This window comes from Apus apus, chromosome 1, assembly GCF_020740795.1.
Source record: "Apus apus isolate bApuApu2 chromosome 1, bApuApu2.pri.cur, whole genome shotgun sequence".
NCBI lineage: Eukaryota > Metazoa > Chordata > Aves > Apodiformes > Apodidae > Apus > Apus apus.
The window spans coordinates 166,618,643-166,690,237 of NC_067282.1; the positions used below are offsets into that span (position 1 = coordinate 166,618,643).

The 71,595-nt window shown below is 41.6% G+C and overlaps 2 protein-coding genes across 4 annotated transcripts; both read left to right on the forward strand.

Annotated features, from left to right (window-relative positions):
- Window positions 1-15,250: 15,250 nt before the first annotated feature.
- Window positions 15,251-46,103, forward strand: NAP1L1 (nucleosome assembly protein 1 like 1). Of its 3 annotated transcripts, none has more exons than XM_051613734.1 (15): window positions 15,251-15,362; window positions 28,588-28,622; window positions 29,330-29,418; window positions 31,861-31,963; window positions 35,109-35,250; window positions 35,680-35,760; window positions 36,005-36,133; window positions 36,626-36,697; window positions 37,327-37,466; window positions 40,602-40,747; window positions 40,840-40,859; window positions 42,073-42,195; window positions 43,226-43,258; window positions 43,646-43,696; window positions 45,375-46,103. In XM_051613734.1, the coding sequence occupies exons 2-15, from the start codon at window positions 28,606-28,608 to the stop codon at window positions 45,408-45,410; spliced, it is 1,182 nt and encodes a 393-aa protein (XP_051469694.1). In that variant the 5' UTR covers window positions 15,251-15,362; window positions 28,588-28,605; the 3' UTR covers window positions 45,411-46,103. The 3 variants fall into 3 exon arrangements, with proteins under 3 accessions (XP_051469694.1, XP_051469713.1, XP_051469704.1); XM_051613753.1 differs by having other exon boundaries at window positions 36,008-36,133; XM_051613744.1 differs by lacking the exon at window positions 15,251-15,362 and adding an exon at window positions 15,758-15,779.
- Window positions 46,104-53,714: 7,611 nt separating this feature from the next.
- PHLDA1 (pleckstrin homology like domain family A member 1) lies at window positions 53,715-58,266 on the forward strand. The gene is made up of 2 exons (XM_051607956.1): window positions 53,715-54,364; window positions 54,533-58,266. Exon 1 carries the CDS (start codon window positions 53,901-53,903, stop codon window positions 54,357-54,359), a length of 459 nt encoding a protein of 152 aa, XP_051463916.1. The 5' UTR covers window positions 53,715-53,900; the 3' UTR covers window positions 54,360-54,364; window positions 54,533-58,266.
- The last annotated feature ends 13,329 nt before the right edge of the window (window positions 58,267-71,595 follow it).

Sequence of the window (71,595 nt, forward strand, 5' to 3'; positions counted from 1 at the left end):
TTCATCTCTGAAGTTTCCTTCTCATGCAGCTCTGACTTTTACAAAACATGTGAAACACTTATGAGAAAAATCTTGCTAAAAATGACACCACATCCCTATTGTTTTATTAAAGCTTGGGGTTATTTGCTTTATCTGCTGCCCTTTCTTAGCTCCCATTGCAGAAAAAACAAGAAATGTCTTTCTTATCCCATGAGTTTTTAAATTCTCACGAAGATGGGATCTTTCTGTTTTCAGTGTGTGAGGCCAGTGTAGGAAAACCTGGTCTTGAAGCTGGATCAGCCTAGAATACAGCTTGCGGTAGGTGTACCTCAGTCTCCTCCCTTTTACTTGGTATGAATTACCAGGAAGAAAGAGGATCTGTTTATCTAATAGACTCAAGGCAAACCCTCTTCAGAAATTTTAGTTTCAGGAAGGCCCTGTTAGACCCAAAAAGACTTTATCAACAGAAATCAATGTAATATGCATAGTTCCAATAAAACTAATTATTTTGGAGAATTCCCATTTTCCAATGAATAGCTTTTTCATTGGAAAATTCCTGATGAGCCCACAGCATATGGAAAGACAAGGTCATCATGACTTGGTGTTGTCATCTCCTGTTCCTCAGAGGATTAATATGGATCAGTAATAACTGCAGCAGCCAGAGCAATTAATAATTGAAAATGTGATAATGAGCACATTGATGAAGGCAGCTGAGTCAGAAATTTCATACCCATCATATTTTTATCTCTTTTGGATCTTTTTTACACCATGAGTTGTGCAAAAACCTGAGGTTTCCTGCTTGTAAGGCCTGATCATCTTTGTATAAATGGAATTATGTTTGATAATACTATGACTGAAAGTAGGTGCCTGGCCATTAAAATACTGCCTAAGTTTCCTTAGTTTTCCTGCAGCTTGTGTTTCTCCACATCTGGGCAGGATGCTGTCTTAATGAAATGACTGTGCTGCATAGGGGAGCTCCTACCTCTCAGATTGACTCTGAAGGGAACAGAAAAACCTGCACTGAGTGTCATCTGTTGTTGGTTAAGCGCCAGAGAAGGAATGATAGAGCAAAGGAAGTGCAAGAACAAGGAGCCCCCAACATAAGAAGGACATGGAGCTCCTGGACAAAGTCCACAGCAGGACCACAAAGATTATCTGAAGGCTGGAGCACCTCTTCTATGAAGACAGGCTGAGACTGAGTGGGTTGTTCAGCCCGGAGAAGGGAAGACCTCATAGTGGCCTTCCAGTACCTGAAGGGGCTTACAGGAAAGCTGGGGAGGCACTTTTTACAACAACTTGTAGTGAGAGGACAGGCGGTAATGGATTAAAACTGGAAGAGTGGAGATTTAGGTTAGATATTAGGAAAAAACTCTTTACTGTGAGGGTGGTGAGACAGTGGATCAGGTTGCCCAGGGAAGCTGTGGATGCCCCACTGCAGGAAGTGTTCAAGGCTAGGTTGCATGGGGCTCTCAGCAACCTGATCTAGTGGGAGGTGTCCCTGCCCAAGCAGGGGAGTTGGACCCAGATGCTCTTTAAGGTCCCTTCCAACTCAAACCATTCTATGATTCTATCATTTTTTAAGTTGTCTCATCCTTTCCCTTTAGAAAACCCTTCCAACATTACATTCTTCCCACCAAAAAGAGTCTTTGGGGCTTCACTGGAGATACCTTAAATTAAAGTTTGCCTTGTTGTTTATTTTTCACCACCATACATTTCATTTATGGCACCTGCAAAATGCCACCTGTGCTTGACAGGGATTATTCTGAATGCAAAGTGGAGATTAAATGCAAGTTCTAAAGCCCTGACAAGTGTTCTAAAAGCATGTAATAATAATGAAGTTAAGAAAGAGATGCCCATCCTGCAAAACTAAAATCCTCCCCTAAAATGACACAGTGGCATTAATAGCCACCTGTCTCCCTGAGGAACTTCTGAGGCACGCCAGGCTCCCTTGGAAAGGAGGGAACAGAAAGAGAAGCAGTGTCAAGCTGCAGTGTGCAGGGCTGCAAGCAAAGTCTGTCTCCAAGAGGAAGAAACCAATTTGTCAAGATAAAAAATAGTACAGAACAATACACAGTGTCTCTTGGTAGACAGGAATATTGGAGCAGAGTAGTAAGTGCTACCTCCTACCCATGAAGGCAAACGCATCAAAACAGCCAATGTGGGAGAGAACTGGGGAGGATGGCATGTGTGGCTGATGGCATGCCATCACTTAGTAAGGTGCAGTACATTTCTGCTGCAAGCAACCCACTTAATGGTTGTATGCTCCCAGAAAATGTAACTGATGTGGAGAAAGCAGAAAAAATACACATGCTCATACTAGGGAAGAAAAGACTTTCAATTATACTGTTCCAGGACAATAATCCCATTAAACAAAGGCTGCAGATGTGCCACTGGTGGATGCACACTAACGGGATGGAAAAATCAAAAGATGATTAACCAAAGTTTGAAAAATCCAAGGAGGGAGCAGTTCTAGGTAGCACCAAAAGATGAGCAGCTCAGTTCAGGATCTATTCCGGAGAGCTTCTAAGGGCCAGTGCAAAGTTGTGTAACTCTATGCTTTGATGATCCATGCTCTGCCTCCTGCTTGCCCTGACCTCTGATAAAGGAAATGTAAAGCTCCCTTTTACAATTATCGGTCTCTTGCACCTGTGCCACATGTGTACCTGTGTCAGTGGGAGCACACAGCCTAAGTGGGAGAGTGCAACCCTGAGCTCCCAAACCCATGAAGGAGCCTTTATCCTGGAGGATTTTTAATCATTTCCCAATGCCTTTGCAGGACTTTCAATACCTGCTTTTTCCACACATTCCCTGGACTGTACAGATGCCTATCCCAGCACTTCAGCCTGTCTTGACAATATCCTTCCAAGACCAAAGTAACAAATTTACAACATTTTACAGCCTATACGCCAGCTTCATTATTTTTCTTGCTGACTCACAAGTGACGATTAGACCCCCAGTCACTTATCACTGCCTCTCCTTCAAATTTTTTTTTCCAGAACGCTCTGAAGGCAGAAAACCCCCAACAACCAGATACACAGTGATAAGTAAGACACTGAGAAAGAACATATTTATACTCACAGACTCTGCAAGCAGTTAATTATCTGCAGCCTGTGAACTAAAATTCAGGAGGCCACATATATTTTTATTTCCTCAGAAGCTGTTCTCCCATCTTAGTTATGTCTAAGACGCCTTTTATTTAGGTACCAAATTTCAAACAGAAAATATTTATTATTTTAATTATTTGCAAAACTTTACAAAACTTGTCTTACAGACCCCTCAGGTCCCTACAGATGCACTTTGTTGTACTTGCCTTCCCAGCCATCAAACAGCAGATATTTTTAGTTTATTGATAGAAATATGAAAGCAAATACGAGAAACACTAATAGATAGTCTGACCTTAAAGAACGATTATCAATCACAGTTATTGATTACAGGAACTGAAGGCTAAAAATGTATTTGGAGCCAGGTGTAGAGACTGCACTGTGCTGCAGGACAGTACCAGGGGAAACCATGCAGGAGTGAGACTTGAGCTGGGTTCAGGTCACAAACACCACACAGTGACACACCAGACTGAAGAGCAAGGCAAGACCACAGGCTGAGTTTGGAGGGTCAACACGTCAGTATTACCTGTTTCATCCCTGGACAAGGAGACAACCAGGCTGGGGTCAGGCTGGTTATCTGGGAGCAGGAATGTGGGCAGAAGGAACAGAAGTGTGGCTGGTACACCTAGAAGTTAATGAGATTCCATGAGATGCTGAAAAGCATCCAGGTGGCTGTCTACTGCCATGTGCCTCATTGGATTCGGGAGAAATAGCTGTAGATTCAGATACTTTTGGAGCAAGCAATAGCAGACTCTATTTAATGAAGCAGGATTCCTGTAGTTCACTGAATGTCAAGAGATATATTTGCAAAGGAGCATTTAATCATCTCATTTTTTACCATTTAGAAAAAGCTAGACATGCTGAGCATGCTCAGCATCCATAAATATCTGGAGCAGTACTTGCCTCTGAATTTATTTCTCATTTACAAATGGCTTAATTATTGTATCACTCTTATACAAATAATTCCACTTCAATGTTAGAAACTGTTCTGTAGGATGTATGGTATTTTAAATACTTTTGTGTTCAAATGCAGATATTAATGTCTGAATATCTAATAGAGAGCAATGTTAAAAAAAAAAAAGGTTTACTGTTAGGTAGCATAATAAAATGTAGTAGTTTATAGTAGTAAATGTTTATATTAGTATTTTATAGTACCCAATATACTGATGTATGAAATGCACTACTTGGATAGCTACAGAGAATTTAAAAATAATATCCTAATCTATATGTTACATTGGTTAGATAAAGAAAGCACAAGAGCTCCAGGGTACAATTTACTTCATAAACAAATTAATAGATTGAAAACTAGCAACACTTCTCTAGAACTTAATGAATTCTGGAATTTCTGATGTCTTGCCAGAAATTTGTTTTATATAATCTTGAACTTACATAGGACAGAACAAATTTAATTATGCCTATCCCTTCCTAAATTAAGGGTAGGAATAACTTTTAACTACAACTGTATTGCCAGTCATGGCTGGTGCTTATAAATTATTTATGTTGAAATAATATTATTTTTCATTGTGCATTAGCAGTGAATTCATGACTGGTTGATCAGCTATTAAGAAGTAATCAGAGAATCAGTACTTGGGCCTTTAAGGTCTCTTCAGGGATTTTGCAGAAAGCCACTTTACACCAGCTCTTCTGAGTTCCTTGTTATTTCATCCATGATTAATTATTCTGCTGGCACTGAAAACAACATTTACTCCAAAGTGATGTTTTTTCAATAAGTTGTTTATGTAACACATACGCATTTGGATTAACAAGTCTGCTTTCTGTCTTTTCTCTCTGTGTAGCTTCATTGTTGGACCAGATTACCTCTTCACCTGTACAGCATCTTGTTTGGATGCATCCCCATGCTTAAATGCTGCTTTATAACCAGGTATTTCCAGCTCACTGCAGATTTATTCACCCAAGGGACACATACTATAGCAGCTCTAGGTTCTCATCTAGGTGTTTCAGGAATCTTGACCATCTTTCTTGTCCTTCTGGCATTTGCAATAAAGCTGAGGATTGCTGCTTCCTGACACAGCAAATTCATGAGCAAAGGTATCCTGAGGACAAAGACCACATCTGCTCCAAAACAGCAGAGCTGTGCTAATGGAAAGGAGGAACACATCTGATAAAATTTGCACATCTGCCCACATCTGGAGTTTTGCAGCCACCATTCAAGTTCTAGCAAATACTTATAGAGCATCTGAGTAAGATGGGATCTAGGTGGCCACTGAGGGCAGCCAGGTGACCTTGGGAGGAGATGTCACCCTTACAGCCCCAAACCCCAGCCAAACAACCAGACCCTAGGTATACTCTCTGCATTTCAGATCCAGACACTGCCATGGAAAACAGAAAACCAGCACTAAACATGCAAAATAAATACACTGGGCCATTTGTGTTCCAGGTTCTCTAGGGCACCACCGGCTTTGGCAGGTACTAGCTGCCCAGACTACTTCTGCTGTTCAGCTTCCTCTTCTTTACAGTAGATGTTCAAAACAGTGCTAGAGAATATAGGTTAATTCAGTAAAAGCACACACATTTGAGCTCATCCTCTAGGCCTTGCATTTTCAGCAGACAGAAAGAGGTGTTTCCAGGGCACAAGTCATGCCACCTCCAAGCAGACAATTAAAACAGCCTGGGTGAATTACACTGTACAAGAGCTTACCTTTCTCTACTATTGGGACAACCCAAGAAAGCTGAGATATTGAAGCTGAGAACATCTGAATTTAGGTTCCACCCCTTATTTTTAAAGGCTTTGGTTACTTATCATGGCAAATCCCACAGATATCACCAAACTTCCTCTCCTTTGCTCTTCTCCAATCCCTTGCAACTTCTCTTTATTTTTCTGGCAGTTTCTGCCTTGCATCCTTTTTCAGATGATGTAGCAATACCACAGAACTCTTTAGAATGGCAGGTCTGCTGATTGCACTGGGAGACAGAGGAAGATGAAAAGTAAAAGCATCAAAATAAAGCAACACAACACAGTGACAAGCAAAAACTCCAAAACAGTGTTATCAGTACCCTTAGCTTTTCAACATGGTTATATTTCACAAGAAAACTGCTACAGGTATGATACGAAATGCATACTGATTAGAAGACTAAATTATGCAGAAGGAGTCTGCTCTTCTGCAGAAAACTAAAATGCTATATTTATAATCAGGACCTAGCACGGCTTTATAGAAAAAAAGACCTAATAAACAGCAGAGAATACAGCCAGCTTTCAGTTCCCCAACTATGAAGGCTTTCTTTCCCCATGCAAATCTGTCATGCAAATCATGGAGAACAATATTGATATGCCCTCTACATGAAGATTTTGGATTTAATCAGACAGACCATGTGAGTGCAGTGTATGTTAGACAAGCTGTGCTACTGTTCCAATGGTTTTAAATTAATGTATTACACTGCATTTTCATTATGAAAAATTTAGCTGAGATTTTTTTTCACAGCTTTTCAATCTCACGTCCTTGAGCATTATTTTAAGTAAATATCCCAGAATCACATAACAGTTGAGGCTGAAAGGGACCTCTGGAGACTACTTAGTCCAAGCCCTGCTCAAAGCAGGAACAGCTAGAAACGGTTGCTGAGTGCTGTATCCAGTTGGGGTTTGAATATCTCCAGGGATGGAGCATCCACAGTCCCTCTGAGCAACCTGTGCCAGTGTTTCAACAACCTTAGAGTGAAACATTTTTTTCGTAGGTTTAAATGGAATTTCCCATCTTTCAATTTGAGTCCATTTGCCCTTGTATTTTCACTGAGCACTACTGACAAAAGTCTGGCTTTTGTCTTATTCACTGCCCCCCAAAAGGTGTTCATAAGCATTGATTAGATTCCCCCTAAGCCTTATTTTCTCTGGAATAAATGGTTCTGGCCCTCTCAGCCTCTCCTCCTTCCTGAAATGAGATTAGCTGCTCTCTCAGCACTCATGGCTGCATCCCATCAGGTCCCATGAACTTCTGTGGACTTCTAAACTTCCTGGTTTAAATGTTCCCTAATCTGATCCTCCTCCACCAAGGATGTCTTCCTTGCTCCAAACTTTCCCAGTGTTTTCAGGGACCTGAAATTCCTGAAGGCAAATCTTGTCTGTGAAAACTGAGGCCAAGAAGTCACTGAGTATTTTGGCCATTTCTGTGTCATTTGTTACAGTTTCCTGGTCCCATTCAACACTGGACCCTTCCTGTGAGGATACTTGTAGAAGCCCTTCTGGCAGCTCTTCATGTCCCTCAACAGATTCAAATCCTGGTAAGCTTTGGCTTTACTAATGTTATTCCTGCATCTCAGACTGTGCTTCTAGATTCCTCACAGCTCACTTGTCCCTACTCCCACCTCTTCTTATGCTTTCTTTTTATGTCAGACTTTTGTGAGGAGCTACTTGTCCATCCATGCAGACCTCCTGCCACCTTTGCTTGACTTCCTGCAAATCAGGATGAACTGCTCTTGAGCTTGGAGGAGGTGGTCCTTGAAAAATCAACAAATGGACTCCTCTTCAGGTCCATCTCCTATGGGATTCCTCTAAATCAGTCCCTGAGCAGGCCAAAATCTACTGCCCTTCAGTTCATGGTTGTGCACCTGACTTTACCTTGCTCTATCCTCTCAGTATCCTTAACTCCACCATTTTACAGCCACTGTAGCCAAGGTTGCTCTCAAAGGTTGCTTCAGACCCCTGACCAGTTCTTCCTTATTTGTAAGTATGAGGTCCAGCAGAGTGCTTCTCATCATTGGCTCCTTGTTCACCTGTGTCAGGAAGTAACAATCAATGCACTCCATAAACCTTCTGGACTACTTGTGTCTTGCTGTGCTGTCTGTCCCTCCTGCAGCCACTAGGGTGTTTGAAGTTTCCCTTGAGGGTCAGGGCCTGTGAACATGAGGCTTCTTCCAGTTGTTTGAAGATGATACCTCACCTACTTCTTCCCAATCAGATGGTCTACAGAAAACTCCCATGATGATGCCCTTATTGGTCTGCCCTCAAATCATAATGAGTAAACTCCCCACTGGCTTATCACCTGTCTCTAGGTAGAGCCTAATGCATTCCTGCTGCTCTCACACAAAGGGTGATTCCCTCCCCTCTCTCTTCCTGAAGAACACCCAGTCACCTGGAACCCTGTGTGGCAGCACTCCAGCCATGTAAGCTATCTCACTATGTCTTTGTAACCCCAATAAGATGGTCACACAGAGCTCAAATTCCTCCTTTTTGCTCCCTGTGTTGCATGTGTTAGTGTACATGCATTTCAGAGAGGCACACAGTTGTGCTGACAGCAGGAAAAGTGTGAGAGCTTCCCTCATAATGTTGTTCTCTTGGCACTTCCTTATCTGAGTGTATATGCTTGAGATCCTGTTCAGTCCTGTACTGCTGGTTTCAAGGTCTCTCTTGTCCACCCTACATCTTTTGCTTGCCAACCTGGTCCACCACTTCCTCACTTGCCCGTGGGTTGTCATTTCCCTCCCTCATCACTCCCAGTTTCAGTCTCTCTTTACCACGTTGGCCAGCTTGTTGGTTTTTGCCCTGCTTATCTGGATGGGATCCAACCTCTTCTCAACAGACTTCAATCCTCAAAAAGGACCCACAGTCATAAAAAAAAATAAATCCCTGTCATTGACACCAGCTGTGCAAACAGCTGTGGATCCAAAGGATCTAACCACTCCTTGTCAAGCTCTTCTCCCTCACCAACAAGATCAAGGACAAAACCATTTGGGCTACCCTGCCCGCACCCAGAGTCATGTAGTCACTCTCAGCATACACCAGGTCTCCCCCGATAGCAGCATCGGTGTTCACCTGGAAGAGCAGCAGGGTTTAACAGTCAGAGGGCTGGAAAAACCACATCAGTCTCTCCACAATATCCATGATCTGAAACCCCAGCAAACCCCTGAGACAGCAGTTCAAGTTGGTAGATGAGGAGCCTGCATGTCCACGGATGGCAGCAATATTACTAACCAACATGATATTTGGATCAAAAGTTTTCTTTGGTTATAGCAGTAAAGAGGATTTGAGCATATGATTTGATTTCCTCTTTCCTCCTCTCAGCTGTAGCCCCAAGCCAAAGCTTCAGAGGAAGCCATACAAGAGTCAAGAGAGAAAACAATCACTACAAAAAGGTTTTAAATATGCACCTTTTCTTACAAATTTTCTTAATGGTGCTTGTTCTTATTTTGACATTTTTCAGACAGTTTTTTGCTACGCAGCAGATCAGTCTCTTGACTCTCACCACTTGAGGTGCTGTGTTTCAAATGATAATTTTGAGACTCTAAGTTATAGAAAACCCTATTTTTTTTTTGCCAGCTGAGTTAGGTAGCTACAATTCTTTCCAGCCATATTCTGCACTGCTATGTGATGCCTTCAGTCAAAAGTGTTGTCCATGTTGCTGAAAAAACCAAAGTTTTAGGAAGATGTTTTGAGAAGATCAAGTAGTCTGTATCTGTTTCTGTACTTACTGAAGGTTCACTGTCTTTGGAAAAATCAGGCTGCAAGGGAGGAAGGAACTAGCTGTCCTATGCCAGGTCACACTCTGACTAGAGCTGCTGAGAACTTATTCTTAAAGGGCAAGGTCAGAGATTAAATTCATAATTGCCAGTTCATTAAAAATTAAATTGCTCATCCAAAAGGGTTAGTCTTAGCAAATGTTTCAACTCAAAAAGGGTGTGGGACTGAAAGTTCTAAAAAACTCAGAGTTTCGTAATAAAATGCAAGATTTGAGCTTTATCTTTATTTTAAATTGCAAAATTAGAATTAACGCTACTGAAGACATAGTGAAGTGATAAAAATCAAAACAAAACAATTGCAGATGATCTAAATGGAATGTTTAGATTTGCTCATCTGTGATATTTTTTTTGTCCATGAGAACTGGTTATTGTCTTTTCCATGCTATTGCAATGCCATTTTTTCATATGGCTCAGAACTATTTCCTGCCCAGTTCTGTGGCTGAATATATATCCTGCCAGGGGTGCTATTGTGGGCATTTTTAGCAGTAACAGAGAGTTCTGGCAGTAGCTAGTACACCCTGCTACAGTGAAAAAACCAAACCAAATCAAACAAAACTCCATTTAACCCGTGAAGGTCAAAGAACCAGACTGGTTGAAGGGAGTGAGTGTCCTTCTTGCATGTGTAAGGTAGCTATGAGAAAGTCAGGCAGCCCTGAGGCAATACATTATTTACATCCTTATGAGACCACAGCAAAACCCTTGGCTATAATTTTATCACATGAAGTGACCAATAATACTAGAAACAAGGATCCCTCTGTATATAGTTTTACTGTAATGTAAGAGTTAGATACATTAGGACCACCATCAGGCACTACAAGAGATACAGCTTCTTCTAGTTCATGTCCTTTTTTCTTATGACTTAACTAGTTTATATGCACTATAAAAAGATTTGTTGCAATGTAATAATTTAATAATTTATCAGTCTCCATATACAGCTTCTTTAAAATGTCTATTCTGCAGTGATATTTGAGTTAGCACAGTTGCTTTTTTCCAATAGAATTATTTAACAGCAAGTGCAATATTTAAAAACAAAACAACTGCAGTGAGCTCCAGGCTCAAGTAGTGACCCTAAAAAACACCAAGGGCACCTTACTTGAGATTTGAATTTCTGTACCACCTCTGAAGTATTCTTCATTACTTTCAATACACCTGTATCATTCACTTATTTCCCCAGTTTAGCACTCTGCAATGTATCCCTGTTTTCTTCATCTCTCCCCTAGGTTCCTCTGTTTGCTTGTTTGTTTTTCCCCTGTTACTTTTGGTTTACACCTATGTGCAATCCCTATAAGACAAGCGCCCCAATTTGGTCACTGGAGAGTCAGAAATACTGAGAAAGATGTTGTAGGTTTATTATGTAAAAAAGTATATAAGAGAGTTCAGCATTGCACTTTTTTCCAAATGATGTCATTTTCCTTTCTTTTATTACAGTGTCTCAAAGAGTACACACAGGGCATTTCTTCAGTTTGCTGCTGCTCCTGTCTGCAAATGTGTTCCCTGAGGGAGAATTTGCTCTCATTTCACAAAAGCAGAAGCAAGTGCAAACCAGAAATCTGTGTGAGGTGTTCATTCAGCTCTACATGGGAATTTGCATGATTTGCCATGTGATAGTTCAGCAGAACTTTCTGTGCTGTCTGTGGCACTGTTTATAAGCTATGACTTGCTTTTTGGGACTATGTGCTTTCCTTTAGTTCCTCAAAAAGTAAACAATACGTGGAAGAACTAACAACAGCTCTACACTGTATCATTCATTGGCTAGCAATGTAATTTGGAATAATCATTCAGAAAGAGTTGAAAGAATTGCTTTTTGCCACAAGAAAGCAATTCAGTCGTTTAAAAGGAATGCTCTGGATTCACTGTTTTCATTGTGCACTAGTAAACCTAGTACTTCCGCACAGGATTTCATTGCGGTTTGAAACTGTACTGAGGAAAAGGCATCTCTTTGTGGCACTTGGGGAACCTTGGGCTTTTTACTCTGTAAATAGCTCAGTGAGGGTGTTCTCATTTTCTGTGACTGATGATAACTTCCATGGTGATTGTAACTCAGCCAACTATCACAGACAGAAGCAGACAAGGAGCACTCATATCATCCCTTGTTGTAACTCAGTAATCACACGCGGAGCACTGCCCACAGATTTCAGGAGAGGGTAACCTTGGGAAATCAGTACCTTGGAAAACAGCCAGGGGTGAGTTGACCTGAAATCAGCTATGATCAGGAGAGAGCACGTGGTGATAGCTTTTCATACATCACAGGTTTGCAGTGCTGAGCAGGACCCCAGTCCTGTAAAGCTGAGCCTTTGGTAGGTGCCAAGCATGCCCGGTACTCTGAAGGGGTGTCTAGGTGTGCCTGCAATCAGATCCAGGTCCATACTAAGGTCCTTCTGCATTTTTCTGTTAGGACATATGGACTGAAAGCAGTTCAAATGTTCTATGAACGGCCTGCCACAGAGGAGTTCTTGATCTGAAGTAAGCATACTAAGCTCCATGACCTACACATTTTCCTAAGCTACAGCACTCAGCTGTAGCCTGAATGCAGCTCAGGCACACAGGATGCATGCTGGGAGGTTGAGCCTGCATGTGAGTGCCAAACACATTTGTTCCAACAGGCTGTCACAGAAATACTGGCACAGCCTTCTGCAACAGCTTCAGTGCTTGACCTTCTTTGGCCTCTTCCAAGTTCAAACCTCAGTTCGTGCTCTGGGCCTGAGTGTCCTCATGGCCTCTGCCTGCAGACAGCCCCTGCCTTAGCCTCTCGCTGCAGCCAACGTGCAGGTCAGTGCTGCAAGCCATGGGGGGAAGGACTCGAAAGTGAGCATAACTGATAAGGCCTGTGCACTCAAGGGAGAGGTCAGATTCCCTGATATTTAATAGCTCCGTGAGTAAGAGACTCAACTAGAACATGAGGAATCCAGTTCAGACTCTTCTTCCCCTGCTTTGGAGCAGTGATTTGACCTCAAGTCACTGTCCCCAGGAGACTTGCCCCAGCTTCCACGCATCTCTTACCAAAGCTCTTCCAGCCTGGGGAGAACACTGTGCATTCAGTCACCACACCCGCATGTTTCTCTCACACACATCTTAAGGCTTTTAAGCTTCAAGATGTAATATTTTGAAAATGACCACACATTTATGTGCTATATTTTCCTCATTATGAGGAAAATATGCCTGTGTCAATATCTAATGCTTTGTCAGGGGATTTGATTCCCATTATTAAAAAATGGTGTTTGCTTGGCTTCTTGTGCAGTACCTACGTGGTACTCCAGCTGCCCAACCAGATGGAAACTAAGAGTTGCAGAGCATGGTCTAAAGCACAGGAAACTCACAGGAAGATGAAAATGCAAAGCAAATAAAAACAAACAGGCCATTAGAGCTCAAGTACTTGTTTAATTTCAAAGCAAGTTTAACTGTAATGGATCTTATTGTCACCACTGCACAAATGCTGGGCTAAGTTAAACCATTTGGACAAAAAAACCAACCCAAACTAGAAAGCTTGCGTGTGCATACAAGTCAGGTATTGCAAGAAACAGACTTGTTTTCTCCTCTTTTCATACACGAGTGATGGCAGGTCCCACGTGGAAGCAGGAGTGGTGTCCATTTGTCCTCCCCTTTGTCCCTTCCTACTTACTTGTTCACAGGAACGGCTTCTTACTGAAAAATGTTTCAGCAACTGTTGTTCTTTGAAGACCCTAGAACAAGGACTTCGGTTTGATTTTAACTCATGAGCAGGGGTTGACCTACCTGACTAGTGCAAAACCCCTAAAAGACACCTGTGAACTTTGGATCAAAACGCATTTCCCTCCAGTCTAGAACTAAGTTTCCAGTTTAGACCTGCTGAGACCTGTCCCCACCTGTCCCTTTGGTCCCTGCAGTTGCCTGGCTTACTCTTTGCTCTGTGCTGCTGGCTTCCTCGCGAACGTCTCTTGGGGGCACTGGGTCTCAGCTCAGGGCTGTGCCCGTCACGAGGTGGTGGCTGCAGGAGGACAAGCAAGGCCAGACACTGCCCTGTGAATCTCTTGTTTGCAGACGATTGTCGTTCTGGCTGATTGAATAAAGGGAACATCTGCAATGGGGTTGCAATGAATACTGATCGATTGCTCCTTTTTACCAAATGCCTTCTCTATATCTCTGGACTCTTCATATTCCCAAGCTCCAGACACTGCATCTAGGACAGTTTTTAAATTTGAGTGAGGCAACAGAGCTACAGGCACTTTAGTTTTAGAATCACCTAAGATTGCTATCCTTGTTTCTCCCCAATTCTTACCACTTGGACTATGCTGTGAAACCTTTGCCTAGATCTTTCGTTTGCCTCCTTAAACTTCTGCAGTTTCTGGCTATTTTAGAGTTTCACATTATAAAAAATTCCACCCCCTGAAATGTTATGTGCTGGTTGATAGGGCATCCTTAAGTTCCTGGCATAAACCTCTATCTTACAGGTGGGATTTCTTTACCACAAAGACATCTGCATCGGGGGGCTGAGCTTTTATTGCCATATACTGGAAAAAACAACTGGGTGTGGCAGTGCACAGTGAAGAGTAAGATCCTTTATCTTTTGCTTATTCTTAACATAGATTGTGTTGCAGATACTACCAAGATTCACCACTTCTTCTTTCTTTGCTTTCTGCTGTATTTAAATACTACCTTTAGACTGCAGATTGCTTTTGAAAAGTAGATGCAAGAATTTAGTAAAACGTTGAGAATACACATTAAATATATGGTCACAATATCCTCAGTAAACATTATGTCATCACACCATGCATCTGTCCATCCCACCACCTGCCTCTGATATAAGGTTCGAAATCATTGACACATTCCAGCCAAGAGAAGCTAAAAGTCTCAAGGTATTTACATTTCTTTAAGTTTAGTGCAGATCACAGATCTTTTCTCCAAGCGTGCTTCATGCTTTTACTCAAGAACATGTGAAGGGAAGTCCTGAGAAGGAATCAGTTTTAGGAAAGGCTTTCCTTGGAGCTTGCAGACAGGCACGAGAGACCTCTCTCTGGCAGGCAAGTATGGCAAGCTACAATTGAAGGGTTGAAGCTGTTGCTGCCTCTGGCTGTCCATCCTGGCCACGGCAGGAGCAACCGAAACTCTGATGAAACAGCGCTTGAACCACCAGGGTTTTCAGCCTGGTCTTTTAAGGTAACCTGGTGCCGACTGTTGTTTTGTGGTACCTGTAGCCTTTGCGAACAGTGTTTACCTGTTTGAGTAAGTCTGCACGTACTGGACAGACTGCTGCTGGTTTGGCTCTGGTGCTTTCAAAACCCCGCCCAGTCCAGGTTCAGGGCAGCACCGACGTGCTGGGGGCAGCACCGCACCCCGACCCCCGGCAGGTCTGTCCTCAGCCCCCTCCCGCGGCGGCGGCGGAGCTGCGTGCGCCGCGCCGTGTGCGACCCCGCAGCCTCTCGACGCCGCAGCGCAGCCCCAGCACCCTCCTGTTTTTCCCCACGGCGGGGACGAGCAGCCAGCCCTCGGTACGTGAGCGGGCACACGCCCCGCAGGGTGTCACGCCCCGGCCTCCCCGGCCCGGCCCGGCCCGTCGCGCGCGGTGACGCCGCCGCCGGGCAGGCCCCAACCGCCGCGGCGCAACGGCCGGCGCGCGGCCGAGCCGGGCGGGCGGCGCGAGCGGGCGGGCGGGCGAAGGCGAGCCCGCGCGCGCGCGCGCGCGTTGCCAGGAGACGCGGGGCGCGCGGGGGAAGGGGGGGGTTACGTGGTGACGTTAATTCTATATGAGCGCGAGCGGCGGGAGCTCGGGTCTTTTCACCGCCGGCCGCGCGGCGCCTCCGCCTCGCTCCTGAGTCACCGCCAGCCCGGCCCGCGCAGGTACCGGGCGGGGCCCGCAACGCGGCCGCGGCCGCCCCCGGGCCCGAGGGGCGGGTGGGGTGCGGGGCCCGAGCCAGCGGGGCAGCCGGGCCCCCGCTGCCGTGCGGGAAGGCGGCGGGAGCCTGCCTGGCCTAGCGGGACCCCTCAGCTGCCGGGGCGCGGGGGGCCGGCGGGGTCCGCGCCGCTCCCTCCCGGGGCGGCGGCGCTGCTGCTCGCCCGGCCCCTCGGCGCGGAGCGCTGGGGAAGCGCTGCCCGCTGCCGTGCCCCGCGGAGGGGCCGGGCCGGGCTAGGCCCGGCCGCGCGGCTCGGGCCGGTGCCGAGGGGAGGCGGGTCTGCCCGGCAGCACGTGGGGACGGAGCGGGGCCGCCGGGCGGGAGGAGGACGGCGAGTCCGGCGAGCCGCGCGGGCGGAGCGGGTGTGCGTGTCCGGCCGGGCGCGGCGAGGGGGGCGGGGGCGCTGGGCGCCGGCCGGGCCGGGGCGGGCCGGGGCGGGCGGTGGATGCGCACATGGCGGCGGGGCGGGCGGGCGGCAGCGCGCCCTGGCCTTGTGCTGGCTCCCGCGCCCTGTGCTGGCTGTGGTGCGGGATCCGCGGCCAGGGCGTGCTGTGCTGCTGGCTGCTGGCAGGGGGACCCAGAGATTCAGCCGGGGAGCGGGGAACTCTTGCTTCCTGCCTCAGGCAAGACTGTTTTTCGGTTTTCTGGAGTTCAGCATGTCGCTTCTCTGGGTGCCTGCTAGCTGATGTCGCCCCAAATGAGGCCCTTGCTTTCCGCCTGGTGGTGGTAGATGTGACCATTGTCCACAAGAGCAGGTACAAGTGGTGCGAGATGTCTGTGGTCAAGGAAGGCTAAGAAACGACACGAAAAATCTAGTAACTACTACTGGGGGTATTGACATGTGTTTAGCATTCTTACAGATCTATCTACATATAAATCATATCCCATATACTCCGTATTGGATGGTTACAGGACTTGCAGTGCCCGTACTTGTGGGGCTTTCAATATTTAATACAAAACCTTCCCCATTTGCTTGCAGAAGAGAACACAAGCTTCTTTTTTAAGTGACTGTGGTATAGTGATAATATGTCAGCATCTTCCACAGTTTCTTTCCAAGCACACTGTGGTCCTGTTGTGTGCCCACTTGTGTTTGAAGCCCTATGGAAAAACACTTACATTTAATGTTCTGACTGCTTTGAAGAAAGTATGAGAAGTGCACACGGGGTGTGCAAGGTATGACACGATTTTCTCTGCTTACACCCTCTATTGGGATTTTAATGTCTGCTGGTGGACGTTACATTAATCAGACAGGAGATAGTACCTGATTGCTTTAATTTCCATAATTAAATAAAACTCAAGAGAAGGCTAAGGCTGAAGGCTGTAGGTTCTTTCTGACAAAAATGTTGTTAGTAGCTTGTTAGTAGCTTGTTAGTAGCTTGTTAGTAGCTTGTTAGTAGCTTGTTAGTAGCTTGTTAGTAGCTTGTTAGTAGCTTGTTAGTAGCTTGTTAGTAGCTTGTTAGTAGCTTGTTAGTAGCTTTCTCCATTTTACAATGGTACACTCTTTAAAGAATGAGAAAGCACTGTATGTGGATTGAAGTAAGATGAATGGCTTCCAGTCTCTTGTAAATCCAGAAATAATCTTAATTCTTAGGGCAAAATAGAATTTGAAATCTACACACATTGAAATTTGAGTGACTTGGATGTCTCTGTATTGGACAAAAGTTTAGGCTGCTCAGGCTTCAGGTACCTGAAATGTTGATACAAGTGCTTAGAATAGGCCACTGATACCTGAAATTTTGTGTTGCCTGCTTATTCCTGTGAGAGTGGTGTATACTAGCCATCTCCCCTCCACTTTCTCTGTATTTTGTGACAGGCTTTGCGTATCATGTGCTCTGGTTTCTGAGGACAGGATTGTAGAATGATGGTCATGTGGAAGGGTGGTAGGTCTGGTGTTTTTTTGAGCCCCTGTTCCTTCTCTAGCATTCACAGGATGAGCAAGTGAGTTTTGGGGCTGCTGGAAGTGTGCAGAAGCATGGTGCTGCATCTGTCCCAACAGTGCTAGGTCCGCAGAGGTGCTGTTTGTGTACAGTGCAGTAGTGCTCTTGCCATCCTTGTGCTTCATTTAGCCCCTGCCTCCCTCAAAAACTGTTTCTGGGAGCAGGCAGGGGACTTATGATGATTTGCTTACTGAGCACCCTGGAAATGGGTGGTCTGTTGTTGTTTTTTTTTTCTTAGCATCTTGCATAACTGACAATGAACATGTGTGTACAAGTGAAACTGAAAGCAAGGCATTGTGGGTATGTGTGTTATGAAGCTTTGATAAGTGTTTTCACAACCCTGACAGAGACATGAGACTTCTAGGCTGAGACTGGGTTCTTTAATACAGGACTCCAGATCTTCAAGGAAACTTTGACTTACTGTACTGTTAGTTGCATTGGTATACATCTGTTTGTTCACTTAACTCCTAAAAGTGCAAGTAATTGTAACAGCAAACTTGTGTGGCAGAGATTGTATTTCTTAGGGAAATAAAATATCTTGAAGATTTGTATTTTAGTAGTAAAAAAATCTCAGGAGAAGTAAGACAAGCAGCTTCTATTCTGAATTTTGATTAAATCCTTTGATGAGAGCCAACTTATTCCTGTAGAGCAATAGGTGTAATTGAAGATGTCTGATACCTGCATCTATTTGCTAATACAGTTGTAATTCAATTCATTTTCAGGTTCTTAAGATACCTGCAAACATGTATCTAAGCCTGAATGTCTGATTCAGATTTATTTGAGTAACATCAGGAATTGGACAGACTGCAGAAAGTGGAGATGCAGGTCATCTTTAACTGCCTGTTCATTTTTCTGCATTTGTATATACATTCAGTAGAACTTCAGCTCTGGATTTTTCCATGAACTGATAGTCCTTTGGTATTTGTGTGGTACTAGTGGACACTTATACGGAAGACACTGCTTTGCAGACAGAAACAAGACTTCTTAATACTTACAGTATTTTACCAGAACTGAGGAGCCTTCGAAGTAAGTTAGCTTTTAGTCTGGGCAACTGCATTCCATCTAACTTCTCATTAGGAATGCAGCTAGTAAATAACAGATCAGAACTGCATTGTACAAGTGGTGTTTAATCCAAGGAATAGTTGTGTTGGTGACTTTAATGCTTAGAGGTCAGTTTTAATTTGTATATTACTTTTGAGTGCAAAAGTCATTATAATTAACATTAATTCAATCTAGCTGATTCTCACTTAGCTCAGAGTAGTGTAGTTCCTCATCACGTAACATTGTTAATCTGGAGAGTAGGTCAGGTGTCATAATGTATCTGTCTAGAAAACCAGACATGCCTGGAAGGCATCACAGAAGTTGCTTGGGGATTCGTTTGATGCCCTTCTGAAAAATTAAGCTATTTAGAAACAATGCATGAGGTCTTTGAGGACTTCCTACACTCAGAAGTTACTGTAAAGGGAAAATCTTAGTTAAGAATATGGCATGTGGTTAGTGATAATTTTGACCTTAAGTTTTCAGGAAGACTACATATGTTGTAGACTAAAACTTCAGTTGCATTCAAAAATAGAAAAGAAGACTTTGCTAATTTATTTTTGATACTTTATATTTAATTTTAAAATATAAATACCTTAAGATTTGCAGTAGTTTATATTCTCTCTAAAGATTAATCTTTGAAATGAATTTATGTATTATCAAAACAATCTGCATCTTAACTGCTGTCAAGGGTAACACTGGAGATCTTTCCTGGATGGAAAAATGTTACTATTGGAACATACAGGTGCTTTTGTGGGCTGGATGTGTACATAAATGTATGTCTGCAGACATAATTTACAATGATGATGTCTCAGTTTAAAGCTTAATTTGTGGTAATGAGTAGGCATTTGCATATCAGCTGATTTACATGGTCTTTGTAGACCTTAAAATAAAATACTAATAGTTTATCCCTAGTAACTTTTTATGATGGAAAAATGAAAGCAATTTTTCAGGTATGAAAACTTCAGTTTCTGATGTACCTGTAGCCATGAAGTGTTAAGTTACTGATTTGACATTTATTTAAAAAAAAATAAATCCTACCACCACCATCCAAATCACAAGACCAAACAATTAAGAGACTCCAAAACCTGAGAGATACTAGAATTATTCTCATTTTCAAGTGTTAGAAATTCTGTTTGAGAGATTTGACTAAGCAGGTGCCTGAAATCTGGAATGTAACAAACCCTCAGGCTTCTAAGACCTGGGCTAGAATCGTAAATGCTTGTTGTGTTTTCTGGCCATATGCAGTAATATTTGTTCAGTCCACTACTTTTATCTGGGTGTTGTTTAGTATGTGATGTTTCAAAGGAAGAAGGGGCAGTTCTTTCACATTTCCTGTGAGATGACTTTCCCGTGAGGGAGTTAACTTTAGTTCTGCCTCTAGTTAAAAACCTGGCTTAAGCATTGCAAGTTGGAGGGACACAGGAGGGGACATGAAATAAAACAGGTAGCTGTTTACATGCGAACCAATCTTTAATCACATTTTTTTTAACTTCCTCTTAGCTTAGGTATTTTTTTTCACTTCTCATTGTTTGCCCCTCAAATGTTATTTATCTCAGATTTGAACTGCTTCTTTTCCTCAGGTATTCATGTTGCTAGGCTCTGAACTGATCTGTGTCTTCTCTTCTGCAATGTTAAGCAGTTAATACAGGATTTTTATTAAAGATACAGTATTGAAGAGTATAATGGTTGTATTTCGTACTGTGGGTTTTAGTCGTCAAACATTCATTTCAGATCTTGGCTATTTCTGTGTGTTAAGAAATCTTTGGTGGGCTGCATGCAATTACATCTGTGTCTTTGCATGGAAATTCTTTGAACTTTTGAATTCTAAATTAGTTTGAATTGCTTATTTTAGTACAGGCAACTTTAGATTTTAGTCGTATTAATTTTGCCTTGCTTGGATCACCCCTTTTAGGTAGTTTTTAATTCTGTGATACTCCAGTTTTGGCAATTAGTCATCTTGACTTTGGATAGATGTATGAGGTGGTGTAAGTACTTTATTCTGTTCCTTGCATGTGCAAGGCAGCATAATCAAAAACATGCTTGTTATTTTTGAACTGGTGAGATAGATCTTCGTTACATGGCCTCTTGATTCTTTCACCCTCTTCATTGCTGTAGAGGTATCAGGTACTTCTATTGGTGCCAAAAGTGTGAGTGAAATTTATAAGAAAATGTTTACAAAGGAGACTTTGTAAATAATGCTCTATTCTGCAGATGTAGTATATGTTTACGAATGCTTTTCAAACTTTGCACCTGTATTCATTTCAAAGTGACTTATTGAAGCCATAACCATGTGGATACTTGCGTTGAGTCTTACTGCTGGCTATAACATTGCACCCCTAACAGCCTCCAAAATGTGCCAGTTAGATTCCTGTTGTGTTCTTTTTTAGTGAATGCTAGCTTCTTCGTAGAAAACTGGATGTTTTAAGTGCTGCGTTTGTCCTGGTCTGAGGCACGATGAAGCAAATTTTTCTTATACTGATTTTTTTTTTAGTGATATCTTTGTTTCCATGGAAAAAATATTGAAGCTAAGGAAAAAGTGAAATATATTTTAGGAATTTCAGTGGCTTCTTGCATAGGGAATGAATTTATGATGTGTTAATCAGATGCTACAGCAAAAAATATGCTTTTGAAACCCGCACACATATTTCAGTGTTTTTTAAGCTTTCTTTTCGGATAAGGATGTTGAGTTTTTTAAGTCAAATTAGATAAGAACTTCAATGCTGCAGTGTGCGAGTCTTGCAGATAGCATAACTGCAGATGGGGTTGTGTTTGAGAATGTAGCAATCTCAGTAGTTGACTGACACTCCTTCGGTTGATGTTGTGGCATGTACAAGTTGATATTTTAAACTGTTAAAATGTACCTGCTGCATGAAGTACTTGATTAAATTAGAATTTTATTACTTTAGCACTTTTAATTAACTGAATATTTGTACCAACATAAACTGTATAAAGAAATACTGTTAGGAAATTTTAAATACATTTTTATATATGAAGATTTTTATTTCAGCCCTTAAGGGTAGCTGCTGTTTTCCCCATTATCAGTGATGGAAAGGAGAAACTGCAACAGGCTGTATTGATGAGTTTTTTAAAAAAATAATCCTTGTTTAGGGTTTTATGATTTGAATTTAAACTTCTGTTTTAGTTTTCTAATAAGGAAAGATTCTTCTGAATAGAAATTGGTAGGTTTTCTGCTACAGAATTTTGGCATTGAGAACAAAGGCCACATTGTGTGTTAATTACCCTATTTATAGAACATGATCACGGAGCTCAAATCAGTAGCAGAGACAAACATGCAGATATAATTCAGTCCTGATTTTAAATTGTAATTCTGTAGTCCATTTTCTTCTCTGTATGGAGACTGTTTTTGCTGCAAGAGCAAACAGGCACTACCTAAAATACAGTAAGATGCTACATGAATAGTTCAGTATTTGTTGACTGAATCTTCATTTCCCAATTTAAAAATTAATTATGGGGAAAGCTCTAAAAAGTGTTTCCACATGAATGAAGCAAGCCCTGCAGTAACTAGTAACACATTCTTATGATCACTGTTTTGTTTTGAAGAGTTTGAAATTTTCCCATCATGTAACTGGAGTTCTCATGCAAGTTGTAGAGCACTTTAAAGCTGAAATGTGGAAAATATGTTCATGCCATTACATGTATTGCACAGAGGCCTGCAGCACTAGTGAAATAGTTGCATTAGCAAATGGCTGAAGTTTGGTGCTTTTACCTCAAGAGTTATTAGGAAAAGTGAATTAATACTACTTGAAGGGGAGAGAGTAGATAGTTACAATTGTGTTATGTTACTTGGTTCAGCGTTATCATGATCAAGTATTTTTAGCGTCTGCCGCCAGATTCCAAATGTTGCCATGTGATCACAAGGTAAGGTGTGCAGCTTACAGTTTCACAGTAACTTCAAACTTGCCTAACCCTACTCATGAGCTGTTACAAATGATAATTGCCTGTGGCAGCCTCCATCTCTTGACCCTGCTGTTGCTTGTGCAAATGCAGGTCTAGCCCTGTACATAGAAATACCTAGTGCTTTTTCTTTTTTTTTAAACTTCACAGCTATTCAGATGTTGCTGATGAAAGGAGGGGAGTATGCATAGCTAGAGAAGAACCACAGTAAACTTTTCCAGCAGCATTTGCCAGTTATATTTGCTTTAGCCAACTGGGATTGGAAGATTGTTCAGCAGAGAAGATTTGTGCTTCCTTTATGAAGGGGGGGGTGTATCTCTCTTGTGGTGGTGCGAGTGCTTCCTGTCTTGGTCAATTTAGCACATACACATAACTAAAAGTTTTGAGGATGCTTTGTGAAACACCATTACTCATCTGAATTTCTTATCCTTCTCTGCTTCATCCAGAAGACCTTACTCAAGCCTCTGTTTTCCATACATCTCTATGTCAGTTAGCATTTCTGCTGTTGACTGCTTGATTTTTTTACACATACTGGATGAGTTAGTGCTTGCACAATAAATTGCAAAAAAACAGGGAGGGGTTTGAGTTACTGTTAGGGTCCAGTGCCACCGTGTTGCTTGTATTGAGGAACCTGGATTCCTTGCTTTCATTGACCATTAGCTCCTTAGTCTCTTTTATCAGGCATTGATAGCCTTTATATTAGTACTGTCTTGTTTATTAAATGCTGCTGTTTTCTGTGCCTGTTTTTGGGCAGACAATTTTAATTACCTACTTGAGATGTGAAAAATTAAATTAATTTTGTCTTTTTTGCTTTCCTACATTAACAATCAGAAATACTTTGTTAAGAGAAGAACTTTGAGGTATTAATAAAACAAAATTATCTCTGGAGAGTTCGGTAGTTGGTAATGTCTTTCATCAAATATGTGTGGCATGTTCTAGCATAGGACTACCCTGCTCACTTAATTGAGATTTATTTTTTTTTTACCTTCAGCTTTCCTAAGAGGACATATTTTTCCAGAATATGAATATTATCTGTTTGTAACATGTTGCTTATCTGTCATGTTAATGAGAGGCATGATATCCCCTTGTTTCATGACCAATTTCCATCCAAGTTACAACAGATGCTTCATGAATGTGATCACACAAGAGAAAAGGAAATACTTAGTCTCCTGCTTGAGTCCCTTTTGAAACAACATTTTTTAATCTGATACATTACTCAGTTTCTTCTTTTTGAAGAGAAGCTCATAGCTACTACTGAACAGTGTGATTCTTACATAACAATTTTTCTACCTGCTAGTTCGTACCTATCAAAGTTTCTGTTAACAGTTGTGAAATGATTAATGGGTTTTTTTAGGTCATAGTTCCAAAAAATTTGAAGTGTGTAACTGTGCTATGTATTGCACACTTTAAAAACAGTTCACCCAGTTCTGACATTGGTGTGAATGAAATTGCACTATGAAGAGCATCTGAGCTTTTTACATTACAAATTTCTCTTGGTGGCTTTGAGCAAACTACTCCAAACATTTATTTTGAACATGTACAATCAAAGAACATCCTTTAATGGATCTCTACACTGCTATTTTTTTTTTTTTTGGTGCTGATTATGTAAATAAAAATGTTACAAGTTGCCTTCCTGGAATGGTAGGCAAGAACATCAGTTTGAAGTAACTTCCAGTGAATATTATTGCTCCTGAGTTTTCCAGTCTGTAGTGAGAGTTGAACTTGACTGGAATGATGTCATTTGTCTGGCACCTTTGGTTTCTGCATGCATTGCAAATAGCTTACAGGACTTAATCCTGATATTTTTTCCATGCAACTAGCTGTCGTCCAGCTGGACCTCTTTTTACTGACATCTGAGTTAGTCCACTTAATTTATTATCTTGTGTTGCAGCTTCTCAAGCCCACATAGTGCTCATTTGTTGTAGGTATTTTCTGTTAACATTGCTTTCAGTTGCCCAGGGATTGCTACAGACGAAAAGGGGTTGATACGCTATGGACAGGATGACTTATTTGCAGTGCTCTGGATTATTGACCACTGAGGAAATTAATTTGGGCAAAAGGGTTGATTTCCTTTAAAGATGTGAGTAAACAAGGCTTGGCTTGGGTGCAGTATTCTCAAAAAGCCCATTTGTGTCCCTTAAACTGCTTGAGAAATTTCTTCTGCTTGCTATTGCAAGCTAGTTGTGTGAGCTGTTCCTCTAGAGAAGGGGAAATGATGTTTCCTGATGGGGATGGAATGGGTACCCTGCATAGTATGGTATCCACAGAGATGCTGAACAGCTGAGCTATGTTGGCAGCCTGCCAGCCTTAGGGCTTGTGAAAAAAAGCTGTTGTTTTGCTAGGGGATCTGTGTCTCAGGAACGTCTTGCCTCCTTAGCTGACTCCTAATTCACCTCGCTGTGACCTGTCTTCCTGAGGCTGAGCGGATGTCAGGGTAATCTAATACTGGCATACTTGGGACACTTAAAGCTGACCTTCAAAAAGGAAAGGCTTCTCACCAGAGCATTTGTGTCCTAGCTTGTGGCATGGCTGTTGCTGCTGTGCAAACTCAGACAGGTTTCTGTGCAGATAAAGGCAGACTGGGGAAAAAAAGGAAAGACTAGGAAGGGCTAAATACTTAGTTTGTGTGTGTCTTCACTTGAGGAAAATGAATTGATGAAGAAACAAAGAACCTCTGAAAACTTGACACTTAGCTAATTGGCAGCTTGAGGATTGACATAAGGCAATATAATTATTAGTATCTGCATGTATCAAACTACTTTTCTTAAAAATTGACAGGTTAAAGGGATGAAGTGTCCTTTAAACATAATGAAAATAACACTTTCATACTGTTTTGGTAAGATTTAATTTTTAAGGGAATTTTGCTAATTTTTAATCATTATGCAGGATACACTCAAAGCTGTGGCTAAGCTTGTGCTGGATTAACAGTCTCCCCTCTGTTTTGAAAAAGAGCACATACCTTGTGATGGCAGGCAGGCTTGAGATCAAGCTTAAGTGACCTGTATTGAAGAAATTTTAAACTTTAGCCTTTAAAAAACTTGCACTGTAGCTCATTTTTTTGTAGCATGAACTTCTTATGCATTATCTCTAAAGGCCTGTAAAGATAACTGTTTCTTTTCCTCTAGCTGTTTTTACAGTGAGCAGCAAAACATTTTGAGTGAAGCCTCTGGGCATCTCAGTATTTGACCATAATGCAGTGCTACTAGTTGAAGCTGTATTAGTGACAGGAAAATAAAATATTTTACAAATAAGGAGGTTATTTGCCTGCTGGCTTTTGAAGAGGGGAAAAGATTACCCTTTATTGGTACTCATAAGCCTTTTCTTGCAGTCAGGAGGCCTAGATTCTAAATAGTAGCTCAGCCCAAAGCAATCACTTAAACACTACTGAAGGAACACACCAGCTGTAGCCAGGTTTGTTACAATCCTGCACTGACAACTGGTGAACTGGTATCCCCCAGGGACTACTTCAAGGAGTAGTAACCAGTGAATGTTACTTGCTGCTCACATGCCAAGGTGCAGCTGCTGTTCATAGTCCTAAATGCATCTATAAAACAAGCAAGGAAGGATAGCTACATCTTTCTTTTGGAAACCTGAGTGATATGAGTACTATATCCAAAAATTTAGTTTTGAGGAGATACTGCAGAATAAATACTGCAGTGATGTGTGTTAGTTTTATGATGTACTGTGGTACATACTGTATCTGAAGCTCTGGATACTAGATAGAACCTTGTACTAGGCATTGTGCAAAAATAGTGGAGGCTGTTTGCTCTTACAGGAATGCATTTTATCAGTGCTTTTCTGCCTCTACAGTTTTTTTAGCAATAGAATTTTGTTTGCAAAGAGCTTATGTTTTTTTTAAGTAAATGACAAACTAAATGTGGTGTAACTATATATCCATGCTAGTGGGTTGCACAGATTAGTCTAAATGTCTGCCAACGTAGCTCTATTGGCATAGTGCCTTGTAGCCTGCTCACACAAGAACTGTTGTCTACAGCTGGCAGATGACTGTCATGACAAACAGTTTGCAGTATCTCTGCGGTTTGCAGAAAAACTCTTCCAACTGCAAATGTTCTGATAAAGTTGTGTAAAAAGTGGAGGGAAGATCAAAGGATGAGACATGAGAAAGACTGATGCAAGGAGAACAGGAAAAATTGAATGAGGCAGATAGGAACACACTGGAGGGAGGCTCTGATGCTGACAGCTGCGTGATAGAGTCTATTTTAATGTCCAAAAATCTTTGAAGAATGTTACCTACAAAATCTTTGAGGAAACTGGGACATAGCTGGAAAACATAGTGTTTGCATGGATTGTTTATAAGCCTGGAAGCAGTGGGTAACTGCCCTGTGAAATGAGAGAGAGGCAGATGCTGAACTTCCACAGGGTTTTGTTAATGAGATAAATGCCTTTCAGCATGATCCTAAGTGATCTTGGGAAGAGAGGTGAACAGTGAAAGGATGAAGGTTGCTGCTGGTGGTGGTTGTTCAGAATGGTGAAAACAAAGGCACATGGGAGAGAATTCAGGAATACAGAGACTGCTGGTGAAACTGTGCATCTTGTATTCTTTTGCATAGTGATACTACTAGTCTTCTTGGAAAAGTTCTGCATGATGAACAAGTTAAGAGGAAATGTGTAAGGAAAAAGTTGTAGATTTTCTATGGGTAAAATCTTTTCCAAATCAGAAATAGTGCTAGTTGTTACTCAGTAAGTACGGAGACATCTCAATGTGAGTGGTAGTATGCTTTCAGTTTCTGTAGGTCTCAGTCCATGCTATCTTTTGAGAATGGTATCCAAAGGAGTCTCTTTGGAATTATTATATAGGCAGCTTGCATCCATGTGTAAACCTGAAGTCGGAAGACAGGCAAACGTGACCTGAATGTTGAGAAGCTTAAAATGTGTTGAAAATGTTAGTGGAACTCCTAAATTTCTTACTGATTTGTTAGATGTACTTCTGATTACAGTAGTGCTGCCATTCTGTTTGATAGCAAATACTGTATTGTTTTTCTGAAATTGACAAGTAGTTGTTTTCTAGTGTTTCAGCATACTAGGGAATTGAATCTTTTTGATTATGTGCAGTCTCCTGAATACTTTATTGGCACTGTAAAATTGTCATCCTGAATGAAGACGTCAGTTGCTTCCTTCTCATATACTTGTTGGGAAGTAGTTATGACACTAGAAAATTAATTGTATTTACATAGAAAATATGAGTTAATTTTTTAAATTTATATTTTAATGTGTCTCTTCATACTGTGTTTGTGATCTTGTGTTACTTTGGACAGATCAAATGCAATGTTTGTTTTTCTGGAACACTCTCCTCCAATGCTTTGACTAAAATTCTCATTGGAATGCATTATCAGGAGGAGTTGAACTTCCTGAAAGAAATTTGAATTCCTTTAGCATACTGGACAGCAGCTAAAATGGGGGCTCTAAAGCAGTGGCTTTTCAGCTTCCTATTCCACAGATTATTCTTGGTACTTGGTGTTTCCTAAATCACTGGACCTAAGACAGCAGTAACAGGACAGTGTTTTCTTGTATGTGGTATTGTCTCTGACTTCAAGCTACCCAAAAGATCTTTTTAGAGACTAGACTTTTTAAGTACTGTTTTGCTGGTGGAAAATTAGTCATTTTGTATTATGCTTGAGAACATAGCTTGTTACTGAGTTACTTAAGAAAATTCTGATCATTCAGACGTGGAAATTAGTCGTGTTAAATAGCTTGGCACCTGGCATAACTTTTTTTTTAAAGGTTTCAATTCTCTGGTTATTGTGAAAAACTACTTTGATTGGTTTTGTAAAGTTGGGATTAAAAGTAAATCCACAAAAATGCATCTTTAGTATTCAAAGAAACTGGCTTAGATATAGGTATCCCCTGTCTGCAGTTAAATGCTGGAAATAAGTAAATAGTTACCAAAAGGATTCTAGCAGCCTTTTTGCTTGTATTTTGGTTTTTATACTTAGACAAGACTAGTTTTAAATCTGTAATATTAGAACAGTTCTGATACAAAAGGCTACATGGGATTTTGCTGGTACTTATAAATTTACGAGTAGATCTTTTGGTTCTAAATAGAAACAAGTTTTTTTTGTTATTTCTGTATGCTTTAGAGGGAGGGCTCAAAAAGTGCATGGGAGATAGGCCAGTCTTCAGACTAATATATATATATTTATCCTGTTTCTTAAAGCTGACTTGGTTTGTGTTCTTTGCTTTAGTATGATGGCACTTGCCTGTGAACCTTCTAGGTGAAGTCTAATGCTGCTGTTCTTACCTATTTTTTTTTCTCTCCAGGGTTTGACATCTGTAAGAATGGCAGACATAGACAAGTAAGTAGAATCTGTAGGATGCTGAGGCTCTGACTGTGTTCTAGGTGTACTTCAGATGACTGTAATCTCCAGATACTTGATAAACAGGATCTAGGTAGTGATCTTGGCACTGTGGCAAGATGTGAGATTTATAGCGTGTGGGAGAAAAGCTTGAGTTGCTCGTGCCAAATTGATTTGAAATCTTAATTGTAAAGAAATAAACTGGGGCAAGGTACTAATCAACTCACTGTTACTTGGGATTCTGGAGTAGAAAACCAGATAGTACTGTCCATTAATATTGTTTAACTATATGTAATATTTTTTCCTTCAAATGCTCACATTTTATGATGTTCAAAGTATAGTTTAGGTGAACCTACCCTTGGTTCTCAAGGTCTGCAGGTCTTAACAAAGAGGAAGTGTAGAGCAGGAGGCGGCTTTGACTTGTTGGTATGAACAGGAGCTGAAGAAATTATTTAGTAAAAAGGAATCTTCAAAAATCTGGAAAACTGCTAGTTCTTTAAACTGTTTTGAGATTGTCGAATATGAAACTTGAATCTTTGAAGACAAATTTAGCTTTGGTTGGCTCTTAAGACTTCTAGTTTGTCATAGATCAAAACTGATGCAACAGTTTGCTTTTACCCATTTCATACCTGACTTGAGCTCTTTAGGCTGATTATAGTATTTTATTAAAATAACTTATTGATCCTGTTATTGAATATTCCTAATAGCAAAGAACAGTCTGAACTTGATCAACAGGATATGGAAGATGTTGAAGAAGTAGAAGAAGAAGAAACTGGTGAAGATGCCAACAGCAAAGGTAATCTGGAAAACAAGGGTTTCTAAGCAGCTGCATATGTTCTTTCCAGTTAATGTGTTAAAAGTAGTTTACAGATTAAAATAATGGAAAACGTAAAACATAATTATTGATGAACAGCTGTTCATCATTCTGAAGCAAGGACTTTTTTTTTTCCAGATTTGTGATTTTTAAACTTACCTGCATTCACTCATTTTAGTCATGGTTAGTATAATTTCAGACAGTGCACTGGCCATGTGTAAGGGTGTATAATTGGAAAAGAAAGGGTGACTGTGGGTACGTGACTAGATTATTTCAAAATTAACAACAGTTAAAAGCTTTTAAAATGTGAAGCTTTAGATAGAAAAAATCATCAGGTGCATGTATTTGTGTATGTCTCCTTTTTGTGATCACTTGTGTGGCAATTTGCTGCTGAGTTGTTTGATTGTGAACAGAACAAAAATTATGCTTAGTGTTACCACTCTTAAAATCAAGAAATCCTTCCCCCCCTGAGAATATGTCAGAATACTTGTTTTGTCTGTACTGTCTTACTTATGCTTTGTAGTTAAAGATTTGGGGTACAGATAGTATCTGAAGAGTAAGGAACCAAAAGAAAAATATTTACATCTCTGCACTAAAGCTATTTTGACTGCTGATAGTGCCACATCATGTGATTACTTGAACAGAGTAATTACACTAAATAAAAGTAAGATAATTTTGCTCAAGTGTTTTGAAAACTGGATTGCAAAATTCTGGGGAACACACTGGTCAGCTGAAAAACAGCTTATAGTAATTAAATGGTCAGTATTCAGGTATTCCAAAGGAACATAGAGGTGAATGTGTTTTTAGTGATTAATCCCAGCTATTGTAGATGAGGATCTGAGGGGAAATTATAGTGTAGGCATCTTGGAGGGATACTGGATTTTATAAATCAGAAACATTTTTCAGCAGCAGTTGTTTCATATTTTTGAACTTTCTTGGTTGTCTAGTTTTCTAGTATTTTTCTAGTATTTTTTCATGCACATTTTTCCCTTAGGTTTTACTGATACAATTTGAAAAAATCTATATAATTAATTTTTTTAATATGTCAGAGGTCCTTCTGTGGACATTAAGTAAAGCGCTTTGTGCTTTTAGGAAAAACTCTGAGGAAGTAGTGTTCATGGATCCAAGAACTTGCAAAACCGAATATCTGGTTGGGTTTCAGTGTGAGGGGATGTGGCTTTTGGCATTGGCATGCCATGTGTATGTTATATATACCAGTATGGTATTAAAGAATAACTGGCAACATAATCAACAGGCACAACTGGGTAGATTTTCTAGTGTATAGGAAAGACTAATGAATAGTAAGACCAGAGAAAACTGTAGGTACATGGACAGTAGAGTAGTGTTGACTACTGTGGGGTAGTACCTTTAAGAGGTGAGTACAACTTCTACTGCTAAAATATAAACCGATTGGAATAATTATGGAGAAACAAGACTGCTTGTTTGGATGTCGCTTTAAACTTTGATTTTCAGAATGTGACTTCAGAGCTAGGCCGAAAAAATGGAAGAATGTGGATACTGTAGTGAAGGGCATAGAAATGGGAATTGGTATGCTATTTCCAAAAGCTTTGTGTATCAGGAAGGATTCAAAAGCTTCACTCTAATTTGAAGATGTCCTAAGAATGCTATGTAAACCTAGTATCTTAGAAGAAATGCAACGCACTTGTGTGCCTGTTTGTAGATGTTGAGGATAAGGGGGAAGGCAGAAAAGCAGCGTGATAAAAACTGATCATAAATTCTTATTAAAAACTGAAGTTGTGGAATTGGTTTCTGCAGGTTGAGGCACAAATTTTGAGCAGAAGTAAATGGGTTGTTAATATAGATAATGAGAAAACTTAGGCTAGAAATTTGTGGGGTTTTTTTTCTACCTTGTAGTTGGGAACAAGTTTCCTATTTGGACAAAGTGCTTTCTACAGGTGATGTAGATAGACTTCAAGGGCCTAGAACTAATGTTCTGTAGTCAATAATGGGTCAGACTATTCTACTAAAGCAGTTTTAAATCTAAGTCTGAAACTCTTGAGTTTTTTATGTAAAATGGAATTAAATCTCCATTTCAGTTTTTATAAACTTCTTAAAAGCACAAATTATTCTTCCTTGCTTTTCCCTTATTAATTAAAAATAAAACCTGTCAAGGTAAAACTGATGCTTTTGGAAGGATCATAGAAAACATTCCCTTATAAAAAAAAGCTCAGCTTGCTGAATAGTGGCTATTCTACTTCAGGTGCTGCTTCCATGTTCAGATTAGAATGGATTTGATCCATGCTTCCAAAATGGAGAGGTGTTTGAAATACTTTGCTTATGTTTCTTTCTACAAGTGTATACATAGAAAACTTACTGGTCTTCTGTAGTGTTTAAGTAAAATTTATTTCAAGATTAGTTGAAAAGATACACTTTGCACTGACATTATTTTTTTTTCTATTTTAGCTCGGCAGTTGACTGTGCAGATGATGCAAAATCCTCAGATTCTTGCTGCTCTTCAGGAAAGACTTGATGGTCTGGTAGGAACATCAACAGGGTATATTGAAAGGTACAGACAGGATTTGTTCAGTATGAGCAGAGGCGTATAAATGGTTATTTTGCTTTCTGAACAGTATTGACTGTAAAATGGTAGTCATAAACAATTGTTCTGCCCAGATAGCAAGAAAACTAATATAATTTGTCTGTAGTGTATCTCAGAATTGAAGAGTTTTCATTTGGGCTTTTATGAAGAAGAGTGCTAAAATGTTTACAGTGGCTGACCCTGTCCCCTGCAGTTAAGACATGGCACACTTTGAAAAAATACACTCCTGATGCTTGGAATATCTTTTGTAGCTTTACCTTAATCATGGAATGTGAAAAATACTTGGAGACCTAGTGTCTCTAATATATAACATTTTTTTTGTTAGAGTATCACCAGGAGCTAATAAAATGAGGAGCTGTGTGTCAGTGCATCATGTGGTTTCCTTATATATCAAAACGATTGCCTGCTAAAATGTTCTTTGTTTGATCTGAATTAACAGAGAATTTTGTCTCATGTAATTCTGATTGTTTATGAACATTTCGCTTCATCCACAGGAACTGTAAAGCATAAAGCTGTCTTGTTGTGGTAGGATCCTACATTGCTATTGACTTGAACTGGGGCAGCTACTGAGTAATAGGCCTTGCTGCTGCTGCTACTCCTACTCATACCACTCTCCTGTTAGATATGATAGCGCAGAAGAAAAGTTTGTTAAACTAACAACCTTTCCTAATAACTACTGGACCAAGAAAGAGTATGGAGTTGCAGGGTCCCCAGGTTCTTTCTCTTCTAGATACTGTCCAGTATGAGCTTTCTAAACCAAATATTTTTCTTCGGTTTTTCAACAGATGTTCATTAACCTCTACTAATATTTCAGGTCCTTGATCTAAGAAGTGAACAAAAATGGTAACATTGATTTACATAGCATTCTTCTAGTCAGCTGCTCTCTGAGTTACTGTACAATCTCTTCATCAATTCCAAGTACAGTCGTGCACTCTTATCGCAAAAGCAATGCAGCTTGGCCATTGTTATCAAATGCTTTCCTAACTTGCCAGAATAAAAATAGCTGGGAAATGCGTGTAACTTGTTTGCACTTTCTCGACATATGCATGCTGACTTGACCATGCTTTATAGGTGCCTCTTACTTGTCTTCCCAAGTACTATTTCAGACTTACTTATCTACAGAGCCTCGACAATGAGATGGCACAGAAGTCAGCAGGAATCTATGATCCTAAAAGCCTGTTATATGGGCTGTTAAGGAACTAGGTGCATAAGCTGGTAGGAAACTAAACAGGTTCCAGGAAACATCTGTCTGCTCAGGCTTAAAAATCTGCTAATTGCCTGGCAGCTGTCCAATAACTTACCCTTTCACCTGTGCCTGGCCACAATAATTTCAATGAAACTTACTTTCATAGAGTATAATTGTGCTCAGCTGCTTGCAGAAGGTTGTATTTTTCTGTAATTATAACATTTGCTTGTGGCTTGTATTCAGATAAACAGGTTTTACTTGTTGTTGTTCTTGTGTAGTCCAGTTCATACTTCCTGGTCTGCTTCTCTGTTTTGAATTTACTTTGTAAAAGTTATCTCTTGAATGAAACTACCTTTTTTTTTTAGAGTTTATAAAGATAGTGGATATAGAAATTGCAAAATCTGAGCTAGTTGGCATGGATTGTTACAAAATGTAGCTTTGATGCATGCAAAAGGTTCTAGATTCTTTAGTAAAGGGGTAAAATCTTTACTCTGACATACCTGAGTTGGACATGCTGCATGTGTGGCACTACCTCTTAGAACATTTGCTGTTTTCTTATGCAATTGCTAAGACCAGTACTCTTAGTGTAAATATATGCATATGGGATTAAGTGGGTGATTGTTGTATGACTTATCTGTGTGCTCATATTGATTTTCTTCCTTAATATTTTTTTCTAAACTAACTGAACTTGCCACTTAAGTTGCTGTTAGTTCTGATATCGTACTTGGAAGATAAAATTACAGAAAATTACCAACTTGACTAACTTGTGGACAAAAGTCAGTCACAAGAATGTTATCAACCCTTTATGAACATATGTGACCAAATGTAAGCTTTTTTGATAGTTCGTGTAGATGTACTTTTGGCCAAATTGGAATGTTTGGGTATGGTCTCCATATTATCTTAGTAACCAGAAGTAGTATATTAATGCGGAGTGTAAAGCCATCAGGTTTATGCATTTTAAAGGGAACAAGGTTGTTGAAATTTGTCCAACCTAATAGAGTTAAGGTAGCTTTAATTAATGCAAGCTTTCAGCATTTAACATATTCTTGATTACTTCCTGTAACCTGAAGTTGCTCCTAACAACTAAAAGCAGTTGTTTACTACTATGTTCTAAATAATATGGCCCAACTGTTTAAGAGAAAATACATAGGGGAAGTCAGCACAGTAATCTTCTGTGACTGTATGCTGGTGTTTGGCCCACCTTAGAGGCAGTAGAGGCTGTCAACAATCTGCCCCATAAATCTCACTGGTAGCCTTGATGTAGGTATCTTTCTGTCCTAACAGTAAGTCTAATGTTCATGTATTTTACTGAAGTGAAACTAGTGATGAAGAGTTGTAGCTGACCAGTATTTATAATGAGGATTGCATTAGATGCTTTCCTTTTATACATGTATAGTACAGTGCCTTTTTTAGCAAAACAGTTCTGCCTCATTTTGGGAGAGACAGTATGTTAGAAGACAGTATTACCATCTGCTCTCCTGATTAAAACAACATTGTGAGTTTTGAAGACTGACTTCCTTATTATGCCTAATTATTCAGTCATCTTGAATTTTCTTTTGTAAAAGCCAAGCCAGTTAGTGATTAGACCTTTCTTAATTCTCCTCAATTGTATGAATGTGTGGCTCATTAACAATGTAAAACTCATTTTTAGTATCAAGTTTTATCGCACAAGTTCGTCTCATGACTGATACAGGTGTTTGAAATACTCTGGGTCTCATTCAGGTTGAGCCTCTGTTTAAGAGCCTGTGCTAACAGTTTCAATCTGCATGATACAATAGGTCATAGTTGATTTGAGCTTTCTAAAGCTTAAAGTGGAGTGTAAAGTCTGTCCTGATGCAAGTTGGTTATCAAGGTTGCTGATTAAAGAGAGGTCACCATGTGCCTAGCATGCAGTGGTAATAACAGTTTTGTCACTGAATTTTTCAGCTTGCCTAAAGTTGTTAAAAGACGTGTGAATGCTCTCAAGAACCTTCAAGTTCAATGTGCACAGATAGAAGCAAAGTTCTATGAGGAAGTTCATGAGCTGGAAAGAAAGTATGCTGCTCTCTATCAGCCCTTATTTGACAAGGTATTTTGATGTTTATCTGATTTGTACTTCAAAGCTTTAGCTAAAACATGGAGGAATATAAGCTGAAAGCTTATGCATGTTCTGAATTATTTTGGGTTTGTATGTGCCCATTCAATTACATTGACATCATTTTACCATCCATATGAATCTCAACTGAAATTAAGGGGGAGAGTTTCAGTCTATTACCAAATTAACTTCAATACACCAGACCTCATCATGTGAACTGGGCAGATGTCATGTGATATGTTAACCTATCTGGAACTCTGCTTATTTTACTGTGTTGAAAAGCTCATAACTGCTGAGTCATCGTCTAGGGCCAGCAGGAAAAAAAAAATAATTAATGTATTACAAATTGTGTAAATTTAAGGTTAATGATGTATTGGTTGCAATAATGTGAAATGTGAAAATATTTTTGGTTTAATCTTCCAGCGAAGTGAAATCATCAATGCAATTTATGAACCTACAGAAGAAGAATGTGAATGGAAAGCAGATGTTGAAGAAGATATTTCAGTGAGTATCTTAATCAGTTCTCATCAGTATCTCAAGCTTTAGCATTCAACAAGCTGCAATACAGTAATTGCAGTTTAAAAAAATCAGGTGTGTAATGATTACTTGATTATACTAATGATAATTCTTTATGATTGCACAGAGTGTGTATGAAATTTAATGTGTACTGGTACCAGTATAAAACTATAGTGAACTTTGTTTGCACTCTTTTAAAATTAAGAAAAACTAACATTTTTATTTTATTAAGGAGGAAATGAAAGAGAAAGCCAAGCTTGAAGAAGAAAAAAAAGATGAAGAAAAAGAAGACCCTAAAGGAATTCCTGAGTTTTGGCTGACAGTATTCAAGAATGTGGACTTGCTCAGTGATATGGTTCAGGTAGGTGATGGTCCAGGCTTGTATAAAGTTGTGTTAGTACTAATCCAAGTGCCTTTTGGAAAGGAGTAGAAACAGTATGTTACTTGATGTTTCTGTTGGAGAGTGAAAATGTTAGAACAAGTGTTTGGGTGTCATCTCTTGTACTTTATTCGACTGAGAGCACAGAGGACTCTGAAATACCTTCTTACTGTGTTGTTTGTTGAAGTTAGTTTACCTTACTGATACACTTTCTGTGCTTATAGGAGTGTATGAGGTATATATTAGATATTGTTCCAAACTGTACTAGGTGTTTGCAGGGATTTTTGTTGTGTACTGCGGTGGAAACTGTACAGCCTTTGTTGCCATCTGCTGGTCACATTTATGAAGATGTTTCAGTGCTGTAAAAAGGCTCTTGTCCTATGTAAAACTCTTTCTAAATATGGCTTTTTATCTTTGCAGGTAATCTTAATCTGTACACAGTTATAAGAATTGAATAAACTGTTTTCTTTACAGGAACATGATGAACCTATCCTGAAACATTTAAAAGATATAAAAGTGAAGTTTTCAGAAATTGGACAGCCTATGGTTAGTTGAACTTATTAAACAAGATTACTTTTGTGTTAAGACTTATTTGTGTATTAGTAGTGTGGTCTGTGATAGCTAATTGTCTTATGGCAGTCATGAGAAATGCATCTGCTTCTTGTCCTCTGAAAAACAGTACAAGGATCAGTACTAGTCTTGCAGTGTCATATGAATTAATTGAGACATTGAGTTAATAACTTGGTCTTAGCATCTGATGACTTTTTTTCACCTTTTAATTTTGATAACCTTCAGGTATTTTTTGTGTAACTTTTAAAATTGGATATAATTTTCTTGTCAGAAACTAGATAGTTTGCTTAATTTTAGTATTTTAAATTTGGCAGTAATTTCTGTATGCTAGCACCAGAAAGCTACACACCAGGAGATCTTGTGTCATGACTGCAAGAGGTTTACTAAGTAATAAGCAGAAGATCAACATGGTATATAAACGTTTGAATATTTAATACACAACCTGGGCAGCAAATTCCAGAGTAAGTTAGTTGTGTGCACTGTCTCAGTATTGGTAGAGATGGTTAAGTTCTGTTGCATTTTTTGAATTTGGATTTTAAATATTTGGAAGTTAAAGGTACATGTTGCTAAATTGCTAATGTTATCACTCTGCCATTCTTTTTAAGAGTTTCACTTTAGAATTTCACTTTGAACCAAATGACTACTTCACAAATGAAGTGTTGACAAAGACATACAGAATGAGGTCAGAGCCAGATGATTCTGATCCCTTCTCCTTTGATGGACCGGAAATTATGGGTTGTACAGGGTAAGTGCTAATAAATAAGTTGAAGGCAATGTAACAGTTTCTTATCATTAGCCGACTGTAGATTTACAGCATCTTGGGAAGGTGCTGGGAAAGATACTGTTACCTAATAACTTGTGAACAGCTGGGTTTGACTTGTGTTTCTTTAGTGTATTTCAGTAACTTAAATACAACATAGAAAACTATATATTTTCTCATAGAATGGGTAGGAAAAGACCTTTTAAAGATCATCTAGTCTGATTTGTCTTCAATGAGAGGGGACCTCTTCTACTAAATTAGGTTGCTTAGAGCACCATCCAGCTGGACCTTGAACTTATCCAGGGAGAGAGCATCTACAGCCTCTCTGGGCTACTTGTTCCAGGGTTTCATCACCCTCATGTGAAAGCTGTCTTCCTTACATCTGGTCTGAATCTACCTTTTATTTTAAAACAGTTACCTCTTGTTCTATCACTACGGGCCCTAGTAAAAGTCAGTCCCCATCTTTTTTTACAAAGCCCCCTCCAAGAATTGAAAGGCTGCAGTAAGGTCTCCTCAAAGCTGTTGCTTTTGCAAGCCAAATACCCATCAGAGGGTGTTCAACCCTCCGATCATTTTTGTGGCCCTCCTCTGGACCTGCTCCAGCAGGTCTGTGCCTTTCTTGCACTGAGAACACCAGAGCTGGGTGCAGTACTTCAGGTAGAGCCTCACCAGAGTGGAGGTGGAGGGGCAGAACCACATCCCTTGACTTGCTGGCCAAGCTTTTTCTGGGCTAGACCAGGAAATGGTTATCTGGGCTGTGAGTGCATGTTGCCAGCTTGTGTCCATCTTCTCATCCACCAATATCCTCCAGTCCTTCTCTGCAGGGCTGCTCTCAATCCCTTCATCCTCCAGCCTGTATTGATACTGGACCAGGGCTTGCCCTGACCCAGATGCAGGACCTTACACTTGGCCTTGTTGAACCTGATGAGGTTCACATGGTCCCATTTCTTGATCTTGTCCAGGTTCCTCTGAAGGGTATTCTGTCTTTCAGGCATATCAGTCACCCCATTGGCTTGTTGTAATCTCCAAACCTGCTGATAGTGCACTCAATCCCACTGTGTCATTTATGAAGATACTGAACAGTACTGTCACAATATGGACTCAAGGGACACTACTTGTCACTGATCTCCATCCAGACATTGGGCTGTTGACCATTAGTCTCTGGATGTGACTATCCAGCCAATTTCTTATCAACAGAATAGTCTATCCCGCAAATCTGTATCTCAACAGTTGATACAGATTGTCTGTGAAGACTGAGATAAAAAGTTTTTCAGTACCTCAGCTTTCTCCTCTCTTGTTATGAGTTGTGTTCAGTAGAGTGTACTTTCTTTGACCTTGCCTTTCTGACTGACATACTTGTAGAAGCCCTTATTATTATTCTTTGTATCCCTTGCCAAGTTCAGCTTCAGCTACCCCTTGGCCTTTCTAACCCCATTCCTACACAACTGAGTGGCATCACTGTACTTTTCCCAAGATACCTGTTCCTGCTTCCACTGCATTTCCTTCTTGCCCTTTGGTTTAACCAGGAAGTCTCGACTCAACCATGCCAATCTTCTACCTTCATTTCCTGTTTTCTTACATGTGATGATTGAAAGCTCTTGCCCTCTGAGGAAAGCATCCTTAAAGGATATCTAGCATATATACCTTACATATGCATATAAATAAGAAAAACCTAATTGATATTTATCTAGAAATACTGTTCTGCAGTCACTAAAGCTGAATTGGAAGATGGATGGTGTTATCTTTGTTCACCTTGGCAGCTTTTTTCAAAATGTGTTTGATCAGATCTTTTAATCTTTTTATATTTCTGACATGTAGCATTGTACAAAATCTATTACGTTTTTACTTTCTATATTGTGGTTGCCGGGCTTGTTTTAGAACTGTTTAATGTTTGCCTCTGTCTTTCAATTGATCTGTTTGATTAGAAGAACAGTCATCTATTAATCCCAGGTTCCTTGTGATTTTAAAGATCTGTTGCATTCCTTTCTCTGCAGTGTCTTTTGTTCTGAATTAGCTGTTATTATTCTCTTTATTCTATGCATGTCCCTTGTGAAGAGAAGGCTGAGAGAAACCTGAGTCGTACATAATTAGCCTTATGGGTACATCAGGGTTCTGTGCATCATGGCCTGTTCAGTTGCTTTTGTATTCATGTCTGATGTTCTGACTGCTCTTGAGTGATAACTAATTCGGAGCCTGTCACTGCATAGGGTTGGGTTTATCCGTACGTTGCCACGGAGTTGCTGATACTGACTTTCATTTACCAGGCACTTAATATATTTCAGCAAATATCCTGTAAGATCCAGTCTAAGTGCTTGAGTAGCTTTGATAAAACTGTCTTGTCTTCTCCAGTTTGGACTGGTTTTGAAAAGCCTAAATCCTGGCAGAAGTCACTGTAAGATTACTTCCTGCTTCTGTAAAAATTATTTATTCTTAGTCCTTGTTTTGTTTGTTAACTAAAACAACTGCTTCTTATCCCCAAACAAGTTACCTTCTTCCTTTGAGTCTCTAAAGGAATCTAACCAGAAACTTAGGCACATGTGGACAGATGGTCTTAACTGATGGGAGTTCTTCATTTACATGTCCCCAGAACTGGGAGTCTCACACAAGCCTGTGGACACGATTTTGCAGGATAGAGTTAAAAAAACAACAAAACACAAATCCAAAATGCAAAAAAACCCCACAAAGAAACAATTAAAACTTGACCAATAACTAAGCACCTGCTCATTGTATTATTTTTTGGGCTTATTGATTATAATGATAATAAGCCTTGGTGTGACTGAGTATGACATTACGTTATAATGGATAGGTAGCACTGAAAATTGTGATACCTTTCTTTGATGGCAAACTAGGTAGAACTTAGTAGCAGAAGAAAATTAGTATTTCAGAAATGGAGTGGGAAGGGAGAAACTTTGGAATGAAAAAAAGAAAACTTCAGTCCTAACATAGATGTTATTTTTGTGTTCAATAGTATAAACTAGTGAAAAGATAGTACTGAGTAAATATGACCTTAATATTTTATATGCACTGTATCACTTGCATTTGTGATAGTCTCAGTAGGTACCTATGACAAAGGGAATGGTATTAAGCTACAGCAGTTTGTTTTTTTTCTTTCCTCTGCAGTTGCCAAATAGACTGGAAAAAAGGAAAGAATGTTACTTTGAAAACTATTAAGAAGAAGCAGAAACATAAGGGTCGTGGAACAGTTAGAACAGTGACAAAAACTGTTTCCAATGATTCTTTCTTCAACTTCTTTAGTCCTCCTGAAGGTAAGCTGAACATCAGTTTATCTACATTAACTTTAAATGTAGTGTGTACTTGACTCACTTGTTTCTTCTTTTTTTTTTTTTTTTTTCTACAGTTCCTGAAAGTGGAGACCTGGTAAGTTGGCTTATGTAAGGGGGTGGAGAGGTAATACCAGTAGAATAATTCATGCCTCTGTATACAAAATGTTTGTTGAAGCTTGGGAATTTGTTAAACAGCTTCAGCTTTAACCATTTCTCTGTTTAACTATTCTCAGTTGAATATTCTGATGAATACTATGTTTCTGAGTTATATTTATTAGAAAGGAGTATTTGTTGAGTCGAATGATGGAGTTCAGTGTAGTAAACTTCAACAGCTTATCCTTTCTGAAAGCTACCTTGTAAATTGTTAAGTTCTACAAATGTAGTGGTCTTCATTATGAGCCCTTGGTCTAATGGGTGATTCAGGTCTCTCCCTTCAGGCATTTTTTTGAATGATCTTTAATGACTGCATGTATCTGGTTTGTATTTTATGCTGTTAAAAAAATCTCGAGCTATTAACTCCTGGAGAAAGTAATAAAACAAGAACGGAAAACTGCAAGAGCCCACTCTTCTGTGTGCTCACTAATAGAAAACTGTGGCAATAAGCCATGCTTTTTTTAAGGAGAAAAACTACCAAAAATACACCCTGCAGCTTGAACAAGAAATCTGATTAAAGTCTCCAGGTGCATGCTGTTAGAACCCCATTGGGCATTGACATCAAAAACTGTATATTCATAATGGTAAAAAAAAAAGTAAAAATCACACTTTTGGAATTGAAGATAACTCCTTGGGAGACAGCAGAACACTTGGTGGGTAAGCAGAGGAGTGAAAACCTAGGACTGAAGAGCATCTTTATGTGTTCAGGTGTTTCACAATGGCTTGTTTCATGGGAATCATGGAGTTGATGCACTGTAGGAATCAGTATCTTGTAAAATCTTTATTTAGATAGACTCATCTGGCTAGTGCTTAGTTATTAAGAGTATTGTGCATGCAAACTGAAAATCTATGGGAGGTATTAAATAATTTTTCTACTGAGTACAAAAGCAAGTGGGAGGTTGGGGAAGAATAAAATGTCAACTCCAGAATTTTGTATAATAAAGCTTACTGAAGAGGCAACCCCCACTGCGTAATGCAGTGTAAGTGTAAAGCTTGACTCCACAATTTCAATTCTATAAAGCAAGTCCTGAACCAAAAAAGTCAGCACGTGGGATTTGTATAAATCTGACTGTGTCAAAAACTGCGCACAGTGTATTTTTGTGTAAAAAGTACTTATCAGCTCATGGTTCAGGAAATCACGTTGTTTTATGCAGGATGATGATGCTGAGGCAATCCTTGCTGCTGACTTTGAAATAGGCCATTTCTTGCGTGAACGTATAGTCCCCCGATCAGTATTGTACTTCACAGGAGAAGCTATTGAAGATGATGATGATGATGTAAGTATAACATTCTTCCAAAATTCCAAAAACTTTGAAATAACGTTGCTTAAAGACTTCAGGTGATTATTAACTTTTATAATGTTGATATCCTTAGAGTGGGATGTATCAACATTAGTTTCAGCTGAATTTCCTTGGTTGTTCAGTAAAGATCAGCATAAAGGTAATTTGTCTTTGAGGCAGTGACTTAAGAGTTTTGCGGCAAAAGCTGTGGTGGAATCTGAACACTTAGAGGATGATTGAGTTTAATTTTATGTATAGGGCATTCCTAGGGACATGGCATACCTAGGGTGGTATACCCAATAGAATTATAATGAGCTGCCAGAGAACAGATTAGTCTGTCTAGCTGCTCAGCCTATTCTTTGTGCCTGCAGTGATACTGAGCTACCAAGTTCCTTGAGATTCAAGCCTGATCCTTTCAGGAGGACACTCTTCTTAAAAACTAATAGATAAGCGCATTCAAAGCATGCCAAGATATTTTCAAAGCAAGTGCTGCAAAAGCTTGAGTTAAGTGCTTTAAAGGAGCTAAGCTTGTAAAGCAAACCACAAAACCCTAGAACTTTCTGGGTAAAATATTTTCTCTCCCCTGCCTCTGCACAAACAAGGACAGTTTGACAGTTTGATTTGATTAAGGTAAATTTCTGCCTTAACATTAATTTTTAGAATGTAAAATGGTACACTTGAGGCCAAAGCCTTGGCTCCCGCAGGTGGAATAAGGAATTGACCTTTTTGTACCAATTGCCTTGGCTTTGAGACACCCTACTGGCCAGAAGTGTTGCCACAGTCTAATAAGGTCTTTCAGTGTTGCACGTAAGGAACTTAAGGTAGACAGTTGTCTCTGCCAGAGCATAGCTAACAGATTGAACACTTGTTCATGCTGATGCATAAATAATTAAGTCTGTCAAGTATAGGAAGTTCTCTTAGATCAGAGTACAGTGTGGTCTCTGGCATCTACTCGAGTTATCTGACTGTACTTGAGCCATTTATGGCTGTTTGTGACACTATCAAAACCATTTGTTTTCCTTTCTAGTATGATGAAGAGGGTGAAGAGGCAGATGATGAGGTAAGTTGGCAGATGGCCTTGATTTAAGTGGTTTCCCTTTTGTAGTTAGTTACCTAGAATAAGAGGTCCTTTATTTTTTTAATGCTTTAGACACTAAGTATTACTTATGAAGGGAAGATAGAGTACATGAGTTTGTGGATCTAGGGTGAATATTTAAAACAAAACAAATAAGCCAACAAAAAACCCAAATAAAGACAACCCTCACGAGTCTTACAAATTGTATTGATGACAAAAAATACACTTTGTGGAGAGTAAACTAATACAATATGCATAACTTGACGTGGTAATTAACATATTTAAAAATATAATTTAGTTTTAATTTTATGGAAAGTGGCTCAGGAAGCTGAATGTAGCTAAGTTGAAGTATAAACAAGTGTTCTCTTTCAGGAGGGGGAAGAAGAAGCAGATGAAGAAAACGATCCTGATTATGACCCAAAAGTAAGAAATTAAAAAGAATGTTTGAAGTTTGTGTATGCATACACACATGTAAAATTTTATGTAAGTTAAATCTTGATTTTAGTATTAATAGTATGTTTTGACTGAGGCTGTAGTCCTAGTTCTGACAATTTAATATTGGTAGAGCAACATTTAAAAAGTTCTTTCTCAAGAATAATTTTGTAAAAATACATTCTGGCTTTGAGTGCTGAAATGTGTCAGGCTTTGGTTTTCTATACATTTGTCTTGCAGCAAGTTGCTGCTAATGATGAAAATGTTCTCTAATGGTTTTAAGGGCATGCAGACAACCACGTAATCCAGGTTCAGTTTTTGGGAACTTGTCACAAGCTCACTCTGGTACAGATTTTCAGAGTAGACAATAGCAAGTTTTTAATTGCTTTTGAGGCAGCAGAAGTCAAGGTTCAGGAGTGAATCTACAGCCAGGCACTAAAATGTGAACAGCCAAGGGTTAAGTGGCAGCTGTCTTCTTCCATGGAAGAGCAAATGACTAGGCAGACTCAGTTTTCTGGAAAAGTGATTCTGAGCCACTCAATTCATAGCTTTTTCCTAGATAAGGAAAAACGCACTTGGCCATATGAAAGCATCTGTTGGTAGGTGAAACTTGCAGTCATGAAAATGAAGCCTGTCTGAATTAAAAACATCTGTTGCAAAATGTGCTTGCAATTTCAAATGAGAATGTAGCATATTGTTCAGTAGGAATGGCTTGAACTACAATCAAAGCAGAAAGAATTACATCATCTTAGCATTTCACATGGGGTGAAATGTAGGGTATAAAACTATTAAAATGTACAGCCTGTTGGTGATGTTTCATCAGCTATACTGTTTTCGAAATGATTCTTATTCAAAATAAGTTTTGGAATTAAATGTCCACCATTTCAGATTGCTTTTCTAGGCTAAACAGAACTGAGAAAGGGCAAGACTGTATGTTCAGTTTCAGAGAACAGACAAAGGGGCTAGAGACAGTAGTAGTACTGCAGTGTATTGACATAATAAATAGTTGTAAACTGATCACAGGCTGAAAGCCAGCTGAATGTGTTAAAGCACTGTGTTCCTAAATAGCTATCCAGACCAAGGTAGTGGAGTAAAACTTGCAACTGGACTCTGCCCCCAACAAGCCTTTTCCTTAGATTCCTCTATCACGGTGAGATACTGTTGCCTGTCTGTTTCAATACTACAGAAGAAATTTTCCACATTAGAATTTTCTAACTGCTGACTTTTGTTGTAAAGTATCTTTCCAGAGTGTTTAGAACATATCATGATTTGGTGCTTCAATGAGCTGCCCTACAGTAACTTCTAGGGGTTTCTTTTGCCTCAAACTGTGTAGGAGACCTGGATGCTGCTTTTGAGCCATGTTGTTTGTTATTGCACATAACTCTTCTCATTTTTCCAGTTTTAGGGTCTTTCAGAGTATCCTGCTACACTTAGTTCTGAGCAGATTTTTGTTCTGGATCATATACCTATGCACTAACAAAGCCAGAATAAATGCTTTGTAGATGTTGTCATGTCCCAAGACAGCAGTATTACTAATACTAGGCAAGTAGTTTAAGGGAAAGATAAAAAGAGCTTGAATACTAGAACCATAGACAGTATGCTGAGCAATATTAATAGTTCTTTTAAAATACTGATATCTCTAAACTAGTATTTCCTTTTTTCTCAACAGAAGGATCAAAACCCAGCAGAATGCAAGCAGCAGTGAAGCAGTGTGTATGTGGCCTTGAGGATTACCTGCACTGTAATAGCCTAAACACAACTATTAGTTACTTACAGCCTTATGTTTTGTATCTTGGTAGGATTAAGTAACCAATTTGTTAAAAAAAAAATAAAAAATCAAACACATAAGAACCAGTTTAAAATGTAGGTTCAATCTACCTAGCATTTTAACAGTATAATTTTCTGCCAATATGTAGAATGCAGTAAATCCCCTAAAGCATGAATGTTAATTCATTGCTACATAGTTTGGTTCTTGTGAAGTCTTTGTCATGTAGCTATTAGACTGCAGCTGTGAAGATTATCAGAACTGTTAACTGAGACCAATATTTGTTTAGAGAAAACTCTCCTGAAGAACCAACCAAAGTATTTTTCAGCCCAGTAGTCTGAACGGGTTTAAGTCTGCTTGCACTAGCTGTGCCTTCATTACTTTGTCATAGAAATGGCAGTGACTTGTACTAACTAGGAGATGATGATGCATTTTGAATTTGACTACTTGAGAAGACTAGTATAACTTGTTTAATTTCCAACAAGACCACATTAAACATTCATAACTGTCAGCTTGTTTATGCTATGGGTTTTGTATTTTATGTGACAGTGATCTACAAAAAAACCTAGTCATCATATTAAGGTTATTGTTTACCACTGGGGTGTGAATAAAACCTAGTATTTTCAGAAGCTAGCCTTGTTTTATTGTGATGTGTGTATCTGCATGTGTAAACTGGTAAGGCATATCTTCCATGCTGCAGTTCACTTAAAAACCAAACACAGTAGTTTGAAAGTTTGAGCCATACTTTCCACTTGCAGTGTGCTACTTGTGAATCTGAGCTTCTGACCTCAATTTTTTGAGTGTTTGGTCAACACTGCCATTTTGGAGAAGACAAGTTTCTAGAAGTGAGGCTAGATCTAATAAGGACTTCAGTATTGCTGTGCCTGACTCTAAGGCATTGGTTATTAGTATGAAATCTGGAGCCAAGAAAGGTGCCTTGAATTTTCAAGTCTGTGTGGACAAAACTGGCTTCTGGAACAAAATCTGCCCTGTGGCCTAAAGGAGTGCAAGAACACTTATCTGTGTTCTCGTTTGTACTCACTGTATCAAGCATCTGCAGAGGAGGAAGCAAGCTCCAAGGAATTAGTCTTGCCTTACTTAATTTTCTGTTCACTAAACTTCTATTTGGACATCCTGGTTCATACTTCATCCATATTGGATGTTCATTGTCAGTTGAAACGTATGAACTGGGAGATTTTTCTCATACTAAACTTGCCTCTAGCCTAACAGTGGAGGTGCTCTTGAGATGTGGATTTGAACGCACTCAGCTTGAAGAGACATGGGCTCATAGTCTTCCATGTGAGTTTTCCCAGTCAGTAAGAAGCTGCTGTACTCTGTGCAGTCTTATCCTCCATGTAACTATAGAAATTCTGGTCTTCTAAGCAAGTACCCAGATAACTTTTTGAGGGATGGACAGGTCTTTGTAGGGTTGGGAAGAAATGTCCAGCTAGCCATGGATCAATTTCTGCAGTAGCTACTTTTTTTTTCCATGTCATTGATATACTGACTTATGCATACAGAGTTAAGATTTGAAAAGAGCAGTGCAAGCAGGAGGCAACAGCCACATGAGGATGGGGCTGATGGTACAGTTTCTGTAGCGTGTCTCTTGCTTGGAGGGTAAGTACTACAGAATGAAGCTTATCTGAAGTGCCCTTCTGAATCCTCAGCTGCCCTGAGAGGAAGAAAGTCTAGTGTGCTCTGACTAAACTGGAGTCTTTTTTTTAAATTCTTGAAGGCTTAAATACCACCCTGCTTCATTTCAGAATTCCTGTCAGGCTTCATCTTTCTCCTCTCCAGATATATACAGATTTGGGAGAAGGAGCTCTTGTTATCTATAGCTGTATATAAAACAGTACTGTAGAAGCTGTGCTCTTAAGAGGTTTTTAGGTAGCCCATGGATCATAGCATAGAAAAGTACAGCTAATGAAAGATTGACATCACAGTCTCTGGTACCTTTGTGTTAAAGTAGATGCAGTTGAGTCTTGTGATGGCGTAAATCCTGGTGCAATACACTTTGAGGCACTGATCCTGCCAGATGTTTTGCTATCTCTTGGTCTCTTTTCTGAATGTCACACAGGGTTAAGTTTAAACTTAAACTTCAGGGCATGCAGAGACCAAACTGATGGTATGGTATGAGCTTGAGCAGTCATTAATACGGGGCTTTGGGGTTCATACTTTTAGTCCTGAGAAGTATCTGAAGTCCTTACTTATATCTAGCCCATTTTTACTAACAGCATCTGGCAACTGTCTTAAAAAGAGAAAGCACTGTTAAAACTTGTCTGATGCATTTCAGAAGTCACGGTTCTTAAGAAATTTGGCTTGTTTCAATTGCTTTCTCATTTAATATCTTCATATGATACAATGGGATGCAGTATTTGAAAAGGGGAGTTGGTAGATGCCAAAGCTCACCTGCAGCCTGCAAGATCCAGAGCCATGAACCCATCTTTGTCAACAGATTTTGGTAAGCTGCTTTCTAGATCTACTAGGTAGTTTTAAATCAGCAGTCCTTGTGTTCTCCAGACTGCAGCGAAAGGAAGGATACACTAATACAAATTGGAGTGCCAGTTCTCATAGCATCAGTTAAATAAACTGTTGGTGCTTAATGTAGTTTTGTGATGAACAACACTCTTGTTTAGCAATTCTGAAAGGCAGTTTGTAGCAGGAACATTAAACTTTCAATATTGATTGGAGTATTGCGACTCATTGTTCTCACTACTCATGGATTTATACCAGCTCTAAGAGAAAAGTGCTCATTTACTGTTTGAGGCAGGTAAGTTACCTTTATTGTAACAAATTCAGGCTAGCAAAATGTCACTGAAATAGGATTTCTTGGTCAGTTGTTGCAGTACTGTAAATTTAGAATCTGTAAATTGTCTTTTGTCCAGTTTCAGTTGCTGTATTGAAAAAAAATATCTCAGGGAAAAATTGGGGGTTGGTGAGGAAAGAGGAGAATTAGCTGAGACTTTGCAGAAGAGGGAAGGGCACTAAAAGCTTATGCTTTATGGAGAGGGATGCTTCTTTGTAATTCTAGGCTTTCAGCAGATTACATTACCACTAAAGAGTTTTCCTATCTGCTATAACTTTGCTAATGGTAAAAGAAAACCCAAAACAAACCCAACACCAAAAAAATAGTATACTGAAATAAATTAGTAGGCCATATTCAAGCTTAGCATTCTTTAGTTTTACTTTCTGGAGAAGGATGATGTCAGGTGTGGTTAGAAATGTTACCTTGGATTATTTGAACTCTAGACATAGCAGCACTTCTTACCAATGTCTCCTACAGCTAACTTCTAGCTTTTTAGGTTCAGATCCTTAGTTGGGTTCTTGGAACTGGTGTTTTTCAAGCTAAATAGCGGGTACTGTATTTTTGACATGTTTTTACTAGTTAAATGAAAAAACACAAACAAACACAACAAAAAACAGAATACAGAAAACTGCAAGAACTGAATGTGTTCATCTTTGCCTTTAAGCAGGTACTGAAACTTGCTTTCCCTGGGATTTAAGGCCAATTGTTAATAGACCTGATGCAGAAATTGATAGGGAACTTACTATATGTGTTGGATGACTAGCTTGTCTGCCAGAGATTTCCTGTTTCCAAAGATTGCTTCTTAGATTCTTTGTGTTTGGGAGGATGATTATGCTGACTTACCCAGTGGCTTAAGGAAACAAAATACAGGACTCAGTAGGAAGTGGACAATCTGATAGTGAAGGCATTTCTGTATGTGATGGCCTGCTAGGTTGGAGCTAGAGCCACAACAGGCATCCAGTTACTTGGCTCTACAGTGCATCCTTCATCCTGTGCAGAGGTAGCCTTCTCCAAGACATCATTGCACAGGTCAGAAAAGTTGTTGCTACCACCCCTCCAGTTTCATGTAACTGCTCAGTTGTGTTAGAGATGCACTGGTTCCCTGCAAGTTTCCAAGAGAGTGTTGAAGAAATGACTTTGAATTGCTCATTTACATGAACATAAATTCAGCTACTGGAAGGAGCAAGTCTTCTGTATGCTATCAAGAAGAGCTGGAAGTTTGTCCACATGGCACATGATTTGTTTCATGACTCCTGTTCTCTGCTCCGACTTCATAGTCTTCCATAAGATGGCCTGGGTCTGATCTTTTGTAGGAAACTTGGAGTGAGTAAAGCAGATGAGACACAGCACATCAAGCAAAAGAGAAGCTGTTACCTGTTTGGATGTGCTTGGTATGTACCAGAAGTGTGTGCACAATGACTGGGGGAGTGTGGCAGTAGAGCTTTTGTTTTCGTGGGTGTCTAAAGCGTGCTGAGTTGACAAGAAAATTTGTCTCTGCAGCTGCAAATGGGGCTTAGCTCCTGAATGTTGCTGTTGTGAGCTGTGCTTCTGTATGATCAAGTGCTTCAAGTATCTGCCCAAGCTTAGGTTTACCCTGCAGTTGATGAGAAGCAGTCAGTGTGTTCTGAACTCACAGCATTGTTTTACTCAGCACTAAGTAATCAAATCTAAGAAACAGCATGTCATTTGAACCCTCTTTCAGGCTGACTTTGCTCTACAATGTGTGTTTTTAATATTTTAGAAGCAGCTACCTCTGAAGTGCAAGGGACTTTGGGAAAGTCAGGCTGGAGCAGCTGCAATGTGAACAGACTGCACATTGCACAATTTCTTCATTTGGTACTGCTGGGGGTGACAGGGAATGCTACAGCCTGGGGAAATGTGGTTGATAATTATGGTAAATCTTCCATCTATATATGCCTGCTTTACTGTGGGGTGTAAACACCTATTGGTGAGATGGAGCTTATAAAAGCAAGAGTCTGGCCCCCAGATAATGAGTTCATTGCTTCAGTGTTCTGTCACCAGCAAGTTCCAAGGAAATTACAGGGAGATGGTAAAGATGAAGACAAGGCTTTACAAAATAACCACTTACTATCTAATGAATCACATACTGCAACACATCTGTTTATCATGTATTTCTGAGCCCTTGACTATTTTCATCCCCTCGTTTTTCTTATATTTAGCAGTGACCAGCTTACATGCCCTCAAAACTATTTCTCTTTTAGCCACTTTGCAGGACTGGAAGAGATGAGCATGTTGAAGGGCTGTCACTCAAGACAGGTTTAGCATCCCTTTGAAACCAATAGTTGATGTCTGCAGGTTCATTACCCAGGAGAACACTAGTAAAATTGTGGGCTTTTTAGTCTTTCTTGGTGGCTTCCCAAAACAATGATTAACATGCCTCAGGGTTTAAAAAGAACACTTTAATTACCCTTACTTATAATTACTCTTTAAGGTTACACATACAAAATTTCAACTACTTGAGTTGGGAAGCTTATGGTATAGGAGACCAATGTATTTAACGATCAAACATTTCCATTACCAGTATCAGCTTTGAACGTGGAAAAATTCCGTAAGGACTGAATAGATTTTAGATGTCGAGACTGAGAAGGATCAGATTAATGTTTTTTTCAGGTTGTAGTACTTCGGGGTTGGCAGTAGGAGGCATCTGCACATCAGGTATTTCAGGAGAAGCAGACTCAGCACCTGCATAGCATTTAGTGAAACTTCAATAAAGGTAGTAGACATGGAACACTTAACATAATTGCAGTGGCTTAAATATATATTTAAAGAAAAATCTTAGTGGGATAATGTAGTGTGCTTAACTCTGTTGAATGCTTTGTTTCAGAATACTAATATAAGAAACATTTCCAGAAGTTCAGTTTTTGACTTCCACCTAGAAAAACTGAAGTTCGTTATCCTTTACTGCCAAATTATACACAATTTAATTGGGATATCTTATTTTACTGTGAAACTGTCAGTATATCATCTTACCCCAGTCTTCTAGGTTTTGACTGTTGTGGTGGTTTTGGTCAAATGTAGTGTATTTTAAATGGCTCTTCATATTTGTTGGCTCACAGAGTACAAGTTTAAACAGATGTTTTGTATGCTTGCTTCTCGCCACATGCTTAGGTGAATTTCACCAGGAATAAACAGTTTTGAGCCTACACCCTAGCAGAGTGTGTCCATCAGTGTTTCAGAGTTAGATTAAAAATCTGGCATTCAACAACACTTAGGAGAACTTTATGCCATGGAAGACCAAAATAGAATTAATTTATTTGCTTTCTCCTTTGTATTTGGTAAAAATCTTTGGCCTTGCACACTAGCCTCACGTTTTTACTTGTATTAATTGCAAATTGCTATTAGCATTGAGAACAAGCAAAAAAGCTCACATTACAATATATAGGTTGTGTTAATGTCCTTAAGTGCTACTATGGCACGTTGTTCCAGGGCAAGAAAGTTCTTTGAACGCTTGGTATGGAATAACATTTAGGACTCCAAAGTCTAAAGCTTGTTTCTGTACTGCTGGTTATTGCATTTCCTTGGAATCAAATGGCTGTTCTTTTACTGCAGCTAAATTATTAGAAATGAGTCTTCTGTAAGTTTAATTCAGTGTCCTATGCCTTACATAAACTCAGTATTTTAATTCAATTGTATCGTATACATTGTGTATTATCCAGTTTGTTTTAACTTGACAGTTTAAAAATAAGTGACACACTGAATAAGGAGTGAAGAAGCAGGTGCAAAATAAATCAAGTGAGAAGGCTGGAGATTCTCTTCTGGCTCAGGCCAGGTGTGTCCTTGTATGTACATCAGCAGCTGAAGATGCAGAAATTTGCGCTGGGTAATTTAGGTCCAAATAGTAATGAGTTTTGGATTGAGACAATCATGAATAGTGTTTGGATCTTTCAAAAACTAGCAGGTGCCTCTTAGGTGTAGGATGGTTGTGAGAATGAACTGTATCATATATATTAAGCTCTAAGGAGAAGGGACTATCCTTCAGATAAATGGATGTTTAAGACTCATCTTTTTTTGTTGGGTTTGTGGCTAGTCCCTTGCCTTTACTGATCTGAGTGTCTCTGTTACCGCAGGAAAGGTAAACCAGCTACATTTTAATTGCCTTTATTACCTTAATTGTTTACCTCTCAGCAATTTATCAAAATTAACTTTGAACTTCAAGAGGAAAAGATTATAAGAGGAAATCCTTTTTGAAATGTTATCAGAGAAACTCCATTAAAGCTATCATTAATATTGATTTATTTTTTTTCCTAATATGCCCCCACTCACCTGTGCTACAGCACAACCTGCTTCCAGCTGGCAAGATTACTGTGAGGAGGGGTTTTATTTTTCTGTCACTCTGTTAAATACATGTTTAAGAAACCAGTGAACTTGAACATAGCATGAAGCCTCCAGCATTCAGTTTACAGTGGCATTGTCAGCCAAGTTCAGTCACATGGGCTTTTGATCTATATCTAATACATCAAAAGACTTCAAAATAAATAGTTCAATATTAACCTTAGGTCACTTTACTTTTCTACTCAAATAAATTAATTCAAAAGCTAACCTCAGGGGAGAATACAAACAATAAACAAATGTGTGGCAGCAAAGCAGAATAGCAAGAAAAATTATTCTAAGCTGTTTGCCAGTGTGTGTGTTTTTATTTTTTTTTTCCTCCCTAGTCTACTTGGACATTTTCTAAGAGTTGAGGTTCTAGTGTTTCCTTTGGGAAGCGATATCGAAACTCACTGTTTGTAGACATCACTCAACCTGCTGGGGGGAGTGAAGAAGTATTCTACATGTGTGTGTATATATACACACAGTAGAAGCTGCTTCTCCCCAGCACGCCGTGGGCGATGCGAAAGCGCAGGGGTAACGCTGCTGCTTGTGTCCGGCTGTCTCCTTTGTTTAATGGAGCGATGATCGTTTGAATATCAGGGTGTTGCTTGCAAACTGGCACCGCTTTTATTGGACTTGAATCAAAAACACACAGTAGGGGAGCCCTTTCCTCTTGTTCCCCGCGGGGGAAGGCTGAGGAAATGTATTCCAAACAAACACTGCTGGAATATCCCGGTGAAAGGAAATGAGCGCTGCAGAGCATTTGAATTGTCACATTAATCCCTGTCTTAGCCTACCGGAGGTGAAGTGCCGCGGGGAAAACCCCCCCTTCCCGCACCACCTTGGCTCTCTGTCTTTGCCATCGCGCAGCAGGCGGAGGGCTGGGGTGCGGGCTGGGGCTGGCGGCGCTGCGGGGGGCGGCCGGGGAGCGCCGGGCAGGGGCGGAGCAGGCGGGGCGGCCTCTCCGCGGCTCCGCGCTGGGCTTCCCCGCTGCCGGGGGGCGGGAGGGGCCGGCGCTCCCGCGGGGTGTCACTGCCGGGTGGGGAAGGCGCGTTGAAAAGCCAAGGGGAGGGAAAAGCCGCCGCCAGAGCCGCCCGCCCCGGCAGCGCCCGTCGCAGCCCGCCACGCCGCGGCACGGGCGGCAGCCGCTCCGCTTGCTGCGGACCGGGGCCATCCCGGCCCTCCGCCTCGGAGCCGGTGCGGGGCGGCGAGTCATCGGCTGGTGCCGGCTGCCCCCCGACCCCAGCCCCTGCGGGCGGAGGCCGCTGGCCCCGCCGGCCCATGCGAGAAGGATGCTGGAGAGCGGCTGCAAAGCGGTGAAGGAGGGCGTGCTGGAGAAGAGGAGCGACGGGCTCCTGCAGCTCTGGAAGAAGAAGCGCTGCATCCTCACCGAGGAGGGGCTGCTCCTCATCCCCCCCAAGCAGCAGCCGCCGTCGCCACCGCAGCAGCAGCAGCCGCTGCCGGCCGAGCCGGCGGCCAAGATCAAGGAGCTGCACTTCTCCAACATGAAGACGGTGGACTGCGTGGAGCGGAAGGGCAAGTATGTATACTTCACGGTGGTGATGGCCGAAGGGAAGGAGATCGACTTTCGGTGCGCGCAGGAGCAGGGCTGGAACGCGGCGATCACGCTGCAGATGGTGCAGTACAAGAACCGCCAGGCCATCCTGGCCGTGCGCTCCACCCGCCAGAAGCAGCAGCACCTGGGGCAGCCCCACGGCCCGCGCCTCCGCACCGCATCCAACTCCGCATAGGGCAGGTAGGGCCGCCGCTCCCGCCCCGAGGTCGCGCTCCTGCCCCCGGGGCTGCCGCGCCGCGCTCCCTCTGCGGCCCCGGCCCCGCAACGCGGTTCCCGGCGGGGGGAACCTGCTGCGGGCGCCGCTGCTGCCCCCGCTCACCCGCTGCCCTTTGTGCTGTCTCACTGCAGGTGAAGTTACCGAAGCGCTTCGGGAAAGCGGGACTGAGCGCCTTGCTTGCGGGACTTACTTCGGTTGGTCAAAACGGGGCAAACGCCAGAGATGCAGGTAGACCGGAGAGAAGCAGCTCAACAACCTGGACCCCAGCTAAGCTGCTGCTGCTGCTGCTTTGCCGCCCTCGGTGCCGAGAAACATTTCAAATCTGTTATTTATGAACCTTGGAAAGGATCCGTTGGCGTGATGGGACTTCTAGGAGACATGATGTACTGTAACTTTATTTTAATGTATTTTATTTTATTTATTAGGGTTGTTTGTTTTTGATTATTATTTTTTTTAAGGCTTGTTTGCAAGACATTTCTGAATGTAGGTCATGTCCAAAAAGCAAAGGAAAAAAAACTATTTGTACGTTAGCTCCCTAAAGAAACAGAAACGTTCTGGGCTGTTTGGCTGTGTGCAATTTGACAAAATAGTGGTTTTTTTGCCTGAAATGTGCTTTGTTACACTAACATGGAAAACGCAACGCGTGGTTTGGAATTTCACTGAAACCCATCCTGCATACAAACCCTCTTCTTTTTAGTGAGAATATCAATTGCGGTTTGGGTTCTAAATTATTTTCTTTTGAAGTCTGCACACAGTGTAAGACAATAAAATCTTACACACTCATTCGGAAAAGCAACATTGATTGCTATTCTGAGATTCAAACCCCGGTGTGTGTTAAATGTGTGAGCGGAGGGGAATCTGACCAACCTCCTTTGTGAGGCAGGAGTCACAGCTGGATTCCAGTTACCCCTTTGATGGGCCTGCTCCCAGGCTGGAGCTGAGAAGCATTTATGAGCATTTCTTAGTGCCCCAAGTTCAGGGCTCCCCCTGCACGGTTCATGTGTGAGCGGTCTGGGCTCTCGACCTTTGTTGTATTTCCCTTGGCAGTTTTTAAGTGTCTTGCATTAAAGTAGTCCCTACTTTAAAATCCATTTTATCTACATCTTAGTGTGCAAATGGATTATTTTGGTAACAGTTTGCATAAGCTGAAAGTTGCTCTCTAGCTGAGATAAACTAGATTAATTTTGGTGTGCAGCGCTGTCAGATGTTGAGAGAGGCTGCGATCTCGCCTCTAAAAATGTTGACGAAGCCGTGAAGTTGGAAAACAAAGGGCTAATTGCACAGCTGGTGTGTCTTCCTCTGCCTTTTAGAAGTCAGTGGGAGTTTGGCCGTGGATGCTGCCGAGAGCGGGTTAGAACAGTTCGCCCCAGTGCTGGTGAGGGAGCCAGGCACAGGCTGGTGTGTGCTTTTTAGGATGAGGCCCTTTGGGCAGGGAGTGATTTCACCTTGTGTGCTGCTGCAGCCCAGGCTCTCTGGTTTCAATGAAGTGGGATGCAGCAATGCGGCCCGTTATCTCTGGTTCAAGGTAAAAAGCTGCAGCCATGGAGCTGATTTGTTTTAACTAGCATGGTGAAGAAAACGGCTTTTGACCCCTTTACAAGTTACATGAATGTATACAAAACCCTTTAAAGCCTCACATCCAGGACTTTTCTGTTTGTGTAACTGAGGTGTAGCTTGACTGTTAAAAGCTCCACGTTCTTGGTTCAAGCTGTTTCTGTAAGTGTTTAAAGCAAAAGACTGAAGTGACACTCAAAGGAAGATCTCAGAATTGGCTGCTGTACAGAATGGTCCCTTCCTCTGCACCCTGAGCTTAATCTCAGTCCTGTGAGGAGTAAGTCGAGATGTCTTTCAGGCCCTCCTCTTTTTTTCCTGGTCCCCAGGTGTTGGGGTCACATATCCAGAAGTGCACACATGTAATGGTGCAGAATTAAAGCCTAGACATTGGTAGTCCTCTATGGTTACTCCCCAGTGCTTCTTTCTTGACAAGGTTGTGTGATGAGCTGGGGGTGATGAATTGCAGGAGTCCTAACAAAGTTATTACTTTGAGACTAATTGAAATCGAAGGTGCCCTGCATCTTCGAGGATTAGATTCACTGTCTTGGCAATCATAATAGCCAATTTCCACATCTCTGTACATTTGTCATTACCATTCTGCTAATGCCTGGATGTTAGAACTGCAAGGGGATTTTCTAATGAGCTAGTGAAAGACTCACAAAATAGACTGTAATTTGTAATTTGGCTCCTCTCTTTAGAGTCATTAATTACAGTGTACTGAGTAACTAATCCACCTTTTCAGATACACAGATGTATCACTGATATCTCACCTACTAAAAGATGTTTTAGCCTATTGAAGGATAAATGTAATTGATGAAAATTAATAGCTATGTGATAAGAGAGACACATATTGGTCTTGGAGAGGCAGATATTCCTGTCCTCGGTGCATGCAAACCCCTGAATGCCATAAAAGTCTATGGATCTGGTCTAAAGCTGAAATTTTGCTGCTCCTCTGGAAGAACTTGTACTTTGAAAGTGAAAGGGAATGATTTTAATGTTATAACTGACATTAAGGTTTGAGAAAACAGCTTTAATTTTGAATTTGCTGCTCTTTTTCATTGGTTCAAAATCAGCGTCCCACTTTCACCTGGTGTTTCTTGTTTTAAGTTGGTCTGAAAGATGCTTTTGCCGTTTGAACTTATATAGTTCACCAACAAACTGTTGCCAGTCACCACTGCATGCTGTGTTTCTTACCTTTTTACAAATGTTGGTGACAGTGAAACTCTTACTGTGAGAGATGGTCACATCACAAAATCCGTCTTGAGCTGTTCCTGTGTCTGCAGTCTGAGCTGGTGCGATGGGTGTCAGGATCAAACCCCCCACCTTGGGCCTCCAGATTTGTCTCCTGAAGACCAAATGGGAACAAATTGGCAGGGGTCCCCTGGGGACAGTCGGACCATGTGGCTCATGCCGTGTCAGTATAAATAAGGCTAAATTGTCTGACATGGACAATCCGACAACTTTCTCACGCTCTAAATTCCATGGGCTTTTTTGTTTTGGTTTGGGGTTTTTTGACTGATAGTAATTTTAGCCCAAGAAATTGTTTGATGTTATAAATAAAGTAGTTCTGAGCTTATTTTTGGCTTGCTGCTTTACTACTGCATAGTCTTCACTGGAGCTACTTGGTTAAATTCTGTCTGCCACTGCCTTTTAAGCAATGGCTATGGAAGTAGGTCCAGCAGATCATGCTCCATCTTATTGGAGCTTTACAAGTAAAGAAATCAGGTTGTTCTTCCGCTTACCAAAAAGACCCCACAAACAACAACAACAACAACAAAAGCCAAAAAAAAACAAAACACAGGAAAAAAAGAACAGTATGTGGCTGTGGTAAAATTTAAATCAGAGAATAGACACCCATGCCAGCAAAACACAGCCAGGCAAATGCTGGCATAAAAGTGTGGGCAGTTGGTTCTTAAAAAGATCAAAACTTCACCTCTTAGGAAAAAAAGAAAAGAAAAGAAAAAAATAATAATTAAGGGGCAGCTTTGGCATGAAAATTCAAGATGTGGTAACCAAGAAAACTTAGAAACTGGGGGAAAAAGGAGATCAAGTGGATGTTGTCTCTGTCACATTCTGAAATAGTTCCTCTTTTTTAAGGTTCATGATATGCAAATGCCAGCTTCTGGATTATAGCTGCAGTGATGTACCAAATGTTTCCTAGCATATCCTATTGTGAGCAGAAATATCGGTGTCGTCAAGGAAAAAAGTGTGTAAATATGACTCATAAATGATTTCTGAGAGATGTGATTTATTTTTCATATTTTTCAAGATGCATTCCATTTCAAATAAAGAGTTATCTATTGAAAGAGCTGTTGATATGTTGGAGGAATGGTTGTTTGGTGGGCTATCTGGGTAAGCTTAGATGAGGCTTTAATCATAACAATGTCTTAAGCTCAATTTAAGGGCCTAAGAGGAATGCTTTAAGCCTGTGTAGGTACCTTCTGAGGTAAAGACTTACATTCTCCGATCAATCTTCATATGTAGCACAATTACAAGGCTCAGAGTCCTCAGCTTTGCTTCTTGCTGTGTATGATGTGTGACCCACCCGAGTCCTACTAATTTCAGTAATACTCTGCTTGGCTTCAGACTCCACATACAGCAGATCTTTGGGACACAGACTGCAGGCTCATAATCTTTACCTGTGAATGCCTTGCTCTGTGTGACGTTAGGAATATAAAATGAAGCATTAAATGTGCCTTGTTGCTCTTTTTTATGTATCTGAAGAACTGTGATTGAATTAAAAGTAACCTGAAAGTAGTCCAGAAGGGAACACTTCCAGCATTTGGCGTATCCTCTGACCTGATCTCTTCTAGGTTCATGGGAAAAGAAATGAGGTATTACACTATAAAAATGTGCGATGACTTCTGCTGCTTTGGGGTCTTTGCAGAACTGCAGTCATTTGGATGCCTTAGACTCCCCTGGGGTGTATTTGTATGGCAGCAGGTCCTCATTTTTAAAAATCTTCAGAAGTCTGTTAACTTCAGGGGCACAGTGTGCATTGACCTAGACTTACTGGTGCTGCTTGCCTTTGCTGGAGAGAAGTCAGTAACCTCTTTGGTAAGAAGGCTATTGCTGTAACAAGTACAAGTTCTCTTTTCAATACTAAACAACCAAAGAATAGGCATTTTAACTAAACATTTGATATAAAAACAATGGCTTGAAAGCTGACCTCTCACAAGTGCTGGTGCTTGGCAGCTTTCAAAAGCCAGTTAAGCATCTGTGGATTTATTGTCTATTAAGGGCCCACCTTTGCTTACAGCTTTTACAGATGTCCCTTACTAGCTTTTAATATCAGTGCTCCATATCCCTGTAAGAGCATAAAAACGGTAGAAGAATATAATGATTTCTTGCTGTTTCTGTGTCAATGGTGTCTTTATAAAGGTGCATTGAAAGTGTGTTTCTCTGCTCTAAGTTCTGACTAAGAGGATACAAAATAAGGCTGCTCACATACTCATGGTACATCTGAAATGGTCCTAGAAACTGGCCTATTATTTTCCTAGTGAGAAATATTGTCTTAATAGGGTTTTCTCAAAAGTGTTCTCTGATTATCCTAAGCAGGATAGGAAGAATGCTGAAACTCAGGGGTCACCATGAGGTACAGAGATATAATCTGAGCCTGATGCAAAATCCATTGGAATTGACAGGAATTTTTCCAGACTGAGACAGATTTTGACCTTTTGTGAAAGTGATGGTTGCTTCTCTTTTTCTGTTTAGAAAATCCAGGAATGAAACCCCAGAAGAAAGACCTTGGACTGTAATCTGTGCCAGTAGTGACGGTGTGTGATTAGGGTAACACTGATTCTGGTCTTTTATCTTTTCTAAAGAAACAAGGGGGAGAGGAATTAGAAGATGGAATAATGCATATGTTTTCCAAGCAAAATAAAATATGAAAGAAGATAAATCTAAATGTTTTCTTTCCCCTCTGATATGAAATCTAGACCAGAATGGCTTTCTGGTTTCATTGGATTCACGGCACAGCTGAAATGGAATGATGTTTTTGCAATTGAACCCAAATCTGAACTAAATTAAAGTCTTTACTTCTTTGACTCTCTCTCTCTAAGCAGGAACACCTAGAAAGTGCCTAAATAACTTTCCTCACCTACCCATATGTTTTTAAATCAACTGTTGTGAAGACTGTCAACTGAAGTCTTTTAAAAAAAGCTTATTCGAAATTTATAAAGCTATAAACAGTATTATGAGTGTTTGTGATAATGTTTTTTCTGTTTTTCCACTGAGGGATTTTTGATGTGTGAGGTAAGGACCCTAAATGATGTGCAGCTGTTAATACTCTCCTCACACAGCATCGCTTCGTGCTTTCCGTGCCGAAGCTGGGCAGATGGTGACTTTAGTCCTGTTAAGAGCTTTACACCTTCAAGGTGTCCTGGCAACCAAAGGACCTCGGAGCTGCTGGGGACCTCACCATGGGGCTCAATTACTTGTGGGGTTTTGGCCTAATGCCACAGACTGAATTTACAAGGGAGACTGGCATCCGCTCCTAGGTGAGGCGCTGGGACGTGAGGTCGCATCGTTAGCTGGCACTGGTGAAGCTCACGCTCTGCGTCAACAGCCGCATTTGATTGCAGCACCTACAAGTTTTCCTTAGGAAACTTGTACGGAAAGCCAGAGGTGAGGCTTCTGTGCTTAAGTGCTTGGGCCTTGTTCTGTTCTGTTTAGGTTTTTAGAAAAATATCAAAGCAGAGACCTTTACCCCAGTGTAGACTCATCACAGACACTTCAAATTGGCCAATTTTACAGCCTTTCCAAGTCATTTTGCTAGATAATTCTAGCGATGCCCCCCTCCCGTGCAGGGGAAATGGTTGTTTGGATGGGGGTTTGATTTACCTTTTGTGTAAAATCGTGCTGTGACAACAATGGATTTTGCATAAACAAAATTTTTATTGACCCTACTTCATAATCTTTGTCTTCCAATAGTTTGTAACCAGCCATAGTAGATTAACCAAACCAGTAAATACATACAGAATGACTAACCATTACAATGAAGCATACAGGGCTCTGTGGTCAGCAGAATATTTTAAACAAGACAATTTACCCCACATTTTGTAACTCTTCCAGAGAGATGAGGAAATCACTGCTTTTGTGTTTAAGATCTTGTCAGTGTTTCGTAAATATTTCTGATATTTATGACTGTACATATGGTTTTGATTATAACTTGCAGGAAGCTCAAGAATTGGGTCATATACTATTAAGGAGGGCATTATTTAATTAACTGTAATTTTTGTTGGGTTTTGTTGTTCAGCCTTCAGGATTTTTTGCACCTACTGCTGTTTACAAAGGTAAAAGTACAGTGTGTAGTAACAGCAGTGAAGCTGCAACTCAGAGAACAAAACCAGCCTGTTCTTGGCTTGAGTGCCAGAGCCAGGGTCCTTTGAGGGAACGGCTCTCCTTCATGTTGCTCTGTGCTTTGGACCCGGGCCTGGGGATGATAACTCCCTGTATCAGCGATAGCACCTCTCTGCAAGGCTCTCAGCCCACTTGTATATCGTATCTCTGTGTTGGAGAAGAGGAAACTCGGGACCAGAGAGCCTGTGCTGCCTGCCCAAGGTCGTGCCTAGGGAAATGGAGAGCAGGATCGGCTCGCAGGCAGGGTCCCTGTCCCTGCATGAGAAACGCTGCCTCTGGCAGCACAGGCTGCTTCATTTTCTGTCCTTGGTAGGGACCTTCCTTGGAGCCAACTGCAAAGGCAGTGTCCAAGCCAGTGCCACTGCCCCTTGGATGGGGACTCAAATGAACGACTGTCCAGCCAGGTAAGTTCCAGTGTTAAAAAAATTGTCATGATGCAGCTACTTGTCCAGTGGAGATAAGAGCAAGACAAAACACTTAGGTTTCACATGGGACTCAGCAGAGTCTTTGGATGGCTTCAGCTTATTAAATCAGCTTCTGGTTATTCCCAGCAGTAGTCATTGTGCAAACAGCGTACTAGGAGTGAAGGGATCTGCGAGTTATTGCCCATTTCCGGAGCAACTAATCTTCTCTATTTACTGTGGATTGCAAGGACAAAGAGAGGTTATCATCCCCATAGTAACTTGAAAGGACTCTAGATATGAATCCAGTGCTAATGCAGCTTTTCCAGCCTGCTGACTGCCTTAACTAAAACACACTAGAAACCAAAAGGTGGGAATAATTTTCATCTCCCTGCCGTCCCACTATCATTTGAACATTTCAGTCAGAAATTGGGAGTTATGAAAGAAATAATCATAGCCAGAAACACTCCCATCAAATGTTTTTCCCACCAGAAAAAACTGATAGGTGCACGAGGCTGTAGTAGCTCATCACAGCTTATCCAAATCCACTGCTGGAGGATGATGGGGGCTGCATGAGTTTATCTTTGTGGGCTTTCACAACGGCCCCATAAACTGTCTGTGGAGCTGAAAACTCCTCCATACCCTTTCCTCTGCCAGCAGTTATTGCAATATGCAGATGACCTTGCTAGGGGCTTTTCTTATACATGGACAAACATGAAAAAAAACACCCATTCTTTTAAAAGTTAGCCTTGAAGTGGACAAGATGTTTCTTTATTGGCTTTTTTGGGGGCTATCAGTGCTCTGGGCCAGTCATGGAGTGGTGCCTCCAACGGAGTTAGACGTGTACTGGCTGCTTTTTTCATTTTTATCACGGTTTGTTAATATTTCCTGTTCCGCTAATCCACGTTTCCCTGGTACTCGTCCCTAGTGCTTGGCTCCTAAACAAAGTCACAGCTCTTGTCACAAGGCAGCGGGGTTGCATGCTTACCCTTCATGCGAGTGATGAGTGAAGGCTCAGCAGTAGGGAAGTAACGCTGACAGCTCTGCTCCGGGACAGCACATTGTCAGCATTCCTCACCAGGGCACCCAGCTGGCCTGGGAAAAGGCTGCTGTTTCAGAGGGGGAGTATAAAATAGACAGGCTGTTCTTCCAGAACTGAGGAAGATGGAGAAAGATGGTCATGTGATCACTTTCTGAGCAGACCAATGAAGTTGTGGAGCTCAAAATGAGGTGGAGGTTGATCTCTTCTCCCAAGTTAACAAGCAATAGGACAAGAGGAACTGGCCTCAAGTTGTGAGGTGTAGGTTGGATATTAAAAGAAGCTTCTTCACTGAAAGGGTTATCAAACATAGGGACAGGCTGCCCACAGAGGTGGTTGAATCACCATCCCTGGCAGTGTTTAAAGGACATGTAGATATGGTGCTTAGGGACATGGTTTAGCACCAGTCTCGGTAGAGTTAGCTTAATAGTTGGACTTGGTGATCTTAAAGGTCTTCTCCAACCACAATTACTCTATGACACTGTGGCTGCTACATTTCTGCAGGCACAAGCTGAGTGGTTGAGAGCAAAGAGAGAAAGGCATCTGATGGCTGAGAGGGCAACAAAACATAAAATTATTATAACAATAAGCCATTTCCCCACCTCCCCATTCTTCCTGTTGGAGAAAAGATAGTAGCTTGCAGAAAAGGTAGGATGGTAGCTCACCAGATGGATGGGTCTGGAATGAAACAAGATCACCTCTACAGCTAATGTGTGGGCCCACTCCTTTGTTCAAGAATTAGCCCAGAGAGATTTGAGAGCAGCAGCTGCAAAGGAGCGCTTTGCAGACACCCCAGGGAAGCTGCTACAATCACTCCTTAACAATTTGGAAAATTGTTCCTGTGTGTTTTCCTGAGGGCTTAAGCAGCTCACAGTCACGGCCCACAGACGTCTTGCATTTGAAACTGCAGCTGTGGGGCCATCAGCTCCCTGCCACCTCCCTCCTTGTCCTTAGTCATGTGAGGGAGGCCAAGGAGGGGCTCTCCTGGCCAGGAGGTGCTTCCCGGAGGGGCAACGGGCAGACAGCTGGGAGGACTTGGGGCTTGCCTCTGTCCTGCTGGTGCTGATCATGGCTGGTTGCAGAAACCTTCCCAGGCAGCTCCTGCTCCAAAGGCCTCTGCATGTGGAGGAGGAATGGGCTTCCTCATGAATGACCTCAAAGGCACTTGTAAGCCCTCCAGAAATGTGCCATGCCACCACTTTGCTGGCTCCTTCACTGGCACTGCAGCCAAGCAGCTAGGCGAGGACTTCTCCAGAATGCCTAATGGGTCTCCCAAACACCTTCAACCCTGTGTTCTGCTGTTAATAACCTCAAAAACAACTCTGCCAATTTGTCTTGAACTGGGGCTTTGGGGGAAGCAGAGGTGTCCTTGCCCTGTGAGCAGGGTGCTGGCTGGGATATGGAAGTGTAGCACCCATGATCGGCACCTTTATTTGCAGGTTTGAGGGGGTTTTTTTAATTATTATTTTTTTTTAATTTCCAAGGTTTTCCTTAATTCTGCTTGTTTCAGCCAAGAGCCATCTACTAAAAGGTACTTTTTCCCAAAAGTAATTCTAAACAATTTGGTAATCTTCCTATTAGCTGAGAATCCGCAGCAATCTCTTTTGCTGCTACAGCTCAGTGAGCAAGGGTAAGTGCTTGCACAGGTAGCCTCAATGTAGTGTTTAATTGTTGTTCTGGGCAAGGACTCTAGCACAACGCAAAGCTTGCATATAAGGAGATATTACCTATATCTGCAAAGGCTGCATAGTTACAAAAATAATTTTGCTGGCTTTGATTTCATAGTGTTTTAATTTAACAATCTGAGCCAGTTTAATGGTTAATTTTCTGAGCAGTCATTTAAGGATTTTTTTCAATGCCTTCACTCAAAATGAAGTTGAAACCTTAAATTGAGCTGGATTCAGGAGAAGTAATTTAGTTTTGCTGAGCTCTGGGTTTACTTAGTCTTTCTCCAGCCCTCTTTTCCCTTCCTCATCTCTGAGTTTAGCAGGCAGCATTTCACAGGACAGGTTTGCAAGCCACAATGCCAGCAGCTGCTCCACCATCCATTTTGTGTGCCTCGCTGATGAGGCTGGTGCCTTATAAAGATATGGTAGCCCCTGAGCAGCCACAGGTATGTCCTCTGCTGTGTCTGTATGCACATCTATTAGGTTTGCCCTTGTAAAATGAAACTCCAGGATAGCTGGGGTGTGCTCTTGATTCAGCTGTCACAGCCTACCCTGAACTGGCCCAGGGGTACTTGGTAGGCAAAGCCCTGCTGTGGCAATCCTGCACTGATGTCTTTCAGGGCTGTCTTTTTTCATTTCCACACCTTTGCTGCAGTCATTGAAAAGCATTTACAGACACTGAGGAGATGGGACCCTCTCACAGCTGCTAACCTTGCTTCCCACATGTGATTGATTAAGGTAGAATATGGTTTGCCTTTGCTGCCGTCATTGCTGCCTTTCTGCTGCAAGGCAAGAGTTAAGGTGCACTGAAAGTAAGGATGGAGCCAAAAGCAAGGATGAATCTAAAAGCACAGTCTATTTATGTGATACTCTTCACAAGTCTTCCAATCCTGTGCCCTTTCCTTAACCTTGACTTTGTGCAGTTGCTGTAAAATTCAGTAGCTCCCTGACCTGCAACCTGGGAGAGGCAGGCTCAGGGTGGCAAGATTTGTACATACCATTTGGGAAAGAAAAATGCTTTTTATAACTTAAACAATTCCTATTTTACGGAGAAATGCATGTCAGAAGGTCAGGATCATGTTCAGCATGATTTGTATGCAGGCGCCAAACTCCTAATAGCATGTCTTTCTCTGGAGCTGGTGGGGTTTACCAGATTTAAGGGTGCTCCTGAGTTTCAGGTGCTCCTGAGTCCCTGTTCTTTTGCACCACAATACAGCTATTTACAGCTCCCAGATGTTGACTACATGACACTGGAAAGTTGTATTTGCAATTTAGTGCTGTTGGTCTATTTAATACTGTTGCTCTAGATGCTACACTACTTAGTGAGCTAAATATCTAAGAACTGCAGTCAGTTATTTTAATTGCTGCCCACTTCCAGCCCTTAAAAATCCTCAGCTTTTATGAACCTTGTCACTGTTCTCCCTTCACATCCTTTATTGGCTTTTTGAAGAGGAAAACTCAATTTTTGTATACTTCCCCTCCCTCCTCCAAGAAACCTTGTTCTGAAGTTTGTCAGCAGCTTCAAAGAGATCTCCAGCCCACAGGTTTGCTCACCACCTACTCAGGATGTTCAAATTCTCCATATTCACAGGTACATGCACAAGTGAAGTGCCAGGAATCACGAAAAATTAGTCTGTTGAGCAGCCAGAGATGTTCAGTAACTGCCCACCCTTGAGAAGCTGTCATATTCCTACATCTTGCAGCTTAGGATGTGGGGAACATTTGTTTCTATAATTTTTCATGTTTGAGGGTTGCAAAGCTCTGGGGTATGCTCTGCATTTGAAATTACAGATCTGTGTGCATGGAGGTGTGCATGGAAGTGGACATGGATGCACCCCCAAGGCAGGTCATGGGACTGGTGGGGCATTGAGGGCTCCCTTGCAGGTACCAGAGCTCAGCTGCCCAAAACGGAGGTGAGTCCCTGATGGAGATGTGTGTTATCTTGTGTGTTGATGGAAATTGAACAGTAGAGGCAGCATAATTCACACCCCTTCCTTTGATTAACCTTGTGGCCTCCTTGGCAATATGATCTGACCATGCAGGCTGCCCCAGAGGGAAGGGCATGCCATGCCTGAACATTTGCCCTTCAGCCTGAGCATTACCCAGGGGCACGGGGAGAGCCTTCAGTGGGAGTGACACATTGGTGAAATGGCTTCAGAAGCACGGTGACCTCAAAAGCTGCAGCTCCACGTAAAGGTCTTGAGGATATAGGACACCAGGGCCTTTCCCTGCCCCTCCCTGGTCTTGTAATCAGATACTGTGCCCAGATCTGAGGGAGTCTTTCTAACAGACTTCAAAACATGCTGGTGGAAGCTCTATCAAAGACCAGACCTAGCTTTCCTTGGCTGTACACCACCCAACCTTGTTGAGACCCCTTCCACCTGGAACAAATACACTTCTGGTGCAGCTGCCTTTGCTGCTGTAACAGCACTGATTATGTGTTTCAAAAAAATTAGAAGGAACAACTAAAGTAAATGGGGCATTTAGGAATATTCTTTTTCCCTTGGGTGGGCGGTTAGACTCGGTGATTCTAAATGTATTTTCAAACTGTGATGATTCTGTTATTCTATAGAGCTCTAGAGGTGAAATTGTGGCACCACTGAAATCTGTGACAGAATTTCATTGAATTCAGAGGAGGCCTTGTCCCTTTGGAAACTCTGCTATTGAAATACGATCAATTGCTTATACGAAAAAGACATTTAAAAATAATTCAGTTGCGTTTGTCATCATTTGTTTTAGACACTCGCTTATTGGGAGAAAGAGAGGCAGACACCAAAAGTGAAAAAGCATCAGGTATTCAGGTATTCACCCTCTAATAGCGTGATTTCTAACTATCAAATCTTGTAGGTCCCAGAACAAACTCCAGTGCTTGTTTACATATTGAAGAAAGAGCCTTTTTGACACATGGTCCCCAGTTTTGTACACTTGAAAGGGTATCTGGCCTGTGCCCGAGACTGTAGCAGACGTTTCAACACACTTCACTTCCCTCATTGTCACTGGGAATTCAAAATTCGTCAGTGGTAACAAAATAGGTGTTGCTCATTAATGATTACATTCTGCCATCTTTCACATTCCTTGCATTGCTCTGCAGAAGGAATAGCAGCTGGTGTCTTCTCAACAATACAGAAATGACAGAGTTTTATGAGCTGTTTCTCAGTCTACTGATAATAAAAATGTGAGAAAAACAAGTGTGGCAGCACCCTAGCAGAGGGAACATAGTCTGCAACAACAGACCCAGGCTGGTCCTCCTCAAGTGAAACCTGTGCAAATCCTGATGTGACAACACTGACTCAAAATTTGCCCTGAGGGTGGGAATCTGCTCCTCCTGACCATGGCGTAGCTGTATCCCCGCTCTGGCCTGTTTGCTTTCACACCACCAGGCTGCCACGCGCCGGTGCCGCAGCACGTGTGTGGGAGCGAAGCCCAGGGCTGCCGCTGTAAGCCCCTCGGGGCAAGGCACCCATGGCCTGCGAGCACCCAGGGCACCCAGACTGCCCACAGGGGCCCATTTGTCCCCACCTGGGCTTCCCAGGCTGCTGGTATGCCAGCTCCAGCCCTGCTGTCCTCCCTCACCCAGCAGGTGTAGATTAGGACAGGGCACTACTCTGCCAGTAGGACGCTGCAGTTGGGAGCACGTTTTTCAAGGAGAGTGGAGGGGAAGGTAAACCTCTGTCGTGCTGGCAGAGCTGGGTGCTGTATGGCATCAAGTGGTTGAAATGCTGCTCTTGGTCACTGGGTCCCCAGAGCTGCTCTTCAGTTGCTAAGTCTGGCTCATCTTGGTAGCATTGCTTGCTTGCCAACAGCTGTCTAGTAAGCCTTTTCTTTGTGCAGTGTCTAATTACTGAGCTGTCTTCTCCCCTGTTGCTCACCCTGCCTCTGAGCCAGCCCCTGCAACCAGGGTCGTGTTCTTGCCCGTCTCTTCCTGAGGCTTCCCACATGCCTGGTCATGCTGTCCCACACAGCCTGTCAGGAGAGCTGTGCAGGGCAGCCGCTTCCTGGCGAGCGGGGCCATGGAGGGGGTGGCAGTGGAGCCCCAGACAGCTGCCCTGGGGATGCTCTGGCAGGCGGCTGCCTGCACCTGGGCAGCCAGCACCCTCTGCACCCCACACTTAGGGTGGCTTCACAGCCTGCTGCAGTCTGCTGTGCTGGGGGCCAGATCCCTGCTCCTGCCCTGCAGCAGGCTGGTCACAGCTGTGTGCTGGAGCTGGGGCTGGCCCTAATGTTTTGGCTTGAAGAAAATTCCCACCTCTACAGGCTGAAGCTTTCCCTACGTGTGCACATTGGCTGTATTACCTTCCATCTGCAGCCACCATGCTCAAAGACAGACGGTCCATTATATCTGGCGTGCCAAGAGCAACTTACATCTGGACACCTAGTCGTTAGAGGCAGCTGTCACTAAAGGAGAGTGAATGACTTGTCTTTGCTCTCTTCCTCTGTGATTGCTTCTCATGAGCTCCTCACAGAAGTATGGGCTTCTAACTAAGGAGCAAGTCTCATTTGCCAGCTCCCGGTGACTTTCCTGCTGGTTTAATTAGCCCTTTCTGGTTCTAGCTGTATGAGGTATGTTGCAGACCCGGAGAATAGTGCTCTGCTGGGTAGGGGTCAAGTCCAACAGGGCAAGATAAAGAAATGGAAACCCTGGTTCATCTTGGTTGTCTTTGTATTCAGACTGAAATAAATTCTTGGATATTTAAACTGGGATTTTTTAATGAGAGGTCTGGCTGGAAGCAGTAAGGACCTCCTAGGTCGTGAGGGTGGTTCACAAGGGAAACAAAAGAACATCTCCTTCCCCTTCACATTTGCCTCCCATCTGCTGCACCAACCCCTGGAGACAGGAGCATGGGCTGAGAGAGCAACTTGGGTTGCAAGCCCTCATCACCTTGCATCTCTGCAGCACAACTGGACATCCTATGTCCCAAGGATATTCCTAATGACAACAAAGCAGTGTTATTCTTGAGTGTCTGCTTGTCTGCCACCATGAATCCCACAGACTGAGTGTGGCATGAAGGATATCAGTTTTATTAACTCTTAAGTCTGTCAAATTTTCTACAAGACATAGACTTCATAGTATTTGCAAAGAGGAAACAAAGGGATTTCATCCAGCTCTGACCCTTCCCTCTGAGCCTCCCCTGTTCTGATTCACCTTCTCATTGCCTAAATGTTCTGTTTTGCCCCAAATCTGTTTTTCTGTGAGTGTGCCTGGCTCAGAGTAAACACCTCCACCATTAGCACAGGCAGGGAAGCAGTTGTGTGATGTTGTTGTCAGTGGATGGTTTATCTAGTTGTAATTCCCATGGCTCCAGCTCTGTGAGTGCTTATACACAGACCTCATTTTGCAGGGGTGGCAAGGGGAAAGGTCAGTATTTATGAATCATTTCCTCCTGGCTGTGGCAATGAGGTTGGTTTGCGGGGTGAGTCATGGAAGAGCAGCCTGGAGCAGCGACAATCTCCAAGCAAAACACCTTCAGGTCCTAAGTGACCCTTGGACTCTGCAGCCAAGCAGCCATCATCATTTCACATCCCTGGTCACAAAGAACTTTGTTTACTTAAAACTGTAGGTTCTGTAGGTGTTGTATACTATGTATGTGAGAAACCCTGCTTCTCCTGGAAGTATTGCAAGGACTCCCATGTGTGATTGCCTGGATAGCAAATCAAGTTATTGCACAGTGAGGAGTCAGAGGGAAACCTTGCACCCCTTCCTCTGTTAGCAAAATGGGCTTGTGTTTGAAATGCTCATTTGTTATGGAAGGGGAAAGATTTTCCAGAGGGGAGTAATAAAACACCATAGTTGAGGCTGGACTGATCACACTTTGGAATGAAATCTCCATGTGAGTGCAGAAGTGATGCTGCCACAGGGTTTTCTCTATATTTTAACATCAAGGAGCCAATATGGTACTGCTGTGTTGTGAGCTCCAGAAACATGGAGTAAGCCCATCCCCACAGTGCAGAGCATAAAAACTAAAAGGACTGAGATGCTGAAAAAGGTCGTACGTGATCCACCTCAACACTTTTGAAATAGCATCAGCAAATTGCCAGCCAAAGGATGCATTTTCTCACTCAAGAGATCCAGTTATAACACAGGCTTTCAGGAAAACATTTAATTCTCTGTATGAAAACGTTTTCCAGAAATGCTGCCCAGCTGCAGGCTCCAAAATATTCAAAACTTCCTCCAGAGCAGAGCTATTTATTTTCACTGTCCTTTTCCCCCTGTTCTCTCTATTGTTGCCGTTAGGACTATTAGGAGTTGCAATAGTGACTTAGCCTCCTTCTTCACCAAAATGCTCCGAGGTTTCCATTGCACCTGTTTGTCCTGGCACGTGTGGCTGGCAGTGCTGGGACAGGTGGGCAGATCCCGGACTGGACTTCCTAAGGCGCTTGGCAGGTTCTGGGCATATTTGATAGGGCAGAGCCTGCCTGTCCCCAGTGCTGCTCATGCTGTGGTTGCCTAGACCCTCTTGGCTGTCAGACATCTGTGAGGGAAGCAGATGTCCATCCCCTCCCCACCCTGGTGTAGGAGAGCTCCTGCAGAAACTGGCCAGGGTCATGTATCTCCCGACTTGTTGAGATGGATGGCAGAGATTTGAGGGGCTAAAAGTAGAAGGGGAGCATGTCAGCTAGTGGTCTTTCCAGATAATATTCCCAGCTGTTTCTGTGACAGTGCATCCATCTGAGCATTGCCTCAGAGCCTCACAGGACTTTCTGTTTGGCCTTTTACACCCCTGCCATGATGCCATGGCCCTACAGTGGTAATTGTCAGCATAAGACAGGAAATCTAATTAAAAGGGAGATGAGAGACAAGGGGATAACATATGGTGCACTCACTTTCAGTGCAAAGAAAAGGCAGGCAAGGGGAGAGTTTGCTCCTGGGGCTCACTCCCAGGCATGGGAGGTCTGGGAGGTCAGGCCTCCTGCCAAGGCTGCTTCCGAGCCTGCTGGGCTTACTGCAGGGAGCATGGAGGGAAAGCAGCTCTCTCTCCATGGCAGAGGCAGTGACAGGCTGATCCATGCTCTGCCTCTGGCAATATGTGCCCCTGGCTGCTCTTGAGAAATTGCATTGTGTTGCACCCTATAGCAGTAATTTATCTTTGGCCAAAGTGGCTCCATTTACAGTGACCCTGAGGGCTGTTGTCAGGGGAAGGATTTCAGCAGCAGAGGGTCTGTGTTGCTACCAA

Excerpts from the sequence above, each read along its gene's own strand:
- NAP1L1 (XM_051613734.1), top strand. Across the intron at positions 31,964-35,108 it reads TCAACAGGGTATATTGAAAG|CTTGCCTAAAGTTGTTAAAA; the intron begins GTACAGACAGGA and ends TGAATTTTTCAG. Across the intron at positions 40,748-40,839 it reads CTTCTTTAGTCCTCCTGAAG|TTCCTGAAAGTGGAGACCTG; the intron begins GTAAGCTGAACA and ends TTTTTTCTACAG.
- PHLDA1 (XM_051607956.1), top strand. The coding sequence starts at position 53,901 with ATGCTGGAGAGCGGCTGCAAAGCGGTGAAGGAGGGCGTGCTGGAGAAG.